The sequence below is a fragment of the Metopolophium dirhodum genome, chromosome 1, assembly GCF_019925205.1.
Source record: "Metopolophium dirhodum isolate CAU chromosome 1, ASM1992520v1, whole genome shotgun sequence".
Classification (NCBI taxonomy): domain Eukaryota; kingdom Metazoa; phylum Arthropoda; class Insecta; order Hemiptera; family Aphididae; genus Metopolophium; species Metopolophium dirhodum.
In genome coordinates this window covers 63,244,788-63,316,876 of record NC_083560.1, presented here as the reverse complement: position 1 = coordinate 63,316,876, position 72,089 = coordinate 63,244,788, and the positions used below count along the sequence as shown (strand labels likewise).

General features: G+C 28.2%; 1 protein-coding gene across 1 annotated transcript; it reads right to left on the bottom strand.

The window, feature by feature from the left end:
• Window positions 1-11,704: 11,704 nt before the first annotated feature.
• Window positions 11,705-42,726, bottom strand: LOC132935963 (alpha-tocopherol transfer protein-like). Its single transcript, XM_061002608.1, has 7 exons — window positions 42,198-42,726; window positions 21,341-21,441; window positions 20,676-20,829; window positions 19,334-19,527; window positions 16,989-17,099; window positions 12,341-12,491; window positions 11,705-12,272 (listed from the first exon to the last, which is right to left on the bottom strand). The coding sequence occupies exons 1-7, from the start codon at window positions 42,367-42,369 to the stop codon at window positions 12,238-12,240; spliced, it is 918 nt and encodes a 305-aa protein (XP_060858591.1). The 5' UTR covers window positions 42,370-42,726; the 3' UTR covers window positions 11,705-12,237.
• Window positions 42,727-72,089: the final 29,363 nt, after the last annotated feature.

Below are 72,089 nucleotides of genomic sequence, written 5' to 3'. Positions count from 1 at the left end.
TAATATATTCAACATTGTATGAATTTTGGAGTTATAACTCTGATGAAATACATAAATAAGTAGGTATACCTAATTGTAGAATGTAATATAAAGTGCGTAATGTAATTTTTCCGAGCAGTAGTAAGAAAACAATACTAATTTAAAAATGATGTGTTTTTTTTTTAGTTGGTAAGGGAAATAATTAAAGTGTTCCCAAACTTATGTATGTGGCATAATATAATTTTGTTGGGAGCTGAATTATTGTAAAAAAATGTTATAACATAATTTATTTTGAAATCTGATTTGATAATATTTTTAATTGTTGTAGTAGTTATTGTGTGTAGTATACTATGTTCAAACAATGTAATTTAAAAATCTGCCCGGTCAGTCCATATCACTCGTCTTTGCCAAATCACAAAGTTTGATGGCGGCCAACTGCTAAAACTATTGTTTTATTTGGAATTTGACCATTATCACGTTCATAATATTACGATTCTTCATCGGGATACCACTAACCAAAATGTTGTAAACATTTTGTCAAACAAGACGTGTTCCTTACATTTTATTCTGCCCCCGATGATTTTCTAAGAAACTTCTTGTACATTTTAAAAATTGCCTTTTCTAAAATATTACCTGGATATTTGCATTAAATTTCTTTTCCTTATACCTTATATGAGCTGCATGACACTATTTACGTCACTCTTAAAATATATTAATTGTAACATTTTTTATGAAAATGTCACAATAATACAAACTGAAAAACGTTCCGAATCATCTTTCGAATGTGATAATTAATCACATTAATGTACTAACGATGTTTACACATTCACCTCTTTCAATATAGCTAACTCGAAATAGTGTTCTTCATAATATGTTTTAAAAAAATGTCGTTATACATATTATTATTTTCTAATATAATTATCCTTGATTTGTTTATACAAATTAATAATTAAAAGCAATTATTATAAATAGACTTGTAGTGTAATTTAGTAAGTATATAGGGACTCATTGGGTGAGTTCACTGAATAAACATATGAATGGAAATAAATTATTAATTTGTACATGCAATTGAAGTATAAACTAAAATGTGTTTCCGTTGTATAAATTTCATAATTTCAAATTATATCTATATTCTTGTGAGTCATACAATCAAATTATTTTTGTAAACATTTTCTTTGAGGCCGTGTAAAGGGAGTGAAATTAGTTCGCAGACTCGATGTTAGCCGGAACAGGAAATGAACGTATTTTTACAAGTATTGTCACAATAGAGTGGTTATTACTATGTACATTGTACACTGTACCTACACATAATACTAAGCGGCAACTGACTTAGTAGATAATAGTGGACACAAAATATCACTTATTACTTTATTCTATAGTATTTATAATTTAGCTAATTTATGTTTATTATTGTTTACCTACGACAGTCATCGGTCGGAAAATCAAATAGAACACATCGTATGAGTGCATGACCTCTAGTATAATTTTAATTACTGTAAAAAACCTCTTAGTTCTAAGATAAGTTCTACATAATATCGGAAACTAACAAATTGTTAAACTCCACTTGAATGGTCTAAATTGTAAAATTCATACTGTTTAGTAACAATAAACTTCTAATTACTATAAATTGTAAGTTTGCCTATTGGAAAATTAATTTTACAGCGTTGAAGGAGCAAAACGAATAAAACAAAATTTGAATATTATGCAGTTTCAAATTGTTAGCACCTAAATAATAATAATAAATCATAATGTTAAACTTATTACACAATTTTTCTTAACTTTTAATTGGGCCACTCGCACACACATGGTTGACCGGTAACAAGTAGTATTCCTAAGTATACAAAAAACTTTTGCACAGTATAGTGAAACGGCTGTAGTTATGAGATTTTTTAAGTAATACTATTTAATCCAATTATCGCATAGTGTCTGGGAGTAAAAAAATAAAAGTAATTCCACTTGAAATCTTCACAACGTTCAATGTAATTAATTTCATGCTTTCTCAAAGTTTAATGGTTGGAAAATTAAATAAGTCGAGCTTATATTTAATGTCTTCTTTGTAATTAAACATTATAAGTGGCATTGGACATTGTACATGGTTTTCCGAAAAAAAAAAAAAAAACTTATAATTTAAATGATAATAATAATGCATTCTATTTATTTTTAAATTAAGTTGGTATAACTGGTCAGGAAAAAAAAACCGTTTATACGTTTTCCTTCTCAGGTCCTTTTTCACACGGAAATTAGCTGTAAAGTAAGTTGTACCTACTGATATAATCAAAATCATTGTAATGTCAAAGTGTAAGATATATGCATATGTATAATATATATGTATATAAATATATAATGTATAGCACAAGACCGTTACAACTAAATCGTTATAACTAGATGATGTTATATAGTTATTGCATGGTTTATTTATTTTATATTTCGTGAAAATAAATCTTGCTTTGCAGTGAAACCTATGCTCACATTATATTGTTTCTTATAGAATATATTACCTTTGGATACATAAAAATGTCAGTGTTTTACTCGAGAATGTAAATTAAAAGCTTCATTATAATATAAGTATTATTATATTATTATAATATTCTTGCATCTTTTTGTAAAACATCCTGTGACGCAATATGCATATTACAATGACGAATATTGTAATATTTTTCAACGCAAAACCCCCTAAATATTATACCTTCATATTGTATATTTTGTTTTAAAGAAGGGAAAACTTATTTTTGAAACTTGTGGGTTTTCGGGAAATGTCTATAATTTCTTCATGTAATTTGATACCATATACCAGGGTAGCTACTTAAGCCTATTTATTTCTTAGTATCCCTTTATATATTGCTTGTTTGTTTGTTTTTTTTTTCTGAGATTTATATTAAATTATTATATAATATGATAATAAAAATATTGTTATTTGATCTTATCTTTTCGGATAAGTACTTTTAATGTACTCTACTTTTTTTTCTATAATGAAAAATAAATTTGTTTAAACTATTACAAATGATATAAGTACAAAAGAATTTCGGTTATTTGAAACTTTATAAATTGAAATTTTCGGTAAGTATAAAATATGATTTCTTTTAATTCGTTTATTCCAATATAATATAATATATTCGATGTATTAAGATTTCAGCATTCTTACAATATTGCTAAAATTTTAAAAAAGACCATCTTAACGAATACCAATTAATTAAAAATAATTCAAGACATATATCTATCAGACTTAAAATTACATACCTAAATAATTAAAATATTTTTACAAAAGATAAAAAGTGAAATAGTTTTATAAACTTTAAGATGAATATTCTTATTTTATGTATTCAATATAATATTAAATTTGATAATAATAATATTAGTAGGTAGGTAAGTATATAAAAAATTTAATTAATATATATGTGTGAATTATTATTTATTACTTTTATTTTAGTTAACATGTTAATTCATTCATCCAGTCGTATTGGTTTTTTTTTATCTAACCACCATTCAGGTTTAACAAGACACCATCAATTATGAAATGTTAAACAGTTAAAATAATTAAAACACAAATAGAGGTAGCCGAAAAAGTGTTGATAAATAATATTAATATCTATATGTTAGATTAGTTGCATAATAATTAATGTATTATTAGATGAAGTTATCCTAGGTATTAAAACATGTAATATATAAGTAATAAATGTATATGAATGGTTCAATAATAAATTTAATTTACTACGACATTTTTAAACCGTTTAATAAACTCATAGATAGTAAAATGAATTTATTTTAAATTTATCTATAGAATCTACGGAAAACCTATTATGTACCTATATTTGTATATACCTACATACCTACTTCTCGTTGCAGAAAGGGATATTATTGGGGAAATTTTTTTAGTGTAGTATTTTATTATTGTTATAACCTAAGTTATACACAGAAAATGGTCTAAATTATAACAAATCAATAATAACTGTATGTGAGGTACATTTTGTATTCAAAAGTGATTACATGCCATAATATAGTTTTTAAAACAAATTAACTTCAATAAACTATCACTCTGGTAATAAGGTAAAAATAGAGTTAATTTTTCAGAAAGTGCCTATATTTTAAATTGAATATTTGAATCGATCGGGGGAAGTTTTTTGAAAAGACAGTACCACTATCCATTTTCGATTTTGAAATTTCTAGCCTAAAAAAACCCATAATTTCAAAACCAATAGATTCCTCAATTAATATGTCGAATAAACTATTCAATAATTTAATCATAAAATCATAACAAATTTACTTTAAAACTCACTTACATAGAACAAAACTCAATGCGATACCGTTATATTTCGTTGGTATTGGTCTACGATATTGTACAATATATTTCACTATGAATATTCATGATTATGAGCGTAAAACTTCGTTTTATACGTTCCTCGCAAATGATTATGTTACTAGGTATAACGCTATAATAATAATGCTCATTTATGACTTACAGCAGGATTTTACTTGTTAAGAATATAATATAAGAAGTTATCTGCAATTTAATTTTGATATGATATTAATTATATTACTTATTATGATTAAGTGTTATTATAATATTGTCTAACAATTATTTTTTTTTATAATTTGCATTTATGAAATTAGTTTTTAAACAAATATACAATTTTGAGTAAGAAATAAAAAATAAACTTTATTTAAAAATCCATTTGATTAGTTATTTTTTTCTGAAAAATGGTATGGTTTAATTTCGGTAAAATTATATTTTTAAATGGTATTTTATATGTATGGTCGACAAAATATAGTAACACGCTGATTATTGATGTTTCTGTTAGTGGTTCGTATTCATTTCTATCTAAAGTTGCGTTACTAAAGTAATAATATTATAATAGTATGATGATCAACTAAAAAGTGAGACCAATTTCAACAAAAATCGACCTACCATTCCTTTTTTTATTTGATTCATTTTTGGCCAAACCAATAAGTTTAATATTTAATTTATGTTACATATATTATTAAAATGTATTAAAAACATGAGTTGTTTAAAAATTAAGCGATACATAAATAAAAATAATATATACCTATATAATTGTTGTCATTAATTATTTGATCGGTGAACGGAGAGTTTGATTGTGGCGGCAAGTGGAAACTTCCATATTATAGGTATTTGTACCCAGACCAAATTAATTATAAAATAAATATTTAATAAATAAATAATTGGTATAAAACTTATATTGTTAGTAATATTCTATTATATGTATTAGACATATTATATATTATTATATAAGACAAAATATTAAAATTGCTTTGTAGGTACTGATCAAATAATTATTGAAAACAACAATTATATCTTATTATTTATATTACGTAGGTATCCCTATTATATAATTTGTGTACAACCTATATTTTTAATTATTTTCTAAAAGTATATAACATAAATTAAATATTGGCTTGGTTGAAAAGGGAATCAACCGTTTATAAATTTAGCTGGAAAGTAAATAGGCTGAAAAGAAAAGAGCACGATGTTGGTCGAAAACTGCAGTTATGTCCCAACTAACACGTGAGAAATATAATATAATGATATTGTGCCTTCAATTTTTTTTAAAATTATTAATATGAAATTCAATCAAAAAATCTATTTGCATTAATTTCCAAACTTACGTTATAGGTGTATAATAATTGAATAAAAAATAAAATAAAAACCGGGAAACTGTAGGTATATAATATTAATGTAGTAACCACTAACCGGTAGAGATTCTGGTGGATCTCGTCATTGAGTAGGTCACTAAAATGTATATGAGGTATATCACCTATTTCTTAAGGTGGTTTATATTTGATATATTTATATTATTGCATATTATTATGCCCGGGTGGGGGATGGCGACACTTGTTCTCCGGACACCGTGATTTGGCCGAAGAAAAATGCCGCCCATGGCCTAGGAATCGAATTCGGGTCGACTGCGTCGCAGCCGACGCCTTAGTCCGCTCGGCCACTCCGTCCCCCTTGTAAAATTTACAACAATAATAAAATCAAATTCTATCTATGTTTGATATTTTTTTTAATTGCTTTAATAATTACTTGTGAAAAGCACCGTGTAAATTATCAATATTTTCAATCGATAAAAAAATGTTTAATTATATTTTAATTTTAGTTTCTACTCTGCATAATACATTACAAAAATATTTATTTTAAAACGATTTACAGATATAAAATGTGTATGTTTTACAATATTCAATACCTGTAATTAAATAAATAAGTTTAGGTATGCTTTGAAAAGTATAATAAAAGGTTTAATAAGTATACTTTTATATTTTCAATTTGACAAACAGAAGAAATATATTATTTAGCATGCATATTATAATGTATTCAATATAGGCACATCATTAATTCAATTATAACATCTTGAGTATATTATAGTATAATTTTTTTTAAATGTCTATAATATATATTTATTAAATTATATATATATTATTATGTTGAGGTGTTCACAGTAGATGAATGTTGATAGTCACCAGTGAATGCGACATACCTACACAAAAAGTCGTAACTATAGTGAATGTTGCCAAAATGGCCTTTACGCGATCATAAACCGATCATTGTTGACATTTACAATTAGTGTTTGGTAAGTTTTGACCAAACTTGTACTACGATATATATACTAAAGGATATTAATTTCGATAGTATTAAGAAGTTATCGCTCTATCACGATATTTTGGAACTTTTAAACTGTGTTCGGCCGTTATTCGCGTTATCGCGAAGTAGTTAGTGAGATCGATATGTGATAATCCGATTTTGTAACGTTTGGTTGCTGGATAAAAATCGTTAGAATTGACGCGTACCTATACTATAAATCTAGAAAAACGCTTTCATATCAATATTTAAAATTTAAAATTTAAAATTTAACTTGAAGATGGAAAATATGAAAAATGTTTTTATAAATAATTAAGTGCACTTTTAACTAAAAAAAAATTTAGATAACTGTTTTTATTTAGGTTCCGACAAATAAAATAAATAATACCTATATAAGTGAAATAATAAGTGCTAAAGAGAAAAAAATTAGCAGAAAACTGATTACAAGAGATTAAATCGGTTTGCTGTTAAAAGTATTATGGGTAGTCATAAACTATAATCGTTCCATCAGGTGAAACTAAAATTATTTATCATGTAAAATACGAAGAATTATATGAAATACTTATGAAACTCATATAAAAACTGGTCATGGAGGGCAAACCAGAATGATGAGTGAACTACAGAACAAGTTCAAAAATATAACATCCGATGTAGTTATGATATTCTTAAGTTTAGGTATATTATGTTCAATGCCAAATCATGCAAAAAGTTCCGAAAAGAGGTATTGTAATTAAACCTTTTATGAGCCGTGGGCTTGAAATCTCGGTGTCAAGTATAGACTTATAAGTAGATAGGTATGCAAACTTGCAATGATTTCCAAATTAAATTTATATTAAATTACTAGGATCACCAAACCAAGTTTATAAAATATTAAGGCCTTTTTAATATAAAACAGCAGAATAAGTGTAATATCACTTATTAAATATATTTCTTAATTTTAGTGCTCCAAATATTTCACATTCAGACAACATACGATTGTTCGTAAATAAAGTATGTACCTAATAACAAAACAATGTGTGGTGCCATTGTAATCATTGACGCAATTTGTGGGGGGGGGGGGCTTGGGTTTTATTTAGCACCACAAATTGTTTTATGTTAGTTCTCATTTTAACAGTCATTTATGCGGGTATCCACAACCATAATATATAACCATAAAATAATTTCAAAATGAATACAGGGGCTTCAGCACCCCCAGTTTCTTAATTGGAATTGCACCCCTTATGGTGGTGTCAAAATAATTGTAGACCGAAAACCACTGCACAGACAAGGATCGATTGAAATGGATAACAAAGATTTCCAAAATAGTATACTGATAGCTATAACGATGGAAGATCATAATTATTGTTTACTATCTGGGCTTGCAAACGTTATATTTGACAAAAAAAGATTGAAATTTTTAAACGTAATTATAACGGAAAGTGAAAATCAAAAATAATGAAATACCGCAAAACAAAACATAACGATTAACAAAATACATTATAATATATCATTAAGCAAAACATATCGCAAAACGTAATTAATTATAGATATCATTAAACGAAAAATAACGCAAAACGTAATTTATAGAATATATCATTGAATGAAATATAACGCAAAACGAAATTATTTAAAATCCATATATTTAAAAGGTCTATTGGTTTCGTAGAAACATTTATTTCATGCAAACAATCTAAGAATTTATTATATTATATTCCGTATCCGGGCCATTACCTACCCGCATTAGTTATTATTTTTAAATTGATTAAACACATTGTATTAACACCATTTTAAATAACGATAAATGCAAAACTTGTATAACGTTTTAATTCAGTATAATGATAAACGCAAAACTTGGATAACGTTTTAATTCTGAATAATGATAAACGCAAAACAGGATAACGTTTTAATTGTAATTAACATAAAATAGAATATTATTTTCAAATCCAAGCCCGTTCACGATATTACATAATGGTCAGAAGTATTATGAAGTATATAAAGTTATTTTCACTTGTTAAATTTACGAAAAAATTGAGTAACATCTCAAAACATTCGGCAATACGTAGCTATTTTTGTAAATCAAGAATAGATAAATATCATGGCACTATATGGACTTAAAATACAAACAAGTGTTGTAATGCTGTAATCGTCCAACCAAAAATATCCGTCTGCTCAAGTGAGCGATGCTTTTCGAGTGCGTGTTCCAGATATCGACCGAGGACGTATGGATTCCCAAAATATCTTAGACGTACTTATAGATGAGAAAATGACTTCTACAAATTGTGAAAGAAAAACACTAGAACGTAGGATTATCAGTCAGCAGCTATACACTCGTAATCAATTTGCAGCGTGCGAAGAAAAATGTACATCATCAAACGACGTTTTACCTGATAAAACGACGATGTCTTTGAGGCAGGAATCGACAGCTGTTTCCAAACGTGGTGGTTAAGATTTAATAACATGCCTTTGTAAAAAAAAGATGTAACACAAAGCAATTTAGTTACAAGATCGGGGGAGGATTCTTCGCAACAGTAAATTCTACCACATAGTTTAACATGTTGTAATAAATACAAAATAATTAGAGCGTAAAATATTTTTTATTATAATATTAAACTTAAATTGTTTACAAACTTTTCATTTATTTATCTATTTTATTACATATCTATTCTATATTTCTATGTATATTTATGTCTCTAAATAATTATTAATAGCAAAATAATTGTAATTGTGATTTTATGGTTTTCGTTCGTAGTATAAACATTCACTAAATAAATATTCTGGATGTCGACAAACACCGGTAAATGTCCGCATTATGAGGTACCTATTTGTAAAAATGTACAACGATTAGTAAACGTCAACAATCAGTAATCACCGGTGACTGTCAACACTCAGCACTCACTGCAAGGTGATCATACACCTTAAAATAATTATTATAAATTGGAGATTTACAAAATACGATAGTAAAGTGTTCAATAAAATTATTTTTATTATTATTATTTAGTTAGTAAAATGACTGGAAATTTCACCAGAATACCCCTTGTAATATTTTAACATGGTTATACATTTGATTACCCCATGAAAATTTTAATAAAATACAATAGTTTTGAAAAGTGCATTCTTAACTGGAAATGTGAATATTCAAGCAATACAATTTATAAAAGTTAAAAATGTGCTCTGGTGCGAATAATGGGAAATCAGAGCTAGTTAGTTAACGAATCGAAATCATTTGTCGTATTATTATAGAACATCAGAACTACTGAAAGTAATTATAGTATTATACTTGCGCATTTGAGTCACACATATCATGATAATATAAATATATAGTGATGCGATTACCAGTAAGAACAGTCTTAACGGGAAATGGAAATTCGTTTGCAGTCTGAAAAAATTAAAATGTGTATTTTATTATTGGTACAGTAATAATTATTGAGTTTCGAGTATGAACACGATCGGGGAACTGAGAAAGGGGTGAAACTCTATGACTTCACCGTTAGGTTAGGTTAGGTTTTCGTTTTCTTGGAATCGTATTATTAATTCACTACAACTGACTGATCGCACAAATAAAACAACCTCGCGACGAAAGAGCGATCATGATAATAATAAAATTCGGGCTACGACTATAGGCAATTCCAAGCTCCAGTGTTGGTTTGTTAGTATACCGATGGGTCGGATACGAAATTAATAATATCGTGATCATATTATGCTTTTATTGCCGGATTTATTACTCTTGATTTTCATCACTGTTCATCGGAGTTTTCTCCAATCGAAACTAAGAAAAAAACCAAAATTATCTCTCGATATAAAAATGTGGTTTTTAACGTGTCCATTACGAGGTTTTGTTGTCTAAACACTACGCTCACATCAATGAAACTCGAATAAACTAATGAACACGTTGTTCATCACGTATTTTCATGCAGTAAGAATCATTATAACGTAGCGCCGTTAATCCGATGTCATACATGAGATATTATTATGAGTGTGGATAAACATATACTCGCAATGACTACCCACTGTTCTGTTTAAATTTATGTTTGTTGTATTTTACTTATACCTAGTCTAAAATATCAATTTTAATCCCTTATTTGTTTGGTATATGATCGATGTATTTGTCGCTGTACCTATATTATATGTACTATAATAATATACACACCTACGATCTACATAGATAAAACACTATAATATAACTTATCATTTGTTTGGTTTGCATAGTATTTTTCAATGGATTATACAACACCTGCAGCAGGGCGGCGAGTTTTTATATTATTCGCCTGACCTAAAAATTACCTAAACACGATTAGAAGAGTACGCTAAATTTATTATTTCAAAATAATATTTGTTTAATAGTTACACAAGGTAGATACATTGGAAAAACTCGTGTTATCATGTTCGGCAAACATTGGTCCTATTTAATAGTCTATATATGCATTATATTCTCCGAGAACTAATGTAAATATAAGGGAACCCCTTTTTTTATCACTATAAATTATTATGAATTCCACGCGTAATTATAGTGTGACAATCTGGATTTTAGTTGTTCAATATTTTGTGCTCATTGCTTATACATATTCATAAGTTCATAAAAAAATTACGATAATTATTAAATGCAATATATTATATTACATACAGAGTATTTTAAATTAATTTAATCACAAAAAAAACGTTTAGATTTAGATAATGTTTTTACCATCAAAATAGTTCTTTTAATAAGATTAAAAAATTGGATATTATTTTGAAGTTTTCCAAAAAAATTTGAATCATATTTTTATTTTCTGTTTCAAATAAAAATGAAAAAAAATGTATACTATAATTAATATATAGCATAGTTATAAATTGTATAAAAGAAAACAAAATGTATTGCATTAGTCAGTTATTTTTGTTACACTCTGTACAATAATAATATATCTTATACGTACACAATAATTCATTTGTGAGATTAGAATAATTTGCTTAAACCGAATACCTACGTCCCCGTTATAATATATCGGTTAAATCAAATTGTTTATAAACAATAGCAATTCACAATAACTTTTTATATGTCACTTGCACCTGTTATGTATAATATTGTTCTAACAATTTTAGCAACTATATTATAATAGTTATTAAAGCTTTTAATTTTGTATCAATTATTTAAACCAGTATAAATCTCCATCAGAGAAAACTGGAAAACAACTTACTTTATTTTAAAAATTCAATATAAATATTTGTTCTTATATTAATACAATTATTGTTTTAAAATCCAAGTAGTAAAAACTGTCTTCAAAAATATAAAACAAAAGTTAGGAGAAAAAACATTTAGGTTTTTATTATATCGTTGTAATGCAATTTAATTTCAAAATTGATAGTGGTACATGTCATTGCAGTATGATTAAATACTATCTATGTAATCATATTATTATAAATATTTGACACAGTCGAAACAAATAATCATCAATCAAATAATAATTTGATTTAATTCGATAATTTGTGTTGAAAGTCACTTTAATATAATAAATACATTTGAATAAAATAATAAATACAGCAAATTAATTAGGTATTAAAAAAAAAAATACGTATATATATAAATATTCATATTTTTGGTAAATAACCCAATAACAAATAATTAAAATCTACATTTATAATAGTACGTAGTATTAAATAACATAAAATACACGATTCTAGTCTAGGTACTGAGTTTCTTAAGATATTTTTGATTATTTCTTCTTTTTGTAGCCGAATTCATTTGTCACTAAAATAGATAAAAGGACCACTTAAGTCGTTAGTATGAAATTATTAATTATTTATATTACGTCATACCTTTATAGTTGTCTTCGTAATAACACAGTAAGTTCCACAAATCTATGCCTTGGTCGGTTTCTATGTCCATGAGACCACCGTATTTAGTTGGTAAACATTTGGCATCCAGATGTGCTAATAATGACGAGTGATCATAACCGTGCAAAAGCATCTGAAACAATTTTTACAACGATTATAAAATAAAATTTCTCGACATTTGCATTGCAATCCACTATATATAAAAATCAGTCACTGGTGTGTATTACGTCATGAGCGATGTAGGAGGTCTGGGCATATTGTTCACAAGGCCCTATCAATATTTGGGATATGTGAAAATAATTTTTACAACAATTACAATATTTCCTACATTTCCAGGGAAAAGTATACATCCTTTGAGCAATGTAAGTTGAGTTAAATAATTATGAAAAAAAAAAATAATAGATGGAAGTATTTCGAACGACGCACATTGGGTAGTATTAAATATTATGATAATACACTGTGGAAATTATTAATTTGGGTAGATAAAGATTTACATAATAATAATATAAGACTTTGTGTAGTATAGTATAAGATACACACAAGTTTATTTTGTACAATTTCCGGACGATTCTGTAACTTTAAGTACATTAATAGTGTTCACGTAAGAAAACAAATAAAAACATTATTACTTTGTACAATATATTTTATAAAATGTAATATGGCAGGTTGTATGCTCATCGCTTGTATTAATAGTTATATAATTGTGATATAAAAATATTATTAGAGGTTCTGAAAATAATATTTTTAATTCGTTTTTATATAATTCGAAATTAAATATTACTCGGTTTGATACAGTTTTGTAATTTTTATATTTTATCTCCTTTGTCCACCTTAATTTGGTCGTTGAACGCAATGTCCAAACAATGTAAACTCCCCCTCCCCCTTGAACACTAAAATCGAACATTAAACAATTTCCTACCTTCATCGTAACATAATATTATATTATGTATATAACGCTGTCATATGTCTTTATAATATATAATTGCAACAAGTAATTTCAGATAAGGCGCACATCAGGTCCTTATTGCGTTTAATTTAATAAAATATATTTATTATTTTTATTTTATCAAATTTGAGATACCTTAAGAGGAAAATAATTATGGCATACTTTTAATATACCTAGGTTTCTATTAAACGTAGAGTATGAACCATATTAAAAAAAAAAAATAAAAAAAAAATAAGGTCAAAGTAAGTAAATTAGTTATACAAAAACGTATGCAGTATATTTTGAATATGGCCATATAAAAATGCCGGTTTATCAAACAAAAATTCTACGTAATGATATTATGTTAATTTTAATTAAACCCCGTTAATCGGTTCTGGCGCAATTGACGAGCTATATACGAGTTTTTATTATTTATCGTACATGACTAACAAAATACAAAATTCTAAATTTCTGATACATCGGTAAATATTAGATAGTAAATATACTATTAACTTTATTTACATTTGTTATGGATACCATTGTCCATAACCATTACATTGATGATGTACATTCTTAATTTTAATGAACGTATTTTTTTTTTAATATATATATATTTTTTTTACTTTTAACAAATATTCATTATATAATAAATGTTAATAGTGACAATAACGAAAAACCGTAATACGTAGTATTATTTTATTTTTTTCACAATGATAAAAGCCCAGAACTAATTAAATAAAATATATCGGTTAATAGATTTTGGTCTTTTAAAATCTTGTTTGTAATTTTTAAGCAATTAATTCAAATCAATTTTACGTGAATATAAATTATTAATATTTTTTTAAAGTTTAAACTTCAAACGCTCATAAAATTACTGTGAGTTTATGTTTAAAAACGATTTTTAATCTCAATAATAATTAACTACCTTAATATCAATATAAATTAAATTTTCAAGATTTCTGACCATCCAAAACAGTTTTATATTAGCATTTATAGGAAATAAAAAATCGGAAATTGAAAATGCATATAAATAGCTCAAAAATCTTATTATTATTAATACTATAATTATTTTGAAAATTATAAAAAATTTAATTTTGACCTATCATTTATCAAAATTACCAATTAAATTGGCTTTACTTAAAGTAAAGATATTGAAGTTGAAAATTAAAGCATTTTTTCTACAACAAAACATAATATACACATACTCAAAAAAAAATACAAATTCTCCGCTCAGAATCTTAAATAAAGCAAACCGGTTAAATGTTAGGGAATGTTTGTACAAATCTATTATGTCATAAACAAATATAAAATAAAAAATAAAAGGAACGTACCTACATGGGTTATGCGTCGGATAAAATTCACTTTTATGTGCAAACACAGAATAGGTACAAATAAATATTATTTTCGTTCCAAGTCTTTTATATGTTTATTCAATACTACACAATTAAACTTAACTTTTGTGTTGATATATTATGCACTCGAAACGCATACGTACTACGTACATGCAACATAAATAATAATATATTATAATGTGCCAAGTGATTAACTAACAACTTGCATTAAGCTGGTGGCTGTATTGGGGGAAACTGAAACTCCATTAAGTATTCCAATACGACACATTTAGGCTCCCGAGGGCTACCCCTCTTATTAAGTAGCCATTTCTAAGAAATCTGTGTCGTTTGTTATTTAGTTAATTAAAATTCATAATACTTATTAACCTTTACAATATCTACCTACAATATATTTGACAAACATATTAATACCATAGTGGTTAAGTAAGTGTTAAAAGCAAAGTAATTGTAAACCTATAAAAAAAATACGCGGCGTCAGCGAGTAAATCACTGAGAACAGAAAAAGTACTCGCCCATCTCACATAAATATTAATGATCTTTCTAACATACATGTAAATTTATTAAAATGGAATGGATTCATAACTTAGACGTCCAAAATGAATATAGGAACTACCGTGGAAGTATTCTACACTCGTGCTCTCATACTTAAATCAACAAAAAAAAAAATTCACACAGCTGTCAATCATAGTACAATCATATAATATAGTCAACTCCCCAGTTTGTCATGAATGTTTTTAAAAAACACATGATTTACAAACACGTAAAAAAGTAAAATATATTATAACATATGTATATAATAAGTGTATTTAAATTCCAATATTGGAGGATGGAGTGGCCGAACGGACTAGGGCGACGCTGGTTCAAAACCTCGGCCGCGGGCGGCATTTTTCTTTGGGCAAGTCACGGTGTCCGGAGAGAAGTGCCGCCATCCCCCACCCGGGCATGGACAGTGTTCGGACTTATCTCGATAAATTTATCTAGATGAAATCTAATTATTTGTTCATCTTTTATCTTATCTAGATAAATAGTTACAAGGTATCTAAACATTCATCTTAGATAATTTTTTTACTAATCTAAATAAATTCATTTAGATACATTTTTTATTGATAAAAATCGTGAAATTGTACAAACGCATTTTAAATATTTATACAGAATCTCAAACCAAGTTCATGGTTTATAAATAATGTAATTATTTTTATTTATATCATTATTATTATTATTACGTTCCTAGTTCCCAACTAAAGTATACCTAAATTTAAAGCCCATTAAAAAAAATTGTATCTTTTCCTTTAACTAGATAAATAAGTATTCATCTTTATCTTTATCTAGATAAATATGAGTTAAGTTATCTTTTATATCTATCTAGATACATTTGAGTTCCATTATCTTTATCTTTATCTAGATGAAAAAATACTTATCTTATCCGAACACTTGGCATGGCAGATACCTACCCACTAAAAAATCTGCCTAACTGTGTAAACGTGTTTAAACCTACAGTACCCTCCCACACAGTCCAAAACCACCCAATGGCCTAAGTTGCCACGGGTTCATTTATAAAAAAAAAATTCCTATATTAGTATACCTTTATTAATAGTATAGGTACCTATACATACAACGGGCCATAATATTAAAACGCAAAATCGATAAATATTGTTGATTATCCGTAGCAATGTTATATTGTATTATAGTTATGACTTAATAAATGTTATTGGCGTGTTTATTAATTATTAATTTTTTTTTTTAAGTGCTATGTAATTGTGAATTTTAAAATGTATAAAACTACTTGTCTCTGCATCAGTTTATAAACTATTAACAAATGTTTTTTTTTTTTTTATAGCTATAGGTATACCTACTGTTCAATGTTTTTATATTTCCTAACTGGAAAAAATGTTAAAACAAAATTACATTTAGGTATACCCGGCGTTTTAATGCATTTTGAGTGCATCTTTATTAAAGTTGAGTTCAAAAAATAATACAACTGGTACTCATTATCATTATTATTCAGTCATAATCCGATTACTTTGTTTATGTTACACGAGCTGAAAAATTAAAATTAATAATTTTAACTCGTTGTATACTAGAAATCATTACAATACACTATAATAGTATAATATAAACCTACGTCATACATATTATTAAAAACCATATTATGTAGGATACCTACGCCACTATTTATTTTAGTATAATATACAGTACCTGCATCTATGCATAATTATTAAAACGATACGCAATTTGCCCATTAACTGTACAATTATAAATAATATATAACAAAATATTTTTTGTTTTGCAATTTCAGTAGGTAGTTATTAACTTTCTTTTTACCAAAAAATGATTTAAGATTATTTATACATACTCTATTTCTTAATTTTTCTTGCATAAATGGTTTGAACATTGCAAAAACCATGTTAAATATGTACGGTTGATTTACGATGTGCACTTCTTTAAGTCTTGCAGGCATTGAATACTGCAACAAAATATTTTCGTTAATTATTATATAACATAATATACACTAGTGAACTAGTAAAAAGTACTAAATAACAACATTATTTTTATGATTTTAATGAAAATTAGTTGATACTTAATAATTTTTAGTAAATTGTTACTAATAATATTGATGTATCTCAAGGTCTATGTATTGAGTATTATTGGGGGAAAAAAAATCTCTAAGAAATGTTATTTATGACGTATTATATTATAAATATATAACTGTTATATCTATCACTATATTATATTTATTAAATCATTTTAGTTTATTTGTTATTTTCTCAGATCATATTAGTAATTACTTTTTTTACTGTATAGGTACATAATTTTATCATTTTTATTTTGCATTTGTTATGTTCAAATTGTTAGTAGAATAATAAAAATCGTTTTGCAAATTGTCAAAAAAATGTATTAATATTGACTTTTATATTTGACCTTAATAGGAATCAATAATTGAATAATAAAATCATTGGATACAAACAACCAATTGCGTTATATTTATTTTATACTTTTCTTAGTATTTTTAAAAAATAAATATTTCACAATTTAGTTTAGATTAGTTTTTAAATTGTGATTTTTTTATTCACTTAAGTGTATGTCTCCAGTGCTCAAGAAACCTTTGTAGTTTATAAACATACGTAAAAAAAGTCTATATAAAAAAAATGTTACAACTTCTAGTATAAAATCCACGTTATAATGTATTAAATATGGATATTACTTCAAAATCGTTTTTCTGAATAATTTCGTATATTATTATTATTACTAATAACTTTGTGGAATATAATTAAAATACTATTTGTAGGTAAATTGAAATCATTGTTTTCAAAATTAATAATGTTTATATATTCTTTGTTTTGTACTTCCTTTGAATATTGAATGCATGTTTAAGATTGTAATTACGAAAAATAAATTATGCCACCTGTTTTAAAACTATAATCGATAAATAATATATTATGTTATTACAAACAACGAGAATATATACAATTAATTGTTATCGTTTTAATATTATAAGCTCGATTAGGATTTCCATTAGAATAATATGTATCATTATAACAGGATTGTAATTTTGTCAATTCATTATTATTTTAAAAATAATATAAGCCTTATGGATAATTATAATTCACTTTAATTTTACCAATCAACATATTATGTTATTCTAATGTATAGCTATTTCCCATAGTTAACAATATATTACTATATACGGGTCCTTGAGCGTGAATCTCGGATGAATAAATAATGTTTTAGTGGTGAGAACATTTGTTTAAGTTTTTTTTCGTTCATTGTTCGCATAATGAAATGGGACCATTAGATTTTATAGTCTTATTATATTGCTTGCAAAATAAAAGAACTAAAACGAATTGTACAGTTTTATTCTTTATTGCCTCGTTATTTTATCAAAACAGAATCAAGAAGTTTTTTGCTTATGACTGGTAAGTAGATATTATTACCTATACGTAGATGTTGAACGGAATTGTTTAACTATTATTATTTAGATCACTGCAATATACGGTGTGCTTGCAACATATTTTAATATCCTACAAGGATTTTGATTTAGTGATTTTCGTGGAAATCAATTAATCGAATTCTTCAAAATTAATAACCAAGTTAACGTAGTGGTTAAACTCTAATAGTCTTATGTACTTGTAACCCTAAGTTGAAATATGTAGTGTGGTTAATAAAGTGTTTGAGACATTTTATCTCAACAAGTTTTACCAGAGGGTGGATAAAAAAAATTAATCACTACACCATGGGATTTATTACTTAAAAAATATGTTTCTTAATATTATACAAAAAAAAGCAATAGGCACCGATAATTATTTGTTTATATTAATGAAGTTAACTACTACTATTATTAATATACTGTAGTTCAACTGAAAATGAACTTATAAATAAATACTTATAAAAATGCTCATATAATATTAAATTATAAATTGAATGCGCTAATTTTTTTTATATATTTATCATAAAAAACTTAGCTTAAAGTTGTGAGATATATATAGTTCAAACTTTTAAAACCTATACATAAATAATTATAAGAAGTAACTATTTACAAAGAGCATAATATTATCAAGAATATAAAAATAAAATAATTGGTAATTTAAGTTTTACGAATAAAAAAAAACGGGTTAAATATTAATTTGTGACCCATATTAACAAACACAGGCACACAATGCCCTGCAATTAGATATGTAGGAATAAATCGGTAGTCTTTACCTGTATCCAGTCCAAAACAAGTTTAGCGAAGTTTGGTGTGAATTGCCAGACGTGGTTTATGGTCAGACCAGCAAAGTCCACCAACAGCACAGTGCCCGACACTTGAGTTCTAGGCTCGAGAATAGCCGCTTCAATCACCAGCTCGACACCGCGAAAGATCTCTGTCAGTGTGCAATTTTTAACTTTCCATCTCTCTACAGGAAACGCAAACAATTAGTCCATATTAAATAAAGTTGCGATCATAAAGTGTTAGGTTAACAAGGGTGTTCTAACAACAAGTAGTGGCTTATAATATATTATAATCGTATTTTATTCATTGTTGTCAATGCAGTATATATTATGCAGGGGGACAGAGTGGCCGAGTGGTTTAACGCGACGGTTGTCACGCACACCGGCGCCGGTTCGAATCCGGCCGCGGGTGGCATTTTCCTTCGGGCAATAGTCACGATGTCCGGAGAGAAGTGCCATCATCCCTCACCCGGGCATGACAGTTACCTACGGGTACCCACTAAAAAATCTGCCAAACCAAAAACACACGTGTTTACTAACTTACAATTACTCCCTTACAAAAAAAACAGCTAATATCCATAGTTGTCGGGCTTCATGATCGATAAAAAAAATATTATATGCAAGCGCTATTTCTTAAATGCGGGTTTCTCGTACCTCCACATTGATGATAGGTAAAGAAATTTATTTTAATATTATCAATACCATTTTGAAAAAAAAAAATAATAAACCTCATCGATTTGACTACACTCGTGAATTTAAAATAGCAACGCAGTGCATAATAAATAATAATATTATTTTGTTTTTTATGTAATATACTATTATGCACAATGCACATGCATATGATAATAAACGTATTTAATTTCTACTTAAGTAGGTATCTACATTTACTTGCAATATTAATAGTTATTAAAATTATTTATTTACATTAAATGTATAAGACACATACAATAAGGAAATACCCCAAAACTTAAAATATTTTTTTTTATAAATTAAATTAAAAAATTGAATTCCTATGAGGTATTTGTAAAAGTAAATAGGCAAGCAACTATAGACGAGTGCAGACCAGTACAGAGTACTGATACCCCAATTTAGACATGCATTTATTGTTTTTAATTTTAGGTTTAAAATGCTAAAATATCCAGCATTGTAAACTATCTAGTCTGGGTCACGGCCCTCGGGGACACATTAATCTGTCACTTCGGCACACGTATTTATTTACATTTATACGTTTTAATTGATGTGTCATTGACCATTGATGAATAATTTTACTTTACAATCAAGTTCATTTCTAATAACATTATAAAAAAATATAATAATTATAATTTAGACGTACGTCCACATTCTGTGATTAATATTCTCCTTCCGTGTTGATCACGTGATGGTAAGACTGTAAGAATATTTTGAGCAAAGACATTTTTTTCTAAGCTCGGTAGTAAGTCATTGCAGTATTTTGGATTTTTCTGGCGTAATTTGTACAAAAATTTCACCTAAAAAATAAATTGGGGTTATTAGTGAAATTACAAATTTACAAATAAAATAATTAACTACGGAAATAATACTAATAATTTACTTAAGTGTATTATATCTAAATATATAAAGCGATGTTAACAATAATGAGAAATAAATAATAATTATCTGTTCAAAGTGGTAATGAATAATTAACATTAAACAAAATTGTATATTATGTTAAGACGTATTCTCCAAATTGAACAAATTAAGATTTGTACATTAATCCTTGTTTTACATAATTCTAAGTAAAACTCTCTAAATTAGTTTTTAAAATCGTGCAATATAATAAAAAATAAAATAATGATAAATGTAATAATGAATACAACGCATTCGAGGAAACATAAACTATATTACGTTCAAAAAGGCAAATCCAATCAATTAGTTAATTATGTTCGGTCCTGTATATACTGCTCGTATAATACATGATAATATTTTTGTATAACATAACGTAGGTATAGGTACATGAAAACGAAATAATATTATACAAACCCTTTTGAATGCACTGTCCGGGTAGAATTTGCAGACTCTCAAGAAGGCTAACAAGTACAGTTCTGTGGTTTCGTCAGTAGGAAGGTAAAGTTTTTTCTCCTCTGAAAAACAAAAGAATAAATAAATTATTACAGACATGTTATTATTATTATTATTATTATTAGAAACGTATCAAAAACGTGCGCACTCGGTAGTTGTTGCAAAACCTATGCAGTGGCTCTGGTTTAGGGCTCAGATAAATGCATAGTAATAATTGTATACCATGATGGTATACGATTTCGCGAATACCTAACTGCAATAACTATTAAGTGCGTTCGTCAATATTATGCACATGTAAAACAGACCAGACATCGACGATAGTATTACTATATTACATAACAATTATATATTCATATAGTTGTCTATACATTTTATTATGACGTGTGCAATACGCACGGCACCAACATTTTCCATGCGATCGTAACAAGATTTATTTGTTTACATTCGTAATTCATTGTATTTATTTACTCATTCATTGTACTGTAACAAATCAGCACTCGGTGTTTGTGTGTAAGACTCCTCTATTCATAACGGGGCAAAAAATAAAGCTTACAAGTTACAATACACTCACGTATTGCGGTGTTTTCCCGTAGTTTATGTGAGCATTTTTATGAAGAGAGCACATTATACGACCAAAAGAATTGTAAAATATATTGTTGTTAAAAATATACGTGCCCTATAGTAGTGTATTGTGTTCAATTGTGAATTTAATTTATTTTTAATAATAATAATTTAATACGTATACGTTGAATACACAATTTAAAAATGGTTAAGAAATAAAATGTTAGATTTTTCCGACGGAAAATCATTGTATATGAACACATAAAAAATAGTAGTAGGAAAATGTTTACATAGAAATATATAGGTGTATATAATAAATGGGTAAATTTACTAAAAAAAGGATAAGAAACATGCAATTTTAAAAAGCAATTTTAAATAAATAATTTAGAAAACTAATTATTTAATGGAGTATACTTTGTAGACTGTAAAATATTTAAAAATGTATTTTAGTTGCTCGTTTTGCGTTCGTACATAACGCAATTAAAAAAAAAGTTATTTGTTTATATATTTGTTTCACTGTTTAAAACGTTTATGTGTTGATATTTTTTTTGTGCACAAAATTATCAAAAAGTATGCCAATTAATAAGTTAGTATATTTTATTCAGTGAAACATTATGAATCATAACGACCTAATTTACAAGTTTTTTGATTAGATTTTTTTGGATAGAATTTTTCTGTTTTCAATCATAACAGTTTCAGATAATTACAATAAATGAGTGGACAGTCATCAAACAACCAGATCAATTATTTATTACAATTTTTTTTTTTTTTTAGTAGGTCAGTTTTCAGACAACTACAGTAACACTAGTGAAAAAAATCATGGTTTTCAGTTATTGTACCTACTATACGGGTGAATTTTGGCAATAAATAAATATCATGCAACATTTCTAAATGTAATTTTAAGATATTTACATCCAGAATGCATACACACTACTGCATACAGTTACTCTTTGAGTCGTTGATTGATATTTATTTTACCACAGTGTCATAAACATCGATAAAATAATATGAACCATAAATTTAATAATAATAATTTCATAATTTGAAATTGAATATTGAGAATCTCGGGAAAAGTGTTGAATTCTGCAAAACTAATCGATTCGTATAAAACAAAATGCAAGAGCACAAAATACTTTCATAATATTATCAAAAATGGATTCAAAAAAAGACAACTACCTATAATACCGAAGAAAGAAAATATTTCTTCCCGTTATCAGAAAACCTAATTCGTTATTACAAATGTCTGTATTTTATTTTTATTTTTTTTTCAATAATATCATTCCCATTGCATTGTGACGATAGATTTCCCATTTTTATAAACATCTGAAATATAGACTTGCGCGTTCTTTAAAATAACCTCCTCGAAGTCGTTTAATAGGCTATAAAGGAAATACATATTGGAGATGTATGGCGTACCGTACTGGTAATAAAAATCAGCAGTGCAATTTTAGTGCAACATTATGTCAGAACTCACGAATGTTCATTAAAAGTTAACGACATGTTGTTAAACGGCCGAACCATCAAAAAATAGTTTTGGCACCATCGAAAACTATTTCATGGAATATGTACGTGTAAAAATCTGATGATAAATTCAATTTACGAGTTAATAATGAGTATATATCAGTGTCTGGAGAGAAGATAATATACTTTTCAAACATATTCCTTAATGTGCACGGAATAAGAGATGTATTTTGTACAATAAAAAATTTTACATTTCCTATGTGTGTGCAACTTTTGCACGTTGTTGCATGTTTATTATATTATTATTATTGTATACACATACTTGAATGACACGTGCAGGAATATAAACATAAATAAATACATATTATTTTATTGATTTGTAAATTCATTGTAACACTTAGTCTATATGTAAAACGAATAAAAATAACTAGGTACTTTAATACAGTAGAAATTACATAATATTATTAAAACGAGAATTTAGTTTCAATACAAAAAAAAACAAAAATAGACGCTCATTGCAAAGATATAATTTGAGATCAAAATTGTATTATTTAAGACATTTTGATTTTTTAATAATAAGTATTATGCTGACAGATATTATAGTAATGTGTGACGATTTCAGCTTTATAGTTACAATTGAAATTAATAATTTTAGAAAAGATCATTTTTCCAGAACTTTTTCAACTATAAATTTCAATGAAGTTGACTAGGTACCGATTTTAATAAATATATAATATAGACATTTGACATGCTCAAAATAATTATATTTATGGCGTATTTAAAGCATTTCCCGAAAGTACAAAAACATTATTGTGTATAACACCGATACGGCAATACCAGATACCTGTTGGCTTTTAATATAATATCTAACACTGAAATCTTAAACGAAACAGCTTCGCTGTTATGTACCTATCGTAAATGATTTTGGTTAAAATTAATTGAAAAAGGCTGCGTTGATGTTATTTCAACAACAAAACTCTTCTCTTATCCTTACGAGCAATTACGAATTTTTGATATTCTCACGCTCAAGTTACTCCAAATTATAATTTGTAAATCGCGAACAAACGTATTCGCGGAAGTAAACTTTAGGCATTTTACTTTCGAGACATGTTCGTCTGCAGCGCTCCAGTTTGCGAGTATACACGATGTTTTGAATTTTTCTTCTATAGTTTTGTTGCGGATATAAAGACGCGGGGAGACCAATACACGTGTTGTCAAACACACGCAACAACAACAGTTACTATGGCAAGCGGAATTTTAATATTTGGTATTTTTTTTTTATTTCTACAGCAGCACATGTGGGGTGACGAGGGATTAAAGACTTTTGACATATTTGACGGCATTCAACGCCAGGCTACGACCCTGCAATTCTCTAGAAACCATAAAGTACCTCTACGCGTACATTTATATATTTTACACATGCATACAATGTATATCATTATTATGTATACACACATAGTTACTAGAGGCTAATAAAATTAAAACTTTTACTAAAAATAAAACTACTTCTGCCAATATACAACTTCTGTTAGATTACGTTTTGTAACTGCAACACAAGTGGGTCGACCGATAACCTGCAGATCGCCTCGGTAACGACACCGTAACCTAATTAGCGTTTGCTAGAGAGAAATATACTTTTGTTGATATAATACGTACATTATCAGTAAACCGGTCAATAAACTCCATACAGTCGTCATTATATTATATTATATTTGTTTGATCTTCGAATTTGGATTGATTGGCAAACTTGTTTCTCTTATTTTATTTTATTTTATTGTAATTGGCAGTAATTTAATTGAAAAATAGATATCATTAGCGCTGTAGTGTACGTCGTTTGACTTTTACAAATTGTAAATCTCAGACTCTGTATAGAGAGGTTTAAGTATAGGATTTCAATTGGTTTATATACCTGACAACCAAACGTATTCTGAAATGAATTTACTATATAACGTTTACTTTTATATTGCTTGTTCCTTGTACGACTACGTCATTTTCGAATAATAATTATTTAGACCAGTGCGCGACCGGCGAATATAATGCGGACTGTAATGTATTTTAAGTTAAAATAGATTTATAATAAATACATTTTTTTCAAAATAGCTTTATAAAATTAAAATTAAATTTCGCTTGGATTAAGAAGTTTTTACCTTCAGCCGATTTGGATTTTATTTTTTTGTGGCTTACGGTTGGCTGAGAGAGGGTTCATTAACCATGTTTTATATTATGAATAGGTCATTGTGTTTCGTCAGGAAATAAATATTACGGTCCATACTCTGTACTTATATAAATACATTAATTATAAGTCTTCTATGAAAACAGTATTAACAATTTGTAGACAACATTTTTTTTTAGCCATGATATCATTAGGCATACGCGTTGTAATGGAGGATCGTATAAATATATAGTTCTTCTAATGTAGCATGTCGATCAACAGAATTTGGGCATCAGTACATCACTATAATATACAATTATAGTTATAAAGATTTTAAGATATAAATTCAAAATGACTGTTTAAATTTAGATTTGAGTAGTTAAACAGTAGAGGTTATAAAATACAACGATGTACGTAATAATAAGAAAAAAATGATGTGTTAAGAAAGTCATTGGGAATTAATTTGAGTGTATTAGTAGAAATATTTTTTGTAATGCGAAAAAATAATAAATACTCAACATTAACAAGAATTTAACTTAATTAAGTTTTATACAATAATAACATTGGTGTAATTATATAGGGGAGACACTTAAATTCTTAAGAAACTTTTCAAGCCTTTCAAAAAAAAAAAAAAAACTAAATAACGTAATTATACGAGTTATATAAATTCTAAAATACACTTGCCACAGTTTAACCTTCCTGTAAAAGGTTTTTCACTTATTTAATGTTACTTGATTTAATAGAACTTGAAGGGCGTATCTTTCGCGACATACTTCTTCTAAAACAATTACTGAACCTAAACACTCATTATGTTTTATATCGAATTTTCACCAGAAAATAACATTATGCCACTATGAAATGTTAAATATTATATTATTATATTAAACACGAAAGAGTAGTGAAATCGCGTATGATTTTTGACTAATATAATAATGTAAGTACTTAAAATATTGTGCCGAAAACATTTTTACTCTGCATTATATATAAGTATTGATTAGAAGAAGGGCTTACTGCAATTTAAGTTACTGAAACATAAGGTTGAATCACTTTATGTTTTACAATAACTAAAACCATAATAGGTATTCCACTATAATATATTTTTTATTAGTTATAATTTAAATGTTTTTATTGGATAAGTACGCCAACAGATTGGTTCACGTAATCAATGTTAGGCAAGTAGACTAATTAAAAACAACTATACAATCTGCGATATCATTTTAATATTATTGCAGTATTGCACTAATACATAATATAAGTATTGATTATATTTCATCGATCATTATAAATATTAATTAATATTGTTCCGCAAACAAGTATCATTGTATTTTAAGAATATAAATAGTCATGCGTAAATGGTGATACTATAGTGTATTTTAAACTTTAGACACAATAAATAGAGCAGGTAGGTATGCAATAAATTCATGAGGTTATGAATATTAACTAGAAATAGAAGACAATTTTCTGATAATATGCTTAATGTAAACGAAAATAAGCATTTACGATCAAAGCCCAAAGGTAACACTTTGTACTGAAAATATTTAATTACACCAAGTCTGATCAAAGTTTTCAAATGACTGTCCCGACATACTGAATTAGTGAACTGTTAGCTATACATATTTTGAGGTACAAACAATATCCATTAAAACAAATTACAATGTAATACATTTAACAAAATATGTTATTCATTTTCGAAGGTTTTGTTTTAAATAAAATAAAACAATGATACGATATTAAAACAGTAAAATGAGTGTGATATATTCAGGTAAATATTCGAACTGTCATATTGTTAACGAGTGAGAGATCAATGTACAAAAGTTTAATTTAAAGTTTCAAAGCTATAATTACATCCACGTAAAACATTCCGCTGAATTTTTCTCAAGATTTAATATTACAAGACTTTCTTTTAACGTATAAAATCCAAATATTACAGTCATCTGTTTGTTGGTAATAATAAATTATAATATGTATATAGTGTTCCCGTAATTAAAAACATATGTTATTTGAAATTGACTGAGTAAAAGAACAATAATTGTAAAAATCACTATATATTATTTTTATTCAGACGAATCCGTGGTAACTAATTACCATTGGCTGTCACACAAAAAATGGCAAAAGTACCTATTACTTTGCACATTAACTTTATCTTTAATGAAACACGTTAATACCGACATAAATCACTAATTTGTACTCAAGTTAAAGTTATCATTGCCGTTATTTTGTCAACAGAATTATACACATAAATATAATATTTTTTTTTATAATATACGCCTCGACCGCTAAAATGATTGACGTTTCTGAAATACATTACATTTTGAAGATTTATACAAAATATTTTATGAATGCTACATGAAAGGCTTATGTTAATTTCATTACATGTGATGTAATCTATGTGTATTTGTCATATTTTTTTTTTGGATCAGGTTCGTATCTTTGAGGAGTTTAAGAAGAATCGATGTTGTCTCAGGGTTGGATGCTAGTACTTCACATAGGTTATAGGGGAGCATAAGTCTATCCCTGGAGTACTTGGTCAGCGGGCATTCGGTTAGCAAGTGTTTTATTGCACTTGTGGTGTTGCATGTAGTGCACTTTCGTTGTTAATTTTGTTCTTTATATGTTTGTAAGTGTATAAGGTGTGACCAATAAACATGGTATTATTATTGTAAATAATCATGGCCTCACCTGTATGCGTTTATATTTGAACGTTTAACTACTATCTATTAGTTTATAATTCTAAGGACTACAAATTGCATAAAAATAAACCAGGCAACTATACTCTGTTCATAAACTTTTTAAATATACTTTATGGACTGGCATAGCGTAATAATATATTTGGCAATAATCCATATTCTATACGTAAAACACAAAACAATACTTTTATACCTATATAATATATATAAGTGATTTTTATCGGAATTATAACCACAATAAACTTTATGACAAAATATTAAAAAATAGTCGGTGTAAATGCTCTACGCGCACTTTGTAAACTTTTAACAGTGGTTAATTTACGAGTTACTCACTCAACTGAGTAGTATTAGTACTCGTATAAACCACCTTTATATTTCATACATTTTTTTATGGACATCAATTATATTAAAATCGATTTGTTTTTTTGTGTTATAATAAATTCACCATAATTATATCACATTTTCCGAGAAATTGATTTAAAAATAACATTATTCAAAGATACAATTGTTATTTTTGAGCTAAATTTAAAAATAACTTTTCACATTATAATAATTTATATATTATTTACTATAAGGTTAAAATGTTAAAATATATTTACATTTAAAATGAAACGAAGTTCGTAGGTATGTACATAAAATAAAAACTAGATAAGTGCCTACTAGTACCTAGGTAATTTATTGAAATATATTTTCAATTAATACTGGAAGCAAATTTAAAGATTGGCTATAATTGATTCGGTAATAATATGATTTAATAAACGCTATTAAATTTTAGTTAAATTTTCAACGTTTTTATTTATAATTATTAACTATTATGGCTCCATGCATGATACAAACATGTTTGATTATAGATATTGTAAGTTATGAAGATACATTATTGGAATCTCAAGTAGTTGCTTGGCATTGACCTTAACCTCAGATAATTATTGTAAACGTATTTTAGATACCATAAACTCTATAGATCCTTGTTCAATCCCACATTGTACATAGCATTGAACTTTCGACCACGAGTGGTTATAAGGTTATATAGTTTCTATACAATAAATTACAATGGATATATTTTCTAAGCACAACAATTTTATAAAACCGAACAGCCCTAATATTTTTCGTCGCTTTAATATAATATTTAGAGAAACTGTACGATTAATTTATAAAAATGACTTAGTGTCATTATAAAATACGAAAACAAATTGTATCCGTGTACAATAATCTGGTATTATACCTATAGACAACCTAGGTACAAACTACAGGGTACCTACCATAATAAATACTATTGAGATGATTCAGAATTGGTCACATAATACCTAAGCTACGTTTACGAAACTCAGTGTTGTTTGTGCATTGCTCACTTTGAGTTCACATGAGCAATTTATATGTAAAACGAGTATTATTGATATGTATAAATGTTGTAATTAGACGTAACATGTGTGAAAACTCTGAGGTATATCAATGCGTGTGTCTTAGTACAACTTCGGTAATATATATAAATACGTGATAAGAAAAAAATTTGAAATCACGATAATCTATCCGGTTGGGTGTCGATTTTTTTTGATTCGATTCTGTATGCTTCCGGAATATTAATTTAAATCACTAAACCAAATCAAATATTATATCATAATATTATGAGTTCGTAAAAGGTTATGAAGTGTGTAATATATTTTTAACTGACATGGAAGAAAATGAATTGGATTAACAAATAAAAATATAGAAATGTATGTTTTTATAAACGATAAATACGCAGGTAATACGTCAATTTCAATTTTCACAAATAATTTATTAATGCTTCTGGAGAAAAGCCAAAAAACATATTTTTACCTTTCAAAGTAAAGTTCTTGGAAAATTTGACTCTTATTCGGACGTAGATTCCTAGTAATTTCTTTTCCAATATTGCTACATAATAATAAGACATATTTTATCCAAAATAATCAATAAATATTCAACTTCAACATATTAATAAATAATGATAAACGAATTATGTGCGCTGCGTATTATTTTCACATAATCATCACATTCGTGATATTACTTAAATATTGTTTACATATTTTAGTAAGCTTGTTGTGAATTAAAATTATATTAATGGTCACTGGACAGTATGTACAGACCAATCCATTAAAAAAAAGGTGCGTTTTTTTTCCTATCTAGTATAACTATATATTGTGAAGGTAGTGTAAGGCTAATCTTCTTCAACTGTCTAATGATTTGACTTTTCAAAGGATTTTAGTTGCACATGATAAACATTTTCCTACTATATTATTATAATGAACGCAATTATTAAAGCATTCGAAAGTTCTCGCGTATAATTGAAAACTACGATAGCCTATACCTACATCATGTAGATAATAATATATTATGCTGAGGTATTTAATATTGCATTTATCAAAAGATAATATGTACCGCTTCATATATTGCTTTACTTTAAACTATTGTCTTACAATACTTATTGTCAAAATAATCATCATATTGTAATATATCGTTTACAATATAATATGTGTGTGTGTGTGTGTGTGTGTGTGTGTGTGTGTGTGTGTATTATGGACTTTGATCGAACATACATAGGTATTGTGTTGTTTTAAACCCAATTACGGTAATATTCGTTTAATTAATATAACACAATATATACCTACCTGTATAATAGTGCAGGTGTAGTAATATAATATATTATTATAATCTCTTTTTTTTTCATCTAGTCGGCGTCCTCATTATTCATGTATAATAAGCGTGTGTTGTAAATATTTACTATAATTTATTATTTTCTATTTATTATGGGCAAAGTTTTGCTTAGACAAGCAAAAAATGATTCTGTCTTCAAAGCACGGTGGTTTGGAATTATACATTTTATCTTCAGAGGTGGTAATAAATAACAAGTTTATTATCATATTTTTGTTTAACTAAACTTCCGAAGTCCAGAAAGTTTTATATTCTTCGAATATTTAATAAAAAAAATGATTATAAAATAATAATTATAATAAAAACATAGGCTATAATATGGTCTAAGTCTCAATAATATTATTACCAGCAATTGTACCAAACTTGTATTACTGGTTTGAGTTTGTGAAATAGGTTAGGTATAGGTACCCTAACCGAATGTCTGGATACAATATTCAATCGATTAAAAGCAACTAAAATTGATCCTTTAAACTAAAACGTGTTAACACAATATTTAAATGATTTTAGGTATACAATTTATATAATTACTGCCGATGTGACCCATCTCAAAAATATGTATATTGTTCACTGTCCATGCGAAGGTACGCGAAAATAATAAAATATACCTACCCTTATAATTTATCAATTAATAGTTTCCTAGACCCTCTTTGTGTTTATTATGCATCTCATTTTATAATAACAGTTCTGTCTGTAGACGTTCGAATAATATGTATTTTGTCATCTTTGATACTATCGTATACAATATTTTGGTTGTGCTAAAATTTAAATTATATTCTACATAACTGTATTAGGCAAGTCAGGTTTGTGCGTCATATTTTACAATAATTCATCTAAATTATTGCGTTAGCCTTGACTGTGTGAAATATTGCAGAATCGTAGGACACAAAAATAATAATATATAAACAACATTTTACTCAGACGATGTTTTATTTGTTGACGGCAAATATGACATATCATTTGTGTAGGTTTGTATAGGTACCAGGTACCTACTTTGTTTAATGACCCATTATTACATAAGACCGTGACGAGTGGATACTTATAGATGAGTAAAGTACATATTTTAATTTTAGCTATACCATTTACGATTGCTTAGGTTAAACGGCGTGCAATTAGCAGACCAGAAACGATTTTTTTAGTGAATGGTATACATAATATTTCACTACATTACTCGTTACGACGTTTTCGTCTTGCAACGTCGCAATATGGTTAATATTTTAATTAAAATCCAATTGTTGTATACCAATTAATAATCGACACCGTTCGTCACCGAGCGAGTGCTTAAAATAGCGCTCCCTTTTATGTCAAATGTGTATGGTAATTGTCACTTAAGAATCACACCTCTGAGGGGTTCTTCGCCTTTAAAAAACAACTTTTCTCGTTACGCATTATTATAGTTCATAATATTCATGCAATACTATATACCACACGGGCACAAGTACCCAAGTATATACTATGCGAGTTGTATGTTTGCAAAGTCCGTGACGTGGGTGGTGAAAACTCGTCCTTTGTCGAAAGGACACGATACGGAAAATTGACTCGGGCGGTGTATACACTATATACTATACAGGGTGATTCATCAATCACGATCACCCCGATTTTTTCTATTGTTAATAATTTTAGGTCGAACAAGTTTTGATTTTTGTAATAAAGGATTTTTTACTTTAAAGATAAATTCCCTTAATAATAGTTTTTCATACAATTTAAAATGTATTTATACTTGATACCATTACTCTAGTACTTGTTAAACTCAGACGATTTTTATAAATTATAAAATATTAATTGAACAATATTAATACAATTACTATAATTTATAGCTAAATCATCATACTATATTAATATAACCCTCATATTATAATATGTGTTTACCCTATTCTTATTGTTATTGAATTTCAATATAGATAGGTACCCACATCAACGTATTCGAAATAATCAACAGCTTGACAAATTACATATAAAAAAAGGTGGTTTTCGTTAAAAAAAAAAGGATGATTTTGTAACAAAACGTCCGGAAACACCTTAAAAGGTTAAAAAAATCTAAGTGTTTTAAAATATGATGTTTAAGTGCTCGTACCTATTTCGATATTTCAAAAATTATAATTTGAATCAAATATAATATTATGTCGTATTTTTAAAAGAAAACACTGGTTCGAGCATGTTTGGTAAGTCACTCTGTATATATTGCTATATAGCTATATAACTATAGTGTTATACACTTATATTGGACGGTATATATTATGATAACGATACTGTATCTCTTACGACCATTCCGGGAATTTCACTCAATTTTAGTTATACATACACGGAGAAATAATGGATGTATCTGATAATAATTGCGTTCGTGAGATTCTGAGAGACGTCATCATAACACGTACGTGTTTGTTAACGAAAAAAAGCGTTGGAATTTTATTTTTATTTTGTACATACGGAAGTTACATAGGGGTTATGACCGAAACATCGGCACGCGTAATATTCGTTGGGTACCCATCGCAATTTTTTTTTATTGAAAAATAAAATTCATCCGCAATGGTCTGAACACGGATTTTGAGCGGACAGTGACTGAAGAGCGGGTCCACGTTTCCGGTCGGTGCAAGATTTGACGTATAGGTATCGAAACCGTTGGCCGCAAATCGATAAACGATATAATATTATGTATTATCGTGTTATCAATACATTCTTAAGAATGGGCACGTGGTGGTGCGATCGGCGTGAGTGACATAGGTGCGGTTAGAAAGGATGATATCGCCATGAATTAGGCCATCCCGGGCCAGCGATGAACGCATTTTAAATTTAATTTTGCAACAAGCCGAAATCCCTTCCCCTGCCACCCCATACGCGGACAACGCGTAGCCATTCACATGAGTATGTGGAAATAATTTCGTTAATGACGGTATTGTACCCACTATTATAGTTTTAGCATAAAAAAGGAAGTAAATATAATGTTTGAACAAAACGTTCACCAAAAATATCGGAACATGTTTAAAAACCTAATACTACAACTACAACACACCTAACCGAGCTTCAGTCATTTGGACAAGAAAACGACGATTTCAATGAGTCCGAAATATTTTTCTAGATATATTGTACCTATATTATCCGTGTCTGAGTCGTGATTTGGGTTGGGAAGAAAAATTGGACGTTCTTAAAAAGTATATTTACTCTCTCAAATGGGCCAGCGATAAGCTGTTGGTAAGCTTATAACGTGTCCGACGGTATATACTTTTTTAAATTCAATACAATTAGCCGATAGGTAGGCAAATATAGTTTAAGATAATAAAATCAATCAGATATTATACTTAAACGTTACCCATAGATTTACTATAACAGTTATAGTAATATTATTAGTAATAGTTTACTAAATATTAAGTAATTTTATTCTACATTTATTATTACGAAAATATTTTATAACTTGTTTTTTTGAGGATTTGATCTGTTAGTATAATTTACGTGTATTAGCATTCATTATCAATAAAATTATTAATCTTAAATGCCCATTGTCCATATGCTATCAAAAGTAAGCTATTTTAATTGAACAATATTCAGGCTAATGACCACAAGAAGTAATTTGCATTTTTTATTACGTATTGCGTATCATATTAATCATTAGGTAGGTATATTATTATTATATTTTATTATTTCATTATTTATAAATAAACTTAACCTAGATTTGATTGAAAATAACTCGTTATTTATTCAGTTAATAATATCATGATCAATAGTAAAAAACAATTGAGTATAAAAGTTTAGACTAACCAAACTTTTAACTTGGCTTGTTTATTCCTCACCTCCCGCCCGTACGTGCTTAATATAAATTAAATAAACACGTCAAGGCGACCACATGTACCTATAGGTATTTATGACGTGCAATTTTTTCTCCACAATGCACATAATTTCAAATGTTATCTTTCCATGTGACCATAGTATGTATAATATATTGTTGTTCTTGGACCTTTCGCCTCCATATCTCTATAAATTGTGTATTCTTATAAAAAAAACCGGAAAACTAATTTAATAATTAATAACTTGCATTTTATAATTTTGTAAAACGTGATTTAGTGGAGCAATGTTCAAAAACCAATGATACCAGCAATTAATGGTAAAGAAAAATTTGTTGAATAAAACCATACAATTTGCATGTTAAAAAAAAACCACGTATCAGGAAACCCTATTTACTTGAACGGACCGCATGTGAACTTTAGTTGACATCGATCATTTTTAAGATACCCCGTGTCAACAATTTAGTTGACGTGCGGTCGCGAACGTGTTAACTCATTCGGACTGAAATCCGGCTCCGGTCCCTCTGCGATTCCGATGAGCCGACCACGAAGGTACTCGACACACAGCCGGACGAGCTATACGGCCAGTGAGTCGTCGAGACGACATCGTTTAGGTACCTACTACTACTATACAGCGGTAACTGCATAACACTATCGGAGGGCAACCAAACTGGTTCGGACCGGCGGCGGTACGCGGTTACGAACGATAATACGACGCGCAAACGTTGCACAACGAGCGAATATAATATTATTATCGTCACCACACATTTGCCCTAACCCGGCGAGTGCTCACACACGATCGCCTTGACCCAATACTGCACTGTTACGATCTCACGCCATGGGTGTGCGACGGTGACTTTTATTTTCTTCCCCGAAATGTGAAATGCATTAAATGTATATATGTATAGGTATGGGTACAACGCGGCCTATAATAATATTATTATGTGCCTTATACATATTTTATATATTATGTTATAGTATGTTTGCTGTGCGTAAGTATACAGAGCGATGCCCGCGATACCAAAATCGTAAATTATATATTATTATCATTATTATGAGTACCATACGGTTCGATAATATTGCAGGAGGCGCGACAGCATTACGCGGCAGTAACTAAACTATTATTATTATTATTATTATTATTATAGGCATCGATCACCTATTACAATATTGTTACGTGTATCGTATATTACAAATGTCAGTTTATGTGTTTTTGGAATGAAAAAAAAATAAAAATTAATGTTCTCACACGATTCCTATACCTACATACAGTGTTTGGCAATCTAATTAGATCGACTACAGACGATATAATATTTTCTATGACCATTTCGACGTGTGCAGAATAAAGTAGGTACCTGTACAAAAATCTTTATTTTATATTGTAAGCGTTTAAGTCGGTATATCATATTTTGTGCTAAAATGTGGGCACAATTACGTATCTTGGAGTATCTGCTACTTCACGTATATTATACACATTAGCTATAAATGTTTAAAAACAAAAACAAATATTAATATTTGGTATTTAATTCCTCTACATTTCATTAAAATATTTTGCTTCAGAATACGAAATTAAAAAACACGGTGTGTTGTCGTTTAATCGAATTAAAAAGCTCTATATAAATTAAACTAAATTATGCTCTCACAAAAATGTATTCGGATACTGTTGGGTAAAAGTACTTCAAATTCTATTTGTGCCCACATTTTTTTTCCGAAAACAAAAATTTACTGGGAAAATATGTGTTCTGCTTTAGAAAAATCAACTTGACGTATATAATATATACTATAATATATGAGTAATGTGTACGTTTCGTTTCGGATCCTCGACGAGACGAGGTGGAACGTCGACTCTAATACGTGTAAGTACATTTCTCTCTCTCTCTTTTTTTTTTTTATCGTGATGACCTATTAATGTCACACACGCCACTGTTTCAATCATTTCTCGAACGTGTAGATAGGTACTTACAGCAAATGTTTATTATCGTTTACACAAATACCTAATCGATTTGTTTTGTCGAAACCAAAATATTATTATATTTTAATGTTATTGTGACAAACGTGTGTACGAATACACTGATGTACAACTTAATTATAGACATCACAGTATTGCTGATATCGCATATTATTTCGTAACATGTATTTACAGTAATAATTACTCTCATTAAAAATGCATCTCACAGATTTTTGTTCAAATTTAGATTTTAGACTTTCACTTGCACGGTATTTAATAATCATATCAAATTAGGAACTAACTGTTTGATTTTTACAGCAGGTACCTATACCTATATCCTAAAAACAATATGACGATTTTATTGTTAATACTTAACAGTCACTATATTGAGTTATAATTTCCTTGAACATGTCAAGGTGACAATAATAATTAGTCTGGAAATATTTTCCCCGACAATTTTGCAATACGTAATAATAAATAATAATATTATATGAAAACTTAGGTACCTTAGATATATTTTTACACGTTGTTTAAGAAGATTTTTACGGAGATTTTATAATACGGTTTTCTTTTTATTTTGATGACTCAAACACTATTATTATACGACTAAAATTTTATTTTTAAACATAAAGTTTAATTTTGAAATTGGCATCATCAAAACTCTACACATATAAGATTAAATATAAGTTACCTTCAAAGACATGTAAAATATTGAGTTTTCTAAAGTTATCATAGACTTAGTAGTTTTAGTTGATGCAACGTTTGTTTTTTTACACCATTACGTGCGTAATCTGAGAAAAATATGTATACAACTTTGTTACTTTTATCAGATCCATTCCATTGCAATCATTTAACTTATTTTGAAGAATGTATGATTGGATATTGGGTTGAATATTAAAAGCTTAGATGCCACCTATACGCCGCATCCGTTTAATGGTGTTTGTTGCTTGCTATGGGCGGACACAATGTAATAGGTAAGTACGTTCATAGTTGTAGATAATATACATTTTCATCCCTCTATTATCAGAATAATATTATTATCCGTAAATTCAAAGAAATAATTTTTAATGTATTTTGCACACGTTCCCGACGTGAGCAAACTGTCATGATCAGATTACGTTTGGAAGATTGTTTTAAATGGTATCAGCTGCAGTATGTTTTGAATTTCCCGAGTATATTTCCCAACCTCATTTTCGAAGTTTAATACCATTGGTTTTTAGATATTCGTAATGTGATCACATTGTGTAAGTGTATACAGAAATAGATAAAGAAACAAACGCAAGAGTTAAAACATATGAGTTCTCGATCAAATATATAAAGCATAACGTACGACGATATAATATAATATACAACAATATAATGTTTTGTTTTATAATATTCTAATTGGCTTGTCCGTTGTACATACATATCGTAATAAATAAATTATAAACTTTGCGATGTTAAAAACAAAACAATTAATTCAGTAAACACGTTCATATTATATATATTTTTTCCACTGATCAGTTATTAGGTACTTATTAGTTATTAAACCAAGTTGAACTTTTTTAATTAATGATAAAAACAAATATTATGAACACTTTTTTTTTATTACCAAGCGTATAATTTAATAAATAAACAGCACAAATGTCTAATAATATTATATCGAAATTTATATTTATAGGTATCTATTTGTTTGTGTATCGTTATATTTGAGCACGTGACGTAAATAAAAACGTACTGAAATGTATGTACATATTATTTCTATTTATGAGTAGGTATTCATTTTTTCGAAAATCAAATTAAAGTGGTTCAACAAAATGTTAAGTACCTATACAAAAATGATAATATTTAAACATAAAACTACATTTATAATACCTCTATACGATATCATCGTATTATTAATATTGCATATTAGCTTAAATTTATTTTACTAATAAACTATACCCACACATTTTCCAAAAGTAGTAAAACATTATTTTTATATTATTAATTTTATGCAGTCGATATTTACTCACTATATAGGTGCATAATTATTATAATAATTAGTTATATATTATGACGTTCGATCTGGAAATGTATTGTTTAATAAGAGTTAATTTGAGTGGCTATGAGACGCAGTAATTTCATAATAAAAATTGGCTTATCTCTAAATCCCAGATAGCTTTTTGTAATGATAATATTATTATAATGATATAAATTAATTTATATCATCAAAATGAAAATTATTTTCTTTCTATGTGAGTCACAGCAGAGGAAAATTGAAAAAAAATTAAAATATCTGAACATTTAAAAAAAAAATTTATTGCACTGATATACGTCAATATACATTAATTAAATGTTAAAATATTGTATTTATAATATATAAATTTCAATAGAAATTCTGTATTAAAAGTTATCGATTTATTGCTGTAGAAGACTTAAGTGCATATAGAACATGGAGGTGTATTTTATGTGCGTGATTTATTGGGAAAAATTTACTATTTTATAACAATAGGTAGGTACGTTGTTATTTACACGTATAATATGATTGCTTTCAATAGAAAACAATTGATTTTCATCATCATTTATTATTTCTTTTCTACTTTTTTTTTGTAATTGATAATTTTTGTAGCTGGTTTTGTTAATCTAAAACGTGAGAATATACTTATATTTTCTTAACTTTATTTATTACACTTCGCTATCTCTTATTATTTAGTAAATAACTTACATTGATTTTTTTTTTTCAATTTAAATTCTTCTTTTGTGCACACCGATAAAACAATCATTAATTAGGTGTATTAGGTACCTTCCCATACACTCGATGATCAGAACAATAATGTATGCTATAATATGTAATGCATTAAACTTTGCCATTTCTGAATGAGGTCGACGACACATTATAATATTATGAATTATTTATATTATTATTCATCTATTTTGCATTCTCGGTACATAATTATCGTATCATAGATCACCTGTATATGTTATATTCTGTTTCGATAAAATATTTATTAGCCAATCTGACCACTCGTACTCAGCTTATTAATAATCGGATTATTTATTAACCTCTGTATTGGGTTAGTAATTGTATCCATAATTTTGCGTATTCCATTTTCGACACGAAAACGATAACACTACAATAATAAGTTTCATAATAATTGGTTATTTTTTTTTTTCAAATCCGTAATAATTATCACAATAACAATACTCATTAAGCATACATTTTCGCTATAATACATCTAGGCTTTAAATCGGTATCTAGATGATTATAATATTCATATAATGATGTATATTATTAAATCGCGCTTAATTATTGTTATACCATTTATAAGTAACGACGAGTGCGAAACGATGGCAAGTATAACACGATGTTAATAATAATAATATCCGGGTGATAATAATATTTGTCTACGATTCCAACATTCGACAGGCTGGACGAATAAATTAGGGGTTTTCGCTTGGTGTTTGTGGACATTGCAGTGGTTTTCGCATAGATTCTAGCTTGGGAAACTTAACAGTTATTCCGCCACCAATACGTCATGTACAATATACTGAGCACCGTGGGACAACGCGCGGCTATGCATTTATATCATATTAATTTTGTATTGAGCATTAATTATGATTGTGCCTTCCACCTGTTCCGACCTATGCGATACAATGAGTATAGAGGTACCTACGCGTAATTCGTGGAAGACCGACTGTGATCGTTTATAGCGTCGATGACGGTTATTAAATTAATCTCGCCTTTTGATCTGGGAGTTATGTCCACACAATATTATATAGGTACTCTGATTTAAATTAAATTTTAGAGTTCGTTTTAAGGCAAACACATAATAATAATATTATAATAATGGCTCAATAATAGCCCGAACGCTGAAATTGAACGGTAAAATAGAATACGATGACAAAGGTTGTACGCTACACACTATAGGTACATGGGAATGACATTGGTATAGTTTGGAATATTAAGTTCACCCCGTCGTATGTAAGTCACGTTTAAACGATATAGAGTCTTGTCCTTAGAACATTTCTCGGGGATAATGGTAAAATGTAAATTCGCTCGACAAAGAGCATAATTATTATTACTTTTAATTCTATTATTCAATACACACCGCTCTTAAAATATAATCAAACACTCACAAGTATAATATATTTATAAAGAAAAACAATGTTGCGACCGCTTTACATGTGAAATGGAAAAGGTGTTAATACATCCATAACTGCTAAAAGTACACACGCTAAATTATTTATAACATCCCTCTTTTTGTATTGAATAATTTACACAATCATTCCCGGCGGTAGTGTTATTATTATCACCAGTAAAAGTTTCTCCAGAATATACATTTTATTGTGACATTTATGATATAATAGATACAAATCGCTGAATTATTATAACTCCGAAGGATTTCGTCGAAACTATGAATGAATAATGAATTATTATAATAGTAATCTAATTCAGTTGAAATAACACTATATTATTATAGTCTGTATGGTAATTATTAAAGATTATGACGTCTTACCTGCAGTTGCAGTTCATTTACCTATCTTTCCTCCGTCTTTCATATTCAAAATTATAATACCAGCTGCATAATTTACTTACATTGTGATTGTATCAACGAGAAAATCGACTGAATAAATAGAAATTATTTATTTTTCTTTATTGCAATTTATTGATGTATACTTATGACCACACCAATCGTTGTTGTATACGCGCATATTGTTATATTATACCAATACAAATGCGATTTATTTCAATCAATTTTTAATGTGTAGGAAAAAGTTGTACGTAATAATTAACCGAATTACAATTTATTATTAACAATAATCATACAATTTCGAAAATGACTGAACTTATCACAACTTTCAATAATATATTCGAAAAATTGGTAAATTTGAAATAATGTAAATATAGATCAAAAGTTCATAATTAATAAATATTATTCAACTCAAATATGTAAAATATACATACACACACTTATATTATGCAAAATGTGTTATAACGAACTCGAGTTATTGTAATAGTTATTAATATGTGTTTACAACAATTTTTTTTGTAGGCACCTAATACTTATATCCTATGGAAAATATCTAAAGGTTCATATCGTAATGTAAATCGTATTATACCTTATTATAGGTATTTAATTTACTAACTTTTTAACTCTATTAAGGTTCATCGAATGGATGGATATGTGTATAAAGTCGAATGCCATATAACTTTTTATTGTGGCATACGGTTGCTATCCTCTCACGAGAACGTAAATTTATTTTAATAGGATTAAACGAAAAAAGCTCTTTATGAACGAATCAATTATTATTATTAGTATTATTTTAATCTCGCCGTTCACGGGGTGTCCAGTATTATAAACAATGAAAACGGATACTCATACCTATACGCTTATTACCTGCCTATAACAATAATTACAATATCACACTGCAATGTTATATTATTATTATATATTTTACGGAAATATTACCATCGGCGGCGCTCCAAAATCATGTCGATCTGTCATTGGCCTGCGGAATGTCGAGAGAAAAAACCTACCTACCTACCTACCTACCCACCCACACTGTTTAATCATTTCGCACAAAATATGTCTGTTGTGAGCGTTACCTCTGATAAGTCTCCGGAGTTCCTCTAGAGCTTCTGCCCGGCGCTCCGGCGTCTCGCGCAGGTCGTTCACGGCTCGCTCCTTGTACGACTCCTCGAAATCGGCGTCGTCCTCGAACCGCAGCTCGTGCCCGGAGCCCATCTTCACGACTGGCCCGTAATTGTCCACTTCCATGGTCGAGGTATGGTTCTGGTTTCAAAATATTATTGTTTTCGGACGTTGACGGGGGACGAACGGGGGTGTCACTTACACCCTATAGCGACGACAAGAAAAAGCGATAGTAATATTATGCATACGATAACGCCTATAATAACTATAGGTTAGGTATCGGTGTGCCGACGACCCAAAGGTTTTGCGCGAAAATCGCCAACAATTTATGTTACTATAGTCGTTCGACCAACCGGTGCGGCGTGCGTGTGCGCGAATGTGTGCGGTGCTCGGACGTTTGGATGTAAATGGAATTGCAACACGACCGCCGCGGTATTATAATGGCTGATAGGCAGCGATAATAATATTATTACCTGCAGAGTACTGTGTGATAGTGTTATTATTATTATTATTACTATGTGTGTTATGTAAGTCTGCAAGACGCTACTCCCGCCGTCGTCCGCCGTCGGACTGGTTTCGTCGGCTACTAGCGCCGACGGACAGGTGGTTTAACGGTCAACTATCGAGAATCTTGATTTTGATATTTTTTTATTATACGTGCGAGTTTTATCACACATGGCAAGAAATATTATACATATAGCTACGGTAATATTAAAATAATCGTAGGTGCAATAGGGGCATATTATTATAAGCACCTATTTGTTATTATCAATGCTGAGGGGGCATAACCGAGTTGTCCGAGTTAAGTGTATATAACTTGATTTTTTTCGGTTGATTTGTTATATAAACTTAATTTTTAATTAGCTAGAATTTTTCAATTAAAATACTTAATTAATTTCAAATGAGCATTTATTTTAAACTATCTATGTTTCTGAAAAAATTAACTTTACGTAGATAAAGCACCCGATGCCATAGGCGTAAATAGTATTTGAAATTTGAGGTCTATACTTGATACTCTTATGATACTTTTAAATTGTAGTAGTAAAATCATTATTTTTTTTGGGGGGGGGGCTATAAAAATTCTAGGGGGGCTAAGCACCCCCCCCCCCCTATTTTCACCTATGCCCGGTGCTAATGTAATTTTGTCTTTAAAAATACACTCTTCGGTAATAAATATTATTCTGTTCTGTAGAACCAACCAAATGTGATAAGTTTTTTTCTTAGTTTATATAGAAAGACATAGTATAAAACCTCCATTTAACTCTAACTTTCAATATTTTAATTTCAAAATTTAAAATATGTAATTATTAAAAAAAAAGACAATTTTAAGATTTTTTGCAAACTTTTTTGTACCATCATTTGAAATAAAGTAAAAACACTGAAGTTTAATGAGGGCTATAGACAATCTTATTCTTAAAGTCATCTAGATAAAAAAACAGTTATTAAAATTCTAAAATTGTACTAGCTAGGCCTGAATATTTGTCTTCTGAAGTGTTCTTATTTATATAATACTCTGTAAGCCCCCAACCATAAAAAAGTATCAAGCTGAAGGTTAGTGGAAAGTATTATGAATTATGATTGAGGTGACGACTAAAATATTAAATATAATTTTCAAACTTTATATAATTACTGAAAATGGGCACTGGGCCCCTTGAGTTGGTAAGTTAATTGTTGGAATCTATAAATCTCATAACCTGAAAATAATAATAAGCTAACTATTAAAAACTAATAAATTTGAACTTTTTAAACAATTTTCAATCAACTTAACTTAATTTGGTAGTTAAAAAATATCATTAAATTACTCAACCTTAGTTATTATAAAAAACATAATCCATTTATAAAACCGATATAACATAATGTTGATAATAATACGGCCGCAGATTTAAACTACAACATATTTCCTGTCACGAACGAGTCAAGCATCTTCTGAAAATAAGGAAACTGTTCATCGATATTACAGTCGTAGATACTTACCAGTTTTTTTTTTATATTTTATAAACAGTTCAGCATTATTGGCATAGTGATTTTCCTCTGCGTGGTTCAGAACAATAATAGTATAGAGAGAAACATTCAGACACCGCGCACTTGACAAATTGATATATTTTTCATTTAACATTTGTATTCTATAAACCACAAGATGTTATATTATACAAGTTGCAGTGATGAGTGTATTATATGGATAGTTGTTGGAGTGATGTTGGTATCCAGTTTTTCCACTTCAGCATAGTCTATTTGTGTTTCGAAGTGATTCTTCATATCACGTTTAATGTTAAGTATATATTTTTAAGTATTTTCTTACAAGGAAAAACGTAACAGTAAAGTTCATGTTACTAGATTGAATTTAAAGAACAAGTAGGTACCTATTTACCTGAATATAATCTACCCATCCAATATATACACAGATAAATGAGATTAATATAAAGTGTAGAAATATAGGTATATAGGTACTTATATACAGTTAGATACGGGTCGTAACAGATAGAACTGACTTTTGGAATAACTTTTGTTCTAATCAATATTTTAAAATTTTTTTATATATATAATTTATAGCCACTTGCGCTACAAGTGTAATAAAAAAAAATATGTAAATAAGTATTTTTAATACTGAAAGTATAAACATTTATATTTGATTTACAGTTTTTTGAATAAGTTCATAATAGCTAATTTGTGAATCTGAATATCAGAACGATTTGGATGGCGAAAACATTTATCTAAGTCAAGTACTTTTTTTTTAGAATTTTTTTTAAATAACAATATTTTTTTGAATAAATTAATTTGGTACGTTTCAAAAATATTATTTTTGGAAATTTACTATTTATAAACTATTTACTAATCATATAGTTATTAATTTTAAAAATTGTTGTTATACACTTAAGTAGCATCAATTTTTATTTTTTTTTTGGTCAGTTCTTTCGTACGTGAACGGTATAAGTCCAGTATATGGTATCTTGGACGAAATACATAGGTATTATTAATAGTATATTGTATTCTAAAATATAATGTCCCCACGTGGACCAATTTTTTTTTTTTTTTTTTGATAAACGTTTACATAAACCTGCAGCTATTTTTACGTCGCAATAGTCACACTCTTCACACACGCGTCCTCATTTTTCAAAATGTGAGTGTAAGGTTACCGGTTATTTACTGCTTAAAATTGTTCAATCTGAAATCAAGTAGTTATTCGATTTCAACAGATTAGGTCGGCACCAAAAATATTTCATGCGTTTCTATTGTTTTTATACATATAATATCATACCTTATTCATGTTATGTTATCTAAAATTAATTATTCAAAACTGTGAGAACAATTGTACATCATACTAAATTAAATATAGTTTTTTTTCATCATTATTTGTTCACATTAATTATTTTACATTTCAAAATTGGTTATATCTTCATAATATTTTATAAATTATGTATTTTTAACTCTGTCTCGACGATTGTATAATGTGTGTAAGTATTTTATGTAGGCAAAATGCTAACAGGTTTTCTTTGTTTCTGTAGAGAACCGGTAACGTTTTATTATAGCAAACATTATTGGTTTTTAAGGTACCTATACTCAGGTATATAATATTATTATTATCTCATTATTAATATTCGTGATTCTGTTTTTAATTATTTAAATTATGTTTAGTATATAATATAATATTAAATGTTTACATTTAAAATTTTGTATTTTTCTGATAATATGTTTTTGAACTTTTGTATAAATTCTTACGTATAATGAATTTTAATGGGTAGTAATTAGTAAATAGTAGGTATAATACATAGAAATAAATAATTCATTTTGATGATTTAAATTTTTTTTTTCTATTAACTCTTTTTCATATAAAATTAGTATCTATTACATAGTTTGAAGTAAAATATTTGTTATTAGATTATCTTTTCTTACCTACCTACCTACTCTAATTTTTGAAAAGGCCATTTTTTTTATTAATATTTTATCTAAGTGATATGAAAGACTAAACAGTACTAATAACCATCAAACAACGTTAAGTACTTAAGTAAATGTCAAAAACCACGATTTTACCTAAATTCCATACATTATAATTTTTTTGAATGTTATGATTTATTATTGCTCACAGGTTTACTGTCAGACCATAACTTTAAGAGAGAAGTGAGGCTACGCGAGTGTCCAACATTCAAACTCAATATATTCTATCTTTGTTTTTATAATTTTATGTCAACAACATAAATACACATTTTAATCACTTAAATCATAGATTATATTTTACCTTTAGACTGTATAGGTACATTCTATAACTAGTAAAAGCAATAATTGATTAGATATACTGGGACAAAATATCGATAGTGTTTTGAAATGCCATATTTTTTTTTCTTATATCACTGATTGGCATGTCAGTGATTGTGACAGATCAGCTAACTTGTGAGTTGTGAAATGCTCAGATTTTCATTACATATAAAATACCTCATCGATACCAAAAATTGTAGAACTTTAGAAGAAACTATCTATGATGACAATATTAACACTGAGATTTCAGTTCACCTTACCTAAATACCTATACATTTTAAATAACTTTTAAATGTTCTTATAATCTGTATGCATTGTCATAGATTTAAATTTTGAATCATGTAATCGTATATATGTGTAATTTACACAAGGCTAAGATGTTTACAAGACTAATATTGTTACAAATAATAGTACCTAATAAAAAAAAATGTTTACTCATTACGTCATGACTACACAATTTCTAAGTTTCTTACTCTGGAAATCAAGAACCTAGGGACTTACTTATAAATGTTCTACATACGTATTATAAGTCCTTGCGTCCTACATATGTTATGTAATAGTTTTCTCATTATATAATATCTTCCTCGTATACTCTCAAAAGTATAATAATTGATAGTATAATTGATATCATCATACTATAATAATAAGCTCATCGTTCAAATTGAACCATCCATTATGTAAAATGTGTATTAATTGTAATATTATGATATAAATATAAAATAATTGACATGGTATTCTCACATCATTCAAAAAATATGTTCTATACACTAGCAATGGGAAATTTAAATTTATGTTTATATTCTTAAGACTGGAAACCTTGGCCAAATCAAACGAAACAGTAAAGTTATTTTTATAATAATATAAGTTTTTTAACGTAAATTCGTTAAGTACTTATTTTGATAAACATTTTAATGACAGTATTTTTTTAATTGAGAAACACATCCATTTAATATGTTTAGGTATAGTATACTTCTGTATAAATTTTAAATCAATCTAATCTAATACCTACATAGCATTATATTATAAGTACCTTGTACCCATCAGCTTTAAGATTATTAATTGGTAGATACCTAGTTATTAACTAATCCAACAACATGATCACTACATTTTAGTTACAATTTTATTCGTATTTTTTTTTTAAATTGTATTTTATCTTATAACAAATTGTTTCATTTTATATGAAAAAAAAAATAGCTAATTAAATTGGAAATATTACAATTTCAGTCGCTTATGATTAATAATATTTATTACAGTCGTGGTTAAAAAAAACGAGGAGCTTACAAAATCTTAACATTTTTAAGCTGTATGACTTTGATACATATGTTATTTAATATCTTATAATTCTTAGGTACCTATGTAATATCATGGCAAACCTAATCCAACGAGACTACTAACAACTACTATATAATGTGTAAAATGAAAACAAATCAAATATTTATTTTATTCATAAAGAAAATTATATTCTTTTGAATGACTACGACACTATTGTGTTGCAGGATTTAAGTATAATCAGTCAATATGATCGATTTTTATTGCTTTAGTTTTTTGTATTTGTCTATGACTATTTGAGGATCTAGGAGGTACCTATATTATAGATTTTAATAAACGATTATATAAGTTTGACATAAGGTGTCTGCGATGTAATTACTGTATTAGGCTTGCAGCGGGTTTATTAGCATACTGATATCCTTACCTCATACCTTCTATAGTAGGTTATTATGTTTAAGCATTATTCACAATGTATCTATAATAGTAATATTTTTACCAATATATATTTAAGGATAATACATAAAAATCCAATGCAAATTGTCAAAACTATAGTATACAATATACATCAATACCTACATCATCAACAGAATTTAAAATATAACCTTGGCATAAAAAAAGTAAACATAGGAATATCCAAATAATATATACGTATATAATATTGTTATCTAAAACAAATTTTCTAATTCAAATTCAGTTTTAATTAATATTAACGTTATTGGTCCAACCTTGCAAAAATAAACATGTAAAATTGTAAATATTTAAGTATTAATTTCCGGCGTTTAATTGAAAATTATAAAATAAGAGCAGTGAAATACACGTGAGATATTATACTAAATATACAAATCTATAACGAAATAACTTCCGCCATTTCGTTTTCATAAAAAAAATAATATGTTGATGGATGATTCGTCCCCTTTAAATATTAAGATAATATTTTTATTTTGGTCTCCGTGAGCTATTAGCCATAGGACTTTATACTGATTATTGGAATTTATGGTGGTACATTGATTTTCTAATCATTAGTTTTATCAATTACTCCAGTTACGTTTAAATATTAAGAAAACAATATAAAGTTTGGAAATCAAATCATTATTAGTCAATTGTATCAAAACATTTTGGTCGAGTTAGGTAATTAATTATTTTTATAATTATTTTATTTTAATTTTTTTGTTAGTTATCCTCATCCTAATATACAGTTAATAAAACATGTTTTTGTCACACTTTTACTATTTTAGAAAACAATTTAACTTGCAACTAATCGTTTTTTTAAGCCCTCCTTCCAGGATTCAGGAAGCTACGCCTAACAAGTTTTTGTGAGTATTATTGCCTAAAAGGCATTTAGCCCACCGTCGCTCCAAAAAAACTTTTAATAAGTGCAAATCACACACACACTAATCAACCATTGATATCTACAAGAAAGTCACCGTTTCCTTCCAAACCGAGTTTATTACGCAATAAAGAAAATCGATTAGTGTCACCGATTAAAATTATAAATGAAAACAAAATATTGTTGGGCACAGCAGAGTGGTTTACTGGAATATTTTATAAATCACTAACATTACTGATTATGAAAACCATAATATTATTTTTGACTGTCTACACCTAGCTAAAATTATTCCGTAAACAAAAGAACTAACCCTAATTCAGGTAATTCGCCAAAATCAAAATAGCCCATAATGGACACACAATTAGTTTCTAAAAACACGAAATCTCCACGACCACACCCCACTTCCACTTCCACCCCCACTGATGTTTTTACTGACAACACTATTAAACAAAATTATCATTCTCAATGTCAAATAAAACAATCATTCAATTCCCCCTGGTTCAAAATCAAATTCCAAATAACACATGCAGACACCTAATAATTATAAGAAACTGATTTTGGGGACCTATTCTCTCCTTAAGAAATCTTACTTAGAAATCCTTTTTGCCTCTCTTGTTCTGATGAATCCAACCTTCCATCTCAGATTTACTTAATTGAAAAAAACCTTATATTAAAAAAAAAGAAAAGTTTATTATAATATGAAATATGTAAATGACAATAATACAAATACATTTATACACGTGATATAATAACAAAGAATAAAATATAAAGAGTTAATTAACTCGCAACTATACGAAAAGTAAAAATTAAATTAATTGTTAAAAATTCACTCACACAATATTTAATAACAATTTAACGTTAATTATGAGACGTTAGTTCATTTTATTATTTATAATTCTATTTGTATTATTATTTATTATCATTTTTGTACGACTCATAAACACAATTAAAAAATTAAATGATTAGACAAATAATTACCTACAATTACCTATAGTTACGTTATTTGGCTATAATAACTACCATGTACCAAATGTCCTAGCATAATATTTGACAAGGATGAAACTTCCGAGAACTAAATTTTTTAATGAGGACGGAACGGCGAGGTGCAACTGTCTGTTTACCTGGAAATAACTAAAAAGTTTAGGGTACGAAATATTGTATCACATTATTTTCATAAGAAGTGTAATGTGCATTCCGCACACAAATACTCTAGGTATATTTATGAAAAAAATTCGATGCAAATATTTTAGTTTAATCAGATTAAATAAAATAAATGGTTCACAAAACATATTTTTTGCACCGCCACTAATAATTCTAATAATTATTTAAGACTACAATATTATAATTTATTCCAACAAAAACTTGAGATCAGCTATTTTTATTTTTAACGAATCGTTTCATTGATTTTGATTCCACCTGTAAATAAATCTTCTAAATAGATAAAAAAAAAATACATACATAATGCTTTGTGCTTAGGTATATCAGTTATCGGTCAGAAATATATTTGCTCTGTTTCCATGTCAATTACAACAAACAAAATGTAATAATATTGGCATGGTTACAAGTTGAAAACAGCTGACTATAAAATTAAATTATTTTATGAGTATTTAAGAGATTTTTAATTAGTAGAAATTATGATTGGTAAAATAACATCGCTTGACTGCTACTTTTGTGCCGTTAAATTAGAAATCAACCAAAATGTAATCACGTTTTTCGTTGTTAATATTATTATGTTATTAATTTAAGGAACTTCTCCACAGCATTCTAAATTAAACTTTAAAATGATTTTAATGTGTACATTAATACAATATTAACATAAAGTTTCATAAACTAACATTGTTGTCGATTGCAGAGAATTAATCAAATAAAATATATAGCAGGCCTCAACGTTCTCTGATTGTTAAAACAACTTTCAGGATGGTGAAAAATATAATCTAATAGATTAACATTAAGTTTTATTAGTTTTTGGTTACGGAATAAACAATTTTGATTTGCTTAAAAAATATTTTCAGATCATTTATTATCAAAATAAAATTTAAAAAAAAATTTTAATTTCGTGTTTTATATTGTGCATTGAGCGGTAAGTACTTATAAGTTATATTAGGTATATTTATGTATAATTAATGGACGGGCTTCACTGCCGTTGCACTTACTGCTTTGATAATAATACCTATGTAGTTTTGATGAGAAGTTAATACCAAGTTTAAAATTCATATCCAATCCTTTTAATAAAGTAATTGAATAATAGTATATTCATATAATATTAGAGTTAGACAGCTGTTGTTTAACTATTGGTGGATCTTTTGATCCGTTATGGCAAGTGGTCACCGTATAATATTATGACATGTTAATTACTATGTGAGCGGAACTGCCGATGTTTTCAAGATGTAAATTATACATACGTTTGACCTAAGGATAGTTGATAATGATCGGTAATTGTGGCATTAATACAAACATATTATAATGTACTAATTGTTTAAATACTACAGCAGTACAGGTAGGTACAATCATTATTATTAATTTAATGTTTATTACAATATGTATTATAGTCTTTTAAATCATGCCACATAAGTCTAAAAGTAAAAATTGACTTTCAGGATCAACAAACTATTATTTTTTAAACTACTATAAGATTATTATATTTCAAATGTGCTTATGTGCTTAAGGTGTGCTTAATTATTTTTTTAACTTTGTGATAACAATAAAAAAATAATAATACAATTTCTGTAAGTATATTATATTTATTTATTTTCAAACTATGTTTTATTACGGACGTACATCAAACAATCTAACAGTGAGTTACAGCATTGCTATTGCTATTAATTGTAAATGTAGTAAACGAAACATTTTTATTTTTGTGATTTGGGGACTAGGATTCGAAACTTAGTTGGTCTTTTTTTAGGAATGAACCTCAACATTAATACATTGTACACGACAGTTAAAATATTTAAGAAAGAAACTAAACTTAAATAAACAAATGTATAATATTACGTGTTAAGTACTATGTACAATATTTGTACACAATTTTAATTTTAATATCGTTTAAGACAACAATACATTAACTGTGTGAATTAACAATTTTTATTAATTACCTAAAATGTGATCCGCTACAAAACTTATCATCTTGCGGTGATGTAACAAACCTGTGTTACCACACCTAAAAGTAAATGGTAAATACCTACGCCAATAGTATCAGTAAATCGTCCTGTAATAGTGTAATATTAATGTCGGCGTAAAACCAATAAAGCATATTGACACCATTCAATCAATCACAATAAATTCTAGTTCGTTGGCAAAATAAAAATTGTTATTTCTTTAAATCAAAATTTAAAACAAGAATTTAATATTTTTATCAGCCACGTATCGTAGCCAGCTGAATAACCTATAATAGGTAGTAAGGGTTTGTAGAAGTTTGAATATCTAGTGAAGAATCGTCAAATTGATGAGAAATATTAACTCTCATAGTATATATTATGCTTTAATTTTGTAATACATCACAAATTTACAAACAAAATAATAACAGAAAACTTTCATTGTAAAAACGCCTACCTACATGCCTATTCGTTCATGCAACTTTGTCGTAAAATAATATGCGTTCTATTGAATTTAATGATATTGAATCAACGATACTTAAACATCACAAGCATTTAAATAACAAATAAGTACTCATATTATAATATTGCATTGTTAGTTTTTTTTCATTAAATAATATCATCGAGTATAATATAATAATATACTCAATGCTAATACGATCATATTGAACAAATTCCTTGAATCGAATTTTCAAGTTGAAGGGAATGCCGATGTTCGGCCAGAGATATCTGGTCATTGCCCTGCAATATTCAATTTGGTTGACATAATACTATTTTCCGTTTTACATAATATTACATTAACATGTACAACAGCGGTCATGGCCGAATATTCATCAAAACACTGCCATTATAATATTATAATAGTAAGTACTAAGTACTGATTTTGTACATTTTGAAGCATGTTTCAATATTTTTCGTCGTCTTAGTTTGCACTGCTTACAGAATATTGGCGAGTAAAAATGTAAAATGATAATATACTACAAGACCCCAATGAACCGTTCGGTTTGAAATCTCATTTTGATGTCGAAAATTTGAAAGTATAATATCATATATGTTATATACTTACTTAACGACTGTCTGATTCTCGAGGCGTTCGTCTACCATCATGATAAATATGAATAGATCTATAATAGTGTTTAATGATAGTAAACATGTATCATATTTTAGATCCTTAAAATATCATCATAATAATATACGCATTATGTACACTTATATATTGTGAAAGTTGAAACGTCTGAACTTGATCTACAACATTATTTATTAACTAGGTATACCTACTTACTCATTATGTTTTCGGTGGCGTTCGACTTTTTGGTCTGGTGCAACGATCGCGCCCGGACTAGGACAATTTTAAATTAAAATTGTTCGTTTGCGAACCATAAGGATATAAAAATCACATTTTAACAACAATGTGTGTTTTTTTTTGTATGCGAGAGAAATAAATTTATTGAAATGATAAATTAGCGAAGAGACCGATTTTATTATTATTGTGTTGGTCTTTAAATAATTAGTTTAGGTATGTACCGAGGCAGCAAGCAATATTATTACGTTGCCATATATTATTATTATTATTATTATTATACTATATATTATGAACCATACACCCCCATCCTCGAAGCCTATTAAAATTATGATGATTATATTAATATTATGACATGACTAGTCTACTGTTGAAAACATTCTTTAGGAACGTCGTTATTAATATGTAATTACACAAAACAAATTAGGCATTGTCATTAATTGGAAATATTGTGTAACAAAGTTTGTTCTTTGATCGGCAACCAACAGAATAGATGCACTTCAAACTACAAACCGTACAATTTCGATAAATTTAGTACATTATATATTATATTGTTGATTTTAATCTTGTACCTGTTAAATCATATTGTTATATTCATATCGATATTAGTTTATATCATATACCGTATATTATATCACACACCGTTCATATCGACTCGACGATTGATATTATGAACATATAATTATAATTATAAGTAATTATTTGTACACCTATTATACCTATTTTGGTTTGAGATTTATGTGTATAGGCACGTATGTTAGTATTAAAAAGTTGAAATCAATCATGTTTTTTGGAATATTTGTGTTGTTGTGTACACATTTTGTACATATTTAAAAAAACTCACAAAAATCGAGTCAACAAAAAAAAAAAATTAATACGAAATCAGAACTAAACATTTTGGGTTCATCTCCACCACGGGATTCTTGACTCTGTTTTACATTAAACAGAAAAACCACAGTGATTTAAACTCATGTTTTCCATTAATTAAACAAAACAAATTATATGTTTGTGCTTTGTCCGCGGAATATCGATATATTATTATAAATTGTGTGTACATATTTATGTATTGTCTACCGTTGCACATCAAACATCATCAAATGGAATATGTTGCAACACAACAAAATGAAATCCATTATTGTCCTCGTTACATTAGTTTCGAAATATTTTGTAATTGTTATTACTGTCCACGAGGCACCGAGACACGCCGCAGTGATCAATTTGGCGATGTTCATCAACTATTGTGTGTATGGAAAAAAAATTAGACTAATACACGGCTATACGCCAATCACGTCTTCACAACAATCGCTCTCTGCGTGCAGTCTGCTGTCGAAAACTGTGCCTAGGTACCTACCTAATAAATAAAATTACAAAACGTTACAAAACTATATTTCGAAATGTCCACCGACGGAGCGCTAATGTACCTACGATGAAATCAAAAAGAAAAAAAGCTTTTTCATTCATAACTCACAAACTATATGTATAGGTATGTAACTTTATATTGAAATGACCTTGCTGGTAAGTGGTAATTATAACTCGGTAGGTACGGTTACAATATGTACCTATATTATTATTTATTATATTAACGCGCGTTACTATCAAATTCGAAATCGCCGAAGTGCAGCTTGAATTATAAGTAGAGTGGCAGATAATTTTTTTTTTCTGAAAATCAGTTACTAATGGTCCTAAAAATAAATCCGATCGCTAGATATTACGTATTTGTTCTAATGCTATATTATATCGTTAAAATTAACATTGTATTATTAAATTACAACATTATAATATTATAACGATTAATCAGAGTTTGGAAAGAACAAGTTTACGAACGCGCGTTCATTACGCCCCACATATTATACTGCACATCCGTAACTATTCGCGAACAAATCGCGAAGAATCTTCCTCATTTTTATCGAATTGGACGTGAACTTGAACGAAAATCATATATTTTTGGTGAATCTCGAACTTTTCGGGACGTTTATCGCCCATATACGGAATATACAGGTTTTGCGGGTAGACGTTAGGTGTTCTTATAATATGACTTTAATATAACATGAACCAAATGTCAAAAATAATTTCGCATTAAAACTGAGCATTTTCGCCACCGTAGTACACATACAAACTGCGTATTCACACTGTACTCCTTTAATATAATATACCCCATTTAGCGTATAATAAGAGCCCACGCGTGATAGGACCCTGCAGTGGCGGCGGCATATAAAGCATCGCCACAATGATGATAATAATATTATTATAATAGTAATAATATTACGAGACCCACGATACTATTATAATTTATAATAATGATAACAATAATAATAATAATAATAATAGATACGCGGTATAATATTATATCGTAACGTGTGTACGTACACAATATTATATTATGCAAACTGACGATTATAAAAGTTTAATAACCCCGCGTGTTTGGTTAATGCGACAATATAATAATTGTATTATTATGACGTTGGTGCCTATATGGCCGTATGGAATTTTAAACGGTTCCGACACATGACGGGTGTCTATATATTATATAATATGTGTATAATACTTGACTATATAATACAAAGGTTGCATCCATTGTGTTTTGCATGATAATGTCATTAACTACTATACGCTGTATAGGAGCCGTTATAATATTACTGTAATTATTAGACTATAGGTTCCTATTATTATTGCATTAGATGTTGTTATTTTTCAACACAGTCCATTGCACTGTTAGAGTTATTCAATTACTGATTTCGCTCATTCGATTATTGTTCATTTACTTGTCGCTGTATAAAAGGTGTCAAAATGACCAATCGTACGGTGTCTCATTTTAGATTACCGTATCACTTTGATTGCCTATCTATCGACCGCGTAGTATCTGTATGATTAAAAACTTTAAACGATCTGGTCGAATACCTAAAACGCACCATTTGGCAATTTAAACATTTTTTTTAAAACTCAAATTAGTTAAGTTAATATGCATGAATAAGAAAAAGTTTAAAGTTGATAACAATTTTTTTTAACTTTTTTATTAAGGTAAGACAAGTTTATTTTTTTTCGCTTGTAGTACTGAGTTGCTTACATTTATTTTTACCAACTCAATGCTATATTGTGCGTAAGTATACAGTATTTCTATATAGTACTTCATTATATGATAAATCTTTTGACATGAAAACATTTCAATTAAAATGTAATAAAATAAAACTAAATCGAAAATAAAATAAATTAACTTATTAAAATGAAAATTTAATTCGTTGATTGAAAAACAATTAGGTTAAGTTAATGTAGTCAAATTAACAGAAATCCAAAGCCTAACTATAGATAACTTAAAGATTTAAATTACGTTAACTTTTTAACTCGTTAATGCCCCATGATAAATTATATTACATTATTCTGTTGCACGTAGGTACTTGACAAAAAAAAAAAAAAAACACTGAAGTTCCTTGAACAATATATTTTCATATCTATTTCTAAACTTATAGTCAACTTATTACTAACAATATATAAATAAAAGTTGTCTGGGACTAAAATTATGTGCATTAATGACAATAGGTTTTTATTAGTATTACATTAGTATTTGTATTATACAGTATTACAATGGTATTAATTAATTATTGCAATGAAATAAGAAAGTTTTTTTTTTATTATTTAAAAATTTACCAGCTTCGATAACTAAGCTGAGATTAGCCAATAAAGTGTTTTGTATAATACACAATATAATACTTAGTGTTATATAATAATGCTATTGTCTGTATTATTATAATATTAAGAAATATATAACAAATCGTGATCTTTAAAATCTCATGCTGATAATTCATTATTGTTACGGCAATAATTATTATGTTGTTTTGGTTATATTATGTGCGTGTAGAATCTTCCTATATGCAATTTGAGAACTTGTAGACGCTCAAATAGCAAAACATATTATACATGTGATGGGCTATAATATAATATTTTCTAATTATTATATTCGTACGGGTCCGGTGACTGGTGAGACTATATTATGGAATATTAGTCATTAAAAGACCGCAGCAAGGCCATTCAGTTTGCTTATACCCTTCGTTTAGAATAAAAATAAATAAAAATAAAAAAAAAATATACAGAATAAAGTACTGTACGTTGTGACATGAATATAAATGAAGTACCTACTCAGAAAAGTGCCACTGACACTCGTATTGTCAACATTTTTATTGTTATACCATGCGTACGTCTGTACATGCGTCGTCGTACGATGAGTGCTCACCAAAACATATAAGCAATGATAATAATATTATCGAGGTGATGGTAATATATTTCGTCGAGCCAAAACGTTACTATTATTATTATTATTATTATTATTATTATTATTATTATTATTATTATTATTATTATTATTATTATTATTATTGCGTTACAGGTTACACATGGTTATACCTGCAGCAGCCGTCGATGTGGCAAGGACGGAAAACAAAACCGTTTAATGGACGTGCAGATTTGTTAAGTAGGTATATAAATTATTACCTATACGATTTAACAACAGTAATATATTATTTTATATTGTAATCTACGAACACCAAATACCACCAAAACAAATTACGATTCGGTTACCTACATTTTTGGTTGTTTATATAATATTACGTTATCACCAGTGGGGCGTTGTTTTGTAAACGAATTGAAAACATTATATAATATAGGTAGTACATTATTTAGGTACTAAGGCCAAAATTGTTTAATAATAATAATAATAATAACAAATATCTGATATCACGAAATAACAATAAAAAATAATACATTTATCTATACCAACGTGGGTAATTATTAAACAAATACTATTATCACCGATAAGTTATGAGTTATCAACGCATTCATTTTGGTAGTATATAACCATATTATATAACATACCTACTATGATAATATTATAATATTTGACTTGCACGAGCCTCAAATGTTATCGAATATTGTATTTGAACTGAAATGTGCTATACAATTCAAAAAAATATATACATGTATGTACCTTACAGACAGAGAATTATTTAAAGTAATGTTGTTCGTCGGCAAATAATGATTTACTACAATAACTATTAAGCGTGTAGGTTATATTAGTTTGAGTTGCCAGTTGTAGGCAGGTAGGTACTTATGCCATACTATTCAAGGTGTGTATTTCACACGAACAATTAATTTGATTCATTTTAGGTAATTTATTTTGATTAGGTATCATAAGATACTCAAAAATAAATACCGTAATGCGAGTGATGCTGATGGTAATAGACTGTTGAGTGACAGTAGAGTTGGAAATGACGTAACCCGTGGTTTGTGTGGATACACTACAATATAGGTGTTTTATGAAATGAATAAACACATAAAATAATGTAAATAACACGGTGAAAAATACAAAACTGGCTCCTGTAAGTTCTCTAGTCGATGTTTCATTTATTTACCAAGTAATCCAACGGTAGTATGCAATATAAGAAAATTAGTTTACTAATCACTATCATGGTACAGATTCATATTTATATAAACTTAACCTATCTACCTATTTTATTATTATTATTATTATTATTATTACTATTGTAATATTGTATATGTGTGCGACTATAGGGGCTGCAAACGCGCGCATTGTTGTCATTTTATTTTTTCAAACTATAAGAAAAAAGTAATTTTCTTTTGTTTTTAAAAGGTGTGAATATAATTTTTAAAATTTGTTGTACGCAGACGATTGTATGCATGTAGGTAGATATTATAGTACTTCATGTTATCGGTGTATGCACAAAGTAATGTTCGCAGTTTCATTTTACATACTTTAATATAGTTTAATGAAAACAATATGATACCGTAAAATATGCCAAACGGAACTTTTGCAAAATCAAGATGTATAAGTCAAAAGCTATTAGTATTTCTTGTTACCGATATTTATTTATTTTGTACAAGTTCAAAGTGAACTTTGATTAATTTACATGAGTTTGTATGGGATACTCACTCTTCAGTAAACAAGATGATTCCAAGTGTTCTGTGTTATGTTTAATACCATAATTGTCTTAGATATGCTTTTAAATTATCATCTTTATAATTATTACGTATTGTATTGTAACAATAAATTTACAAAAGTTCCATTTACGACTTAAAAGTCCATTAGTTTAACTTCTCAAATTTGAAAATATTTAAAATCAATGGTGTTCTCTGCTTACACGAAATTACAATTAATAATACGATAGCTTTATAATTATTCACGATTTAAATTTATTCCAAAATCATTTAAATTTTTGAATAACGTATAATTAATAATTATTCGTGTATACACCCCGTATATAAGCAATATACATATTATCCAAACTAGAAAAATTTTTTATAATTTAAAATTGAATTAATTATCTGCGGCTTTGTTTTTAGTATTGGGCTTGACACGATAAAAAACCACATTACTTAATCGCTGAAAAATTAATACTATCAACATATATATATTAAAATATTATATTATAATATGTATTTGTGTCAATGTATTCAAACCACGTGAAAAAAACTGGCAATCAGCCTCGAGATATATCGTAATCGTTTATAATTTCTATCTATTCTTCGTGGACCCGATAAAAAAAATAGCATACAAATCGTTAACATATTGCAATACCGAATATTCGCGAACCCGATTTTCGTTCAACTACCGGTTTTGTTTTTAACATCATAATGGGAGTTAGTATAATGTCCCGATATGTATATAATTGTACATGCTTGTTACATGTCACACGACTTTTTTCAAAACAATTTGTATTTAAAATCCGATTTATTCAATTAAATAATCCTGTGTAGGATGACACCATTTATTTATTTGTGGTTTACCGTATATGACTTATTTTTTAATTTTTTTTTTTGCAGTGTTTTTATTTTTGTTTTAGTCATTCTGGTTTTTAAATGCCAACACATGTTTTGAATTTCATATTTGGATGTAAAATTTTTTTTATTTTAAATGTCGATATTATTTACAGAAACACGGAGTATTATCGAATCAATAATTATTATTTATTATTTATCTAATTATTAGTATTTAAACTGTATACGGGAGAAATGAGTGGCAGGAAAACCCCCGAGGTTCACACCTTTACTAGTACATAAGACGTTGTTAGTAAATAATACATTTTTTGTTAAATAGGTATTGGATATAGTATATTTACTATAATTATTACATTCTCGGATTTTACATGAATAATTTTGAAACACGTGCAATTTACAATTTGGTTAGCTGAAAATAAACTTCTAATTTAAAAATGTAATACATTATAAAAAAAAAAATGGGGGTAGTATGTTTTCACTCTGCTGCACTGTATATGTATCGAGTGTACCATGTCCTTGAGTCAAACACTGTAATGGATGTAGTGTCTTTAAATTCAATGATAAATCATTAAATACGAAAAAAAGATTTTAAGCGAAGACGGCCGTCAGACTACGTTACTAAGTTGGTATACGTTATAAACTGAAAGATGAATTAGTTTTAGCCAAAAATATTGCATTTATTATATTGTCAATATTTAATTATTATAATAGCATGTATTCATATCATATATAATTTTTATTGGGGGACGGAGTGGCCGAACGGACCAAGACGTCGGTTGCGACGCACACCGGCGCTGGTTCGATACCTCGGTCACGGCCGGCATTTTTCTTCGGGCAAGTCACGGTGTTCGGAGAACAAGTGCCGCCATCCCCCACCCGGGCATAGCAGATACCTACAAATCTACAGTACCCTCCCTACAGTACCACAGTCTAATGACCTAGTAGCTGAGACCTTAATAACCCTATTAAAAAAAAAAATTGTTATTGCATTTGGAGTCAACTTCAACTTGCTGTAGAACGGTGTGAATATAACTTCATTATGTAAATAGGCAATTGCTTAAAATTTAACTAAATATTTCAAAAATTTCATTGCGGACCCATTTAAAATATATTAATAGGTACGTAAACATTTTGATTCCCGATGATTCCCTTTTTTAAATAACAACAGACAATTCTTCATTTAAATTTCTAATTTAAACACAATTTTACTTTTATATTTTTATATTTTTATTGGTTTTGTATGATGTATGAACTATTAATGAAGAACATGTTAATACATTTTCAAGTCTATGCTAGGTATACAAATTGAACATTTTATAAATTATTAACTATAAAATAATTTTCTCATTTTACTATTTTAGTAATTTTGACAAATTTAATTAAAAATTGAGTTTGTAAAAAACTGGTTTTGCTTAGAAAATTCCCGTTTTCCTTTATTTTTTTTTTTTGTAGTTATTCCTGGAAGTTTTGGTAAATTACTGTGATTTTTATACTTTTGACCCCCTCAATATCAACTAGATCTAATTTGCTACTAGAAACAACGTAGCAACGTAGTAACGTTTCAACGTTGAAAAGTTAAGCATTTTTACTGATTAAAACGGTGATGACAGAAACAAAAAATAAGTAAATAAAAAATCACACACAAACATTATCGTAAAATCGATCGTTTCACTCAGAATCTTAAATGGTCAAACATTTAATTTTTTGTAAAAAGTTACTTAATTATCATATAATTATACTTTTATAATATTATGGATATGTAGTTACCCATAATTTATGATACAGATTTTTTTCTCCTGCAATGTAGTTTTATACAGACATGCGTTCTTTAAAAGTCACCCCTGTAAACTTACCAGCGCAAGGCTGTCAACATTTAAATCAATCTAATAAATTTGTTAGTAAGTTGTTTGAGATTGTTAAACAACTTTCAAAGTTTGTTAGACTTTATGTTGAAAGCTAGACAACAAGAAGATAGCATCGCAAAAATTAAGTATTGTGATGAAAATAAAGTCCAAAAAACTTTGAAAATTATATAATAATCTCTAACAACATACTAATTCATAACTCCTAATTGTTAGATTGATTTGAATTTTGAACGTCGACTATTAATCTTGAGCTGGTAAGTTTACAAGAGTTTAAAAATCGTGACTGTAATCTAAGACTTCTTGCAGTAATTTCTTAATAACAAGTTGATTTTTCTAGCTGCAAAACGATGATTTTTTTTTTTTGAATATATTATGACAATCATTGTATGAAAACACATTTACTAGTACAAATAAAATTATGAATATTTTAATGAAAAATTAACGTAATTATTACTTAAAAAGTTATATTAGAGTAAAAATGTATGTAAAACACGTCAAATTAGTACGGACAATTCTTGCAAAAACAATTTTATTATACCCACTTATATATTTTTTTAATTTGAGCAGACAGATAAGTATAAATTACCTGTGTGAAAACAAATTTTTTAATATTATACTATATTATTGCTGATTGTACAAGATTTTTTTTAAATATTTTTTAGCACGTTGAAACTTGTATGGAGGTAATTATAATATAATGTAAATATTGATGTGTGGTCACTGCAGCGAAGCCAAACACAATGAATACGCTAAACTTGCCTCACAATTTTGCATCATGTTTACGATACAGTTTTGTACTTGCATTATTATTAACTCATAATATACCTTACCTATTCAAATTATAAATACCTATGTTGCATTAATCACCCTATATGTCAATTTGTGATACGGTTTGTGATTATTATTTACTTTAGAGTCAATATCAGAAATTTGAAATAAAAATAAATTAATACTCTTTAACTACGCTATGGCATAAAATCTTAATATCAATTTAAAACATAATATACATTTTGTTGATACTACAAGCCTGAAAGCAAGCAGTATTTTAATTTTAGTAAATATTAAATTTACATTTCTAATCTTTTTATTGTATTATTTTTAATTTATACTAAAAATATTAAATTATTAGGTTACGTATCGAAAGTTTCTTAATAGTTATATATATTCTCAGATCATGGAAAATTCAAAGCTATCTTAATCATTGGCTGAAGCGGAAATTCTGCTGAACCCAGACTCTATATTGTCTACTATCAAATACATTCATTGAAGCTACTAATTAAACTATATTATCTGTTCATTGATCATTAAGTTGTGCATTTCATGTAATATGTGAAGATATATGTAAACTGTGTAAAATGTCATGCATGTGTGAATCTCTGTGAATCACTCCTTAGAAGGTGATGCGCGTGGGTTAATTATTTGTTCCGGTTGATATTTAATATGCTATAATTTATTTTTGTTAATTTTCCATATCCCATTGAGTAATACTATCTTTTAGTAATAATTTTCGCACAATCACATATTTCAATATTATTGAATATTCACAAACTTTTTGTCTTATAATATTGTATAAACATGATACATCAAGTGCCGTTCTTACAATGTCCAGTTAAGTGTCGATTAAGACTAACTGTCAACATTCTATCGGAAACATAAGTCGTGTGACAACTGTCATCGTCGTTTCACCATCCTACGTACCTTCATCAGCGACGATGACGACGAATCAGTGGACGTTAGTATACTGATCGAAAATGCTGACTTTAAATCGATGACGGATAATGGTTGGCAGCCGTTGGACGACTTGCAGCGGGCCGATGATGTCGTGGTATCAGGTGGTTACCAGGTGTACCCATTAACTGGCAAGACTGCCAATCATGTCGTCGGACGTCCATCTGCGGTCGTGAAGTTGGTGAGTCTGCTTAATGTGTTATTGTGCGGTAAGGCCGTCTCGGTCAATCTCCGAACATCTCGTCGTGACAGTCGACGAAACAAATCGCTACTCCAACCACTTGCACAGTCGATTAGTCTTTGATCCCCACTGGCCCTATCGTGTACCCATTCGATGTGTTCAGCGTGTCGCGTCCTCTCCTACGTCCGCATAAAACAATTCTTTTGATTCTATAATAACGCCTATAGTGGTGAGCTTAGGGAAGACTTTTTCATGGAAAAGGAAGACGTTACAATGGAAATTGTTTTACGTGCCTAGGAGATGATGTAGCACGCCAAGCACGTCGAATGGTTACTCGAGGCGGCCAAGTGAGGATCGTAGACTGACCGGCTGTGCAGGAAGTTGTAGTAACGGTTTGTTCAACGGCTCACATCCTTAGTGCCCATGCCAGAGTCTCCCCTCTTCCCACATCTTACACCAGCTCACTGGTGCCTATCGAAACCGACTCCTGGAATGGTCCTTGACCCGAAATCGTTTATGATAGGCCAATTGTCGAACAGACTTCACGGCAAGTTACCCAATCAATTTGTTCTGTGATGGCCCTAAGCAGAAACTCAAGCACGTCCAAAGCGATGTAGGTTAGCTGTACACATGCGATGACGCCCACTGCTGTGAAATATGCTGAAACGTTGCAGTGTGTGTGATGACAGTCCACATGGATGTTTGATTCCATGGTTTTACAATGGTGGCATATCATCCGACGATGATTAGAAGTTTGAGTTTCCTGAGTGAAAGTTTCGAGCCTTCACTCACCTAAGCGTTTTTTGCTCTAACAGCGTTTCCAGAATGCGGACGACTGTCAGCCGTGGTGAGGCAATTGTAATAATTACACAAAGCTTTGCCGATAGACTTACAGATGCTATGAAGATGATTAAGACTCTTAAATCTGCAGTTGTCATGATGATCAGTTTGCAGTTATGTACTTCTTTTGCTCATTTAATATTATTAAAATAGGTTAAAAACTTTAAATGTATATGATTTTATCGAATATCTAACCGTTGTTTTTTTTCACCGTATTTTTATGTATCTTTCTACATCTACGATAATATATTATGCACGAATGACTGTGATCAAATATTGCAGATAGCTAAAAAAATACTTCTAATAGTGATTTGTTAAAATATGCGAATCATCTAATGTTTCACGTCCGTTGACATATTATATAGAAACTTTTGCATCAGAAATGCAATGTAAAAGAATTTATAAAAGAATTTATACAAGAATTTATAGAATTTAACACATATTTTTTGAAAACTTGAAAATGGATCATTGGATAAGTATTCAACCTTCAATGACTAAAATTATGACACACTGCAAAACGAAAGTAAAAACTGTGCAGTGACATTAAATTGTTAATAATATAGAAATTTACTATACGATTATTGTGCTTTAATATTAATGCTGTTATGTATATTATATAATGTACCTATATTTAATAAATAACCTATTTAATATCTATATAGAACTAGTGTATATTTCAATGTAGGTTTTAGTTTTTTTTTTTTTTATTAGTCTAGAGCCCGATAATTGAGGCTGTGGGGGTTACGGTTGTAATGGTACACTTTGGCCATTGGGTGGTTTTTTTTTCAATTGTGTGTGAGGCTACTGTAGATTTTTGGTAAACACATGTGTTTGGTTTTTGACAGACTTTCAAATTGGGCACCAGTAGGTTTCTGCCATGCCTGGTTGGGGAATGGCGGCCTCTCTCTCTAGACAGTTGCCTGCCTAGAGAGGGGTGCCACCCGTGGCCGAGATTCGAACTGCAGGCGACAGTACGCGTCGGAACCGATACCGTAGTCCACTCGGCCACTCCGTCCCCCGATTTTAATATTACCTATTATTTATTTATGTAATACCTATCACATGGAGACACATTATTTTATATTTATATTTAATTATTTCACAGTATAATATATTTTGAAATAATAAAATAAATCTACTATACTAATAAGCTGTCATTATTGTATTTATATTTTATTATATTTTGTTATTTACTTATAATTAAACAATAATTAACATCCACAAGGGGTAAAAACATACATTCAATTTCTTAAATAATTAATACAACAATTCGATACATCGAAGTACAATTAACTAAATACGAGTATTTACCATTTAAATTGTGTTATTGGATCAAAATTATAATCGAAATTAACTAATTCGTTACCCAACTCAGATAGGTGGCATATCTTATTTTTATGTACATAACTCCTAGAATGATATGGAACATGAAAACTGGACTTATTTCGTGGCGTTATATATCGTAGCGTTTATTAACTTGTACAATGTACAATGTAGCTGAACACTTCAGAATACTTCCGATGAGTAGCTAACGAATAACGATACTAGACCAATGCGGTTAAGAATATTTAAGATATAGATATCAATAAAGCCCATTTTATAAAAAAAATATATGTATGTAAAACACATTATTTTGTACTTTCTCAAGGTTATCGAGTAGACGAGACTGAGACGGGATCCAAACCTTAACAGACCCAAATTCTAAATTAGATCTCAGCAATGAAGAGCAGTAAGACAATGTATATCTTATAAAAATATAACAGTTTCTCATAATTAGTTAATAATTTAACAAACAAACTTCATAGATATTTCATAAGTTCAAATTTGGATGAAATTTAATATTTAAACGAAGAATTAAAATTTTAGTTATCTATTTTTTTTAGTTTAAGTTTAAATATAGTATTCGTAGGTTGGTACTTGAAAACTTTTGAAGTATATTATCATATTTTTTTGCACACAATGACATTTTCAAATATTTTTTTTTCGGTAAATATTATTTCAATCCATCGTATTTCTAATAGTAAAATAAATTATGACTTTAATAGTAATATTATAACATATATTTAGTAGTTAGTGATATAGACTGACAAACCGTCTTCGTTCAGAATCGTTTTAAGTATACACTATACAATGATTTGATATGATTGGTTTTAAATTTAACACGATATCCATTACAATGACCCATTTGACACCTACTGTACGTAGAACGGTACCCACTTGCGAAACCCTTTTTAATATGAAAAAAAAAATAACAAAACGCTTTTGAATCAGATAAATCTAATGTTTCTATGACTTATGTCATAAAACTATAAAAGCAATTTTAATTTCATTATTATCAGGTATTAATAAAATGTGTTCGTAGGTAGTTATTAAAAAACATGTAAGGAAATATACACTTATAATAATTAATATATTACAATCGGATAATTTTTAAACACTTATTTATTATTTATGTGTTTAGTATTAACAATTTTAACGGGAAATTAAATAAAACACTTCTTACGTGCTTTACCAATCAGCAACTTATTAATTCACGGCCTTGGATTTTCGATTACAGGTAGTCGATAGGTACAACGTTTTAGTAAAATGTGTTTAGTATTATTTAAAATATAATGATGGAATATAATACTTATTATGATTTATAATGCAATGAAATTCAATTTTACTTTTAGTGTTTCCTAGAATTATTATTTATAATTGTGATTTTTTTGCATACAAATAGATTTTTACTTCCAGACAGAAATACAAAAAAAAAAATGTTATTTTATATTGTTTGAAATGTTATTTACATCCAACATAAATAATAAGTTTTTTTACTACACAGTTTTCATGACATTTGATTGTATTTCTATAAATGTTTGGTATCAGTATAATAATATATTTGAATAACATTTTATATATTCTCAAAATATTAATAAGTTGCGAATAATTCCTGACTATGCAGACTAAAGGACGAATATTTATTAACTTTTACCGTCCCAATTTAATTTTGAAAAAAAACATTTTCTTCTTTTTTTTTTATTTACCTAAAATGATTTGTTATTACTAATAATGTCGTCATTGTATTGTAAAATAATAATTACCAGTTGAAATGCTTAAACGTTAAAAATTATTACGGAAAATATACGATGCACACCTATTGTATTCAAATGGATGTCATCCAAGAGTTTCTTGAACTACATTTACATGATGCAAGTTAATTTAAACCGAACAGTACAATTGTTTGCGAGTGGTGGCTAATTTGTATTGTTTTGGTTATTGTATTATGGTCACATATTATGATATTCATATTATTATAATTATTATATTTTCGAGACAAGAACCGCATTGACATTTTTAACATCCAAAAAACATAAGAGTAACAAATTCCGTAAACACGCGTGGCCTTATTTTAGATCGCATGCTAGTGTACATTTTATGCATATCTTTCTGTAGACAGAGTCGATCCACAGCAGCGTAAAATATAAAACAAATTAATGTTATTATTATGCTTGTATAAAGTTATAAATTAATATTATAGTACAGCTGGTGTGTCTCGACTCGGTGCTGTAACTACCTAATATATTCTAGACGATTCAAATATAAATATAATAATTCAATCGTCATAATATTTTAATAACATCCAAAACACTTTATACGGACAAATTAATGATTATTCATAGATGTATAATAATGTCATCGCGCATAATATATATATTGAGAATTATTTTGAAGTTGGTGACCAAAATGTAAATAATATAAATTGAGGCGGGAAAGGGATGTGTATAAGCGGTAAGCCTAATTAATTTTCCCGGGAAAAGGGCCAGGGAGAAATGTATACAGGATATATGAATAATATGCTTATGCCCACTGAGGTAGGGGTGGGGTCACTTTCAACGAGGTGATAGGAGAAAAGGAACGATATTCGGAGATTGCATCTGTGACATTGTTAATAATATGTCGGTTCGCCGCGCATGTCACGGTTGGATGGTGTTGCCTTTGAATGTCGCCCATAGTATCGAGGTGCCCTAACTTAACCAAACTTAACATGAACAATAACGGTGACCATCAAATCGGATTTCGGGACCTACCAAATATATATATAATTATTATATAAATGTATTACTAGACTAGTTGTTCACAGGGCGTAAATTATTCGGCGTACGTTGTTTATTGTCGGCTCAACCATTGAACCATGCCGAGAATGAACGTCGTCAAGCAAATAGAAAAACTCGCGAAATTAATAATAACTATTACATCATAGTGAAAATTCATCAAAGACGATTGCATTTTATATTGAAAACAAAAGCAAAGCGTTTATTAACCATCTTGGTATTGTAATAATTGCAGTTGATACAAATAATAATGTCATTTCTGCGATGATAATAATATATTTTAGTTATTTTAATAATATTCTTTGTATAAAAGGTAACTAAAATAATATTGTTTTAATAATTAACTGCGATTGCGATTTGAGATCATATTTATACAAATTATGATATTAGTTTGCAGTAAATTTATAAAAATAAATAAAGTATAAATAGTATTGAACATTTTAATTAATGTTTTAATAACTATAACACAATAAAGTTTATAAGCATTTTAGTATTTTACTTGCATCTATTTTTGTCAATGAACATTTAAAATCCATATACGTCATAAATAGTAATAATTAATACCATAGATAAAGAACAATGCATTATTAGAACCCAATTCCTAGTGAAAATTGGTTCTTGTTGCCTACTCAATGCTATTTTTTGTGGTAAATCAGGAAATATTTTAGATTCCTAGAGCAAGATGAAAGCGCTGAGAAGTGGAGTGAAGAGTTCCAACCAATCGAAAGACTTAGGTACCTTCTTATACAAAATGCATTTGTGTTTTCCACACTATTTTAAATGGGTTTCTGTTTTTCATAACTTTACAATTATTGTGCAGTCGTTATCTGTTGTATAAGACTAACAGTTGATAGGAAAATAAAAACCATTTATAAATAGGTATACCTTTACAATATTTAAAATTTTTACCATATTTGAGCATTTATTAATCGGTATGTAAGCTCGTGAATGCCGAACAATATTGCCGGTTTTAAAATAACATTAATTTATCACTACTACTTATTACATACTTTTGTTCCGAGGTATTACTAATGGGTAATTTCCTCTTGCACTTGCATCATGCAGTTTAATAAATATGCGACGTTATCAATTTTACTCACTAAACATATTTAAATATTGTAATACACAATATGTATTCCTAATCAAATCGGTTTTATTAAAATATTTCTACTTAAAAACTTTAGAGCATGGTTGACGCATAGGACGACAGTTGTTGTGCATATTTTCTGCAGAATGTATTTTCACATTTCCTTAAGCGTTTAGAACCATTAGAAATTCAAAATTACATTGTAGTAGGAATTACACTGTTATACTACTTATTATATACATATTTTACTGTAGGTACATATTTTAATAATTGATAGCAACATAGTTTTAACTTTGATGTACATAATTTTACCGTAACAATAGGATTCTTTTTAAACCTATACTCCAGGAGAGAGGCTTTCCTCTTTTGCCTTTGAATGGCACGTTAAAAATGTTCTCAGTAATTCTCGTTTGACATCAAACTAGATTTCTACCACGCGCAACAACATTGGCATACTAAAATCTTATACACGTTTTGTTGTCGATTTGGTAACGTCAAGATTTAGTTTCTGTGGTTTTATTCACGCAATAATGAAAAACCATTAAATTTAAGTAAACTTATTGGTGTTCAGCCATTTCAAGTCACAACTGGAAAGTCCCATTAAAGTAATAAAAAAATCATGTTTCAATATTTTACATTTCTATTTATATTATGCATATTTAATAAAATTATTTTATGATGTAGTATTTTTTCTTTTTCCCGAAAATTGAATGTTTATACTTTATTAAGTAATCAATTTACAATTAATTACCCGACTAAAATATGTATTTTGTAGTAGGCTATACTATTTTCGAAGGGCATAGGTGGAGATTGAATACTTACGGGAGCCTTAACCTTTCAAAATATAATACTTCCTAATAGTTCTCTAGATAGTTTAACAAATATTATTATATTATTATAGCTTGTACCTAATATTGGACGAGTTGTTTTTATTTTGAAATTATTTTTGAATACATTATACTATTTTATTTGAACATTATCATTACCTAACAATCTACCCAATGGCCCACTTTCCTAAACGTGAGTTCAATGTACATAGGTATTAAAAATGAATTTTTTACGTTCACTTATTGGATTTTTAATAATGTTAGAAAAGTAGACGCCAGACACATCTTCATTAGCCTCTCCGGGTCTTTCTCCGCCACTATGAGATTATTTTTTATATAATTATCAGATCCTGGGCTCAATATGTCAAATTGTTTTTATTTTTTTTATGGACGTCAAAACATTAATAAAAATATTTAACTTTTAAAAATTAAAATATATATGTATGCAAACATTATGAAGTATTATGCATTTCACTTTATTTTTTAACTTAAACCAACCACGCAAACTATACATATATTCATAGCGAACTAATATCTAATAAGCTCACTATGAAGTAAAAGTAAAAACACAAAGTTTTTCACATTAATACGATTATTATATTAAAATCTTAAACATTTATCTAAACGTATTTTAATAAAAAAAGCAAACCGAGGAACACGCTCTTCTATGTTTTAGATTTCGAGTGTACCTCGTCATTGAGAAAAACACTGTTGTAATTATGAACGTGTTAAATTTTATTTCAATGAAAAATGATTTCATTCAAAAACTGATTTCTAAGGACATTTTATGATATATTTATATCCTTGTATAATGTCGCGTTATTATTGCGTTGTTATTCAATAAAATTTTGTATTTACTACTATTTAGTTTTAGTTTTCCTCAATTATAGGTACAGCAATACCAACGTACCATAACTAGATATAATTTACAACCAAAAACAAACCTCAAAGTTGAAAATTAAAGCATTTTATTTAATCCAAACCGTTAGATAAAAAAAAATAGTTTTAATAAACAAATAATTTAGGAAATGTGTATACATTTATCGCTTCAGTCAGAATCTAAATAAGATAGGTGAATGAATAGAAAAATACAAATATCGATAGCAATATTGATGTGAATTAAATTATAAAATTAATGAGATGTAACATTAAAGCGAAATAATTTGAAATGGTCTTACCGTCTTACCATCTTACTGATCACC

Bases quoted from the DNA above. Each gene is read 5' to 3' on its own strand.
- LOC132935963 (XM_061002608.1), bottom strand. From the start codon at position 42,369: ATGGAAGTGGACAATTACGGGCCAGTCGTGAAGATGGGCTCCGGGCAC. The intron at 20,830-21,340 runs GTTTGTATAATA...TTTATTTTTTAG, and splicing joins CGGACAGTGCATTCAAAAGG to GTGAAATTTTTGTACAAATT. The intron at 17,100-19,333 runs GTAAAGACTACC...ATTTTGTTGCAG, and splicing joins TTGTTTTGGACTGGATACAG to TATTCAATGCCTGCAAGACT.